General features: G+C 43.7%; 1 protein-coding gene across 1 annotated transcript; it reads right to left on the bottom strand.

Annotated features, from left to right (window-relative positions):
* Nucleotides 1-34,452: 34,452 nt before the first annotated feature.
* Nucleotides 34,453-55,005, bottom strand: LOC149305698 (KH domain-containing, RNA-binding, signal transduction-associated protein 3-like). Its single transcript, XM_089477296.1, has 9 exons — nt 54,921-55,005; nt 46,794-46,912; nt 41,774-41,890; nt 40,778-40,924; nt 40,139-40,278; nt 39,196-39,382; nt 37,993-38,075; nt 34,727-34,785; nt 34,453-34,544 (listed from the first exon to the last, which is right to left on the bottom strand). Exons 1-9 carry the CDS (start codon nt 55,003-55,005, stop codon nt 34,453-34,455), a joined length of 1,029 nt encoding a protein of 342 aa, XP_089333422.1.
* Between the last annotated feature and the right edge of the window lie 17,084 nt (nt 55,006-72,089).

Genomic DNA, 72,089 nt, shown 5'->3' with positions numbered 1-72,089 from the left:
TAAGTCACATATACACAGATATAGTTTTATAACTTCAGCTGGTTCTTGTGTTTTTCTCTTATGCTGTTTGATCTGATCGACCTGCTTTTTCCCGTTCTTGCCTACCCTAAAAACTTTTCTTTTCAGGCTTACAAGACGAAATGAAGGTATATGATCCATCGTATTCAGATGATCAGATGAACAGATTGGAGAAGGTGTTAGATCCTATGCCTTCTAAAGAGTATTTCACACGGAAACACTCTGCAGGACACAGAGAGCCCGAAAGGCCCTACATAAAAGGGCCAGCCATTTCAAAAAGGAAAAAAAAACTTAATACGACTGGTTTATTGCGACGGAACATATAGATTCATTTTTTCATGCTTTCAACAATCATTTTTCCCCCCCAGTAACTTTTGTCTCGCCAGTAAAAAAAGATGGCCGCATGTTGGGTTTGCGGGTAGAAATCGTAGAAACCAGGTACACACGGTAATGTGAATAACATGTATGATTTCTATACATATATACAGGAGTTTAAACATGGGATAGACATACGGCTCCTGAATCTAAGACGGAGCCAACGACCGATTAAGGTCTTCACAGCTGGAGAAACGGGCGACTAGACGGGGGCTGAATGGGGACGATCTGCCGGCAAATACTATGTTTCTAAATGCATATAAATATATATAAATAGAACGACAAGGAAAGATCTATCCATATAGATACATCTAGGTAGATTCATAGATAAATACTGTAGGTGGGGATTATTTTTCATAAATTTTTTTTTCGATAAATAACATTGCTTATACATTATATACCAACACGGAATATTATTAATATACTTTTTTACTGCTAGAAATGGAAATTGAAGGTTTTTTTTTACTATTATACTATTTATAATTTAAGCGCTATTAGAGTCTATTTTTTCCATCATTTAACATGAATTATTCAGTGCTTATATTAAACATAAACAGCTGAAAAAAAGATTTATTAAAAAGGTATATATATATATATATATATTATATTATTCTGCAGCATGGCATGTACTGGTCCATATCTTTAAAAAAAAAAAATGTATGAATATCAAATATATAAGAAAATCAGAGGTTCGGACAATTTTTTTTTTTATCTTATATTTTTACTATTTTTTTTTTCTGGTAACATGATGAAAAGACCTTAAATCCTCAGTAAAAAAAAATAAATAAAAAAAAAATATATATATATATATATATATATATATATAAAAAATTAGAAAATATTAAATAAAATACATGATTTCTATTTAAGAATGACCGCTTTTTAATGGAAAATTTCTTTGTAACCCCTGGTATGGATCAGTTTGGTTTTTGGTCACAAAATCAATCCAATTAGTATTCAGAATGAACGCACGTTGCCAGCTGAAGTGGATATTCGCATCCTGTTTGTGATTCATTTTACGCACTAAATAAATCACCAGCCTGCTATGAATCATTGGTTCTGTGTAATTTCGGCACCTTGGACAGCTGCAGGTACCCGGCTCCATTAAACTCCCCGTGTATCCAACACTCGGCTGTTACTGCGTCTTCAGACATCAAAGTTTTAATTGGCGAGGGTCAGGACCAAAGTGATTCAACGTCTGTCTCGTGACATCAGTTTGTATTTTAACTCTTTTTTTTGTGTGTGTATTTAAAAGGGGACTTGTCACTTTGAGAACTAATTGCTTGAAAAAATATTGCTGCATAATTTTATTTTTTTTTTAAATCCTGAATTAATCATAACATATTGTATGTAAATGTATACCGGCATATGGGATTTCTACTTCATTTCCAGAATACAGAGAAGGCACGGCTTTGTTGTGGTAATATAAAAAAAATAAATTAAAAAAAATAGATTAAAACCTGAATCCTGTTTTTTCCCCATAATATAATGTTTTCAGGCAACTGCATATTAGCCGTTTGTGTGAGTTTTCTCTCTTTTATCTGAGCCCAATGTACTAGACCAGGGGTGTCCAAGTTTTTTCTGCAGTGGGCCACTTCATCAGAATTGTATACGTGCGAGGGCCGCACTCATTTTTCAGAAAATATAGCCTTTAATAAAATATGCAGATTAAAATAAAGTACCTGGTTAGCTGGGCATGATAGGAGTGTGATTGCTGTCAACAATCATATAGAAATTAATGGTTATTGTATTTTTTTTGTCCAATTTTAGTCCGTTAACCACACTTTTGTTAAAAGTAACACCACAATTGGACAAAAAAAAATCAACAATATGACTTGGCATGATAGGAGTGTGATTGCTAACAGCAAACACACTCTTTTTATACCAGGCGACCAGTAAATGCTGGAACCTAGGCATGATGGGACTGTGACTGCTGTTAGCAGATTGCTGTTAGCAATCACACTCCTATCATCCCAAATCAGCCAGTACATGGTGGCTGTAAGTGCAGACCCCATACTGCTGGCAGCATCAATACACAAGGGGGGCAGCTAGCCAGGTTTCAGCATGTACTGGCTGACCTGGCATAATAGGAGTGTGATTGCTAACAGCAAACACACTCTTTTTATACCCAGGCAACCAGTAAATGCTGGAACCTAGGCATGATGGGACTGTGACTGCTGTTAGCAGATTCCTGTTAGCTGTTAGCAATCACACTCCTATCATCCCAAGTCAGCCAGTACATGCTGGTACAGGGTGGCTGTAAGTGATGTGCAGACCCCATACTGCTGGCAGCATCAATAAACAAGGGGGCAGCTAGCCAGGTTTCAGCATGTACTGGCTGATTTGGCATGATAGGAGTGTGATTGCTAACAGCAATCACAGTCCCATCATGCCTAGATTCCAGCACTTACACATCTATGCTATCACACACACAGATTCATTCCCTCAATCAGGCATTCTCATTCAAACAACCACCCCCTTACCTGCACTACAGCTCTCGATGCCGCTCACAGACTTCAGCAGGGGGCGTGGCCTCCCGCTTCCTCTGTGCAGGACAATAAGACCTCCCACAAGTAAGCAGCAGCAGGGCTCTTGTGATCCTGGCTGCCGATCTCACGCGGGCCGCACCTCAAGGTCCCGCGGGCCGCATGTTGGACGCCCCTGTAACTAGACAAACCCTCCGACTCCTTATCATACTGCCTGTGGGGAACAATAGAATGGCTCAGTCTTAATCACCAAGCTAGACACTCTAATGAAAGCCTATGGAGGAATGGACTTAAAGTACAAGAAGAGAACAAGAGGTCATAGTTTAAAACTAATTGGTCAGAGACTTAGATGTTATAAGGATGTTTTACTCCACTGACAACCCATCAGAAGTTGTAGAGGGAGTTTAACCCCTTAACAAAAACATTTTACATATAGTTACATTATCTACAGCCAGTATAAATGTGAAAAAAATACCAAAAATATTATTTTTTTCTATTTTTCTTTCCCCTTAAACCTTGGTCTTGGCAACCAAGGAATCGCTACATCTTACTGTTTTCTGTCTCTCTCCATCTCATGATCATGGTAAGAAGGAGAGAAGCCAAGAACTGAGACAAAGGTAGTGCTTACAAGTGCTTACTCAACTGTATCCTCGCGTGTGATTGGCTGTAGCATTGATCACATTGGATCTGCTGTAGGCTGACTGCTTCGGTCATAACTACAGCGGTGACCTCGCAATCACGGCAATATGGGACCATTTCCTACCGATGACGTACCATGTACGTCATTGGCCTTCTATGAACATCGTTACCTGGTACGTTATTGATCACGAAGGGGCTAAACATGCTAAACATGCATCTGTGATTAAGATTTCCAGAGCAATGGGCAGACTCGAGTGGGCCAAGGTTGTTTTAATCGCTAATCCTGCTGCCCTTGATTTACTTCGGGGCCTTCTTTATATCCGACAGATTCTTACAAACTAAAATGTAAGAAATAGACGAGATATGCAGCAGCTGTTGAAACAGCGAGAAGACATCTGCCCTCTACAGCAAACCCAGCCTCATCCACCGCGGCGCTCATTTACTTTAATTTATGACACCACCTATAGTGATCCGCGCGTCACTTTGTCACTTTATCAGGTTTTACGGCTTAAAATTATAATTTGAAGGCGAATGGTAAAAAAAAAAAAAAAAATAGTTTAAGCAAACCCAAGGAGACTCTGAATGTCATACTGTTTGCAAATACATTTCCACCTCTATAAATATTTACAAGCAATTAGAGGAAGCGCTTGCGTAATTAATTAGAACACATGAAAAGATACCTTTCCGTGGAGGTACGGAGCCGCTTTTCATGTTTCTTCCTGCGGTTTAGGTTTCCTCTCTTCTTGGCTTCTTATATCCTATCAAGAACTCGAGGCGGTGAATTTAAAAATGCGCGGGATAGACAAACGGCTCCTGAATCTAAGACGAGGCCAACGACTGATTAAGGGAAGGGGCAGACTAGATTCAGGAGCCGTATGTCTATCCCATGTATAAATCCCCTCACTGTATTACCCTCTACCACTTCTGCTGGGAGGCTGTTCCTCCTATCCACCACCCTCTCGGTAGAGTAAAACTTCCTTACGTTACATCTAAGGCTCTTTACATATTTCTATCACTTCTCTCCCCTCTCTCTCTTTCCTCTCCTCCGAGCCGTACAACATACCGAGATCCTTTTAGTCTTTCATGAGAATTATAGCTTTGCAGGTTCAGTTACTGTTTCTAAGTATAATAATCTTTTTATTATATATATATAAAGGGCATTTATTCCTTTATTATGAAATCATTTGTGTTCCCTGACCGATATAAAGCTATCCATTAAAATGCACACCTCGGGGGGGGGGGTGTTCAGTTTAATTGTCACATAAAGTGGTGTCAGGCTCTGTATCGGTTATCGAAAGCGAACGTTGTTTCTTAGGCTATAATTACTTTTAATGGAACCGCGCGTCGATATTACCAGCTCTTCCGGTGCATTAGCTTCTAGGATCTCATTTTTGGACGTATGACGTTCACATTGTGAAAATGTATTTTTTTGGTGATTAAGTGGTAAGCTGAGGATATAAAGCTGTTAATAAATGGGGATTATTGCCGTGACGCCAGAAATATATTTTTTTTATATTTTCACTTTATTCTGACATCCTAGGAACCCTTCTTTGCATCAGAAATATAAAAATTAAATGGCTTTTATGCTTAATTCCACTCTGCAGTTACACAGGAGCTAACAGTCCTCGAGGTAGTCCCAACAAAGAGACGCACGTCACAATTGCTATTGTTTATACCGCCGGTAATTGTAATAATTGTAATTGTGTCGATGCTATAAATGATATAGTGCTCAGTTAACTGCTAGGACCCACGGAAGATGCTCCACTTTAGTAGAGATTAGAGGTTTTACCTGCATGCTGCCCTGTATAATAGATCGGCTGCCAGCATGCTGTCACTTTGACTATTTTCTGGCTTAATAAGGTTAGTCGCCGACTAAAGGCTTGGATCAGGATTTGATTTTACTTTTTTTTTTAAACTGTTAAGCTGTCTGATCAGCAACATTCTCTGTTATACGGAGGAAGACTTCGTGTTTAACGATAAAGTCTCGTGCATTGGGTCTTTTGGATTGTTTTGAGCTGACGCGAGTTTGTGGGATGACAACGAAGAGACCCAAAACTAGGCGCTGGATACAGTATCTTTAAGAGATTTCCAGAATGCTTTTTTCTATTCCCAAATACGTCAAATCTGTTAAAATCCCTGCAGTCTCCATCACATATTTTACCACCAGTTTAAATATTTGTTTTAAGATCTTCATGAATTATTAAACAGAACGAAAAGAAGAAAAAAAAAGCTCTTTGTCCACGGGGATACCGTGCGCATTTTTAATCTAAATCAATGCTAAATTAATTTTGGACATCTTTTCCCTTTAAGTGATACAGACAAGTGCACGCGACACCTGTTGAATTATTAAAAAGCCACCGCTCCGTTCTGTGCCGGAGAGTCTGTAAATTTTCCCCGCGGTCTCATTTCCCACTACATCCAACTTTCTCAGCCGGTGATTGAATGAGACAAGGGAGCTGTTGACGGGGGTTGGCATGCAGAGAACAGATGTTTACTTATTAGATGATGTTCAAAATGGTTTAAGAAGAAGAAGAAGTCTCGGTTCTAGAAGCCACATCATTAGAACGCTGGGCTCTGATGTGGATAAAGTGTACAAATATATATAGAATAATCAATAAAAATATTATCATTTTAATTAATTATAGCCTTTACTGCGTTCACGTTGAAGAACGCTTGTCCGGGGAGGAGATAAAAGACATTTATAGGAGGTCTATTCACTAAACCTATATTAGTCGCTCAGGTCATTTGAGTTCACTCGGGAGTTGATAATTAGAAAGGTATTAGTCTTTGGAAATATATATTAGTGTTGCCAGGCTAATATCATATAGGACTATATTAACCACATCAGCTGTGTGCAATTACCAAGATATTACGAGATAACGTGATTTATTACCGAGGGCTCTATTCAATAAGACGAAAAATGTGTGTTCAAGGAAGAACATCCAAGAAATAAGAACGACTTTCTAGGAATGTATATATAAAGCTATTAAACCGAAGTATAATGGTTGGTTTAAAGAGGAAAAAAAACTTGAAGTAATCATTTTTATATGGATTTTTATAGCTGATGTCAGCTTCTGTCTAGTAGCAGTAGTTGACAAATCCATACTCAGTATCCAATAGATAAATAAGGAGCCGCTGATATAATTGTCTTCCTTCTGTATCATTCTGTGGCATCTACCCTACATGTTTGTTTACTCGTGTAAGTGAGGATGGGAGAAATCTTGAAAATTGCTTGTTTTGTAAGTTCTCAAAAAGACTATTTCCATCATAACCACTTGGAATCCCAGAGAAAGCAATTAAGAGTTTTCTCTACACCAACAAAAGCAATGATGAGCCACCAGGTTCCATCCACTGGCATTGAGCAGCACGGAACGGTGCTCGAGGCATCATGATGCTTATGATCGATCAGGAACCGTTCCGTGCTGGTCAATGCCAATGGATGGAACATGGTGGTTCGCCAATGGTAATAAGTGAAAAAAAAGACAGTCTATCATATGGTGTGAGTGTTGAGAGGTATAGGTCAGTGAAAGGGAGAGTTCCTCCATGGTGAAAGTTTAACTTTAGGTCCATTTTCAGAGACGGGCAAATTCACAGTAGTAGGTCACTGTCCATCACATGAAAGGGGCAACCAACACCAACTACTGTAACCTTAGCTTCCGATCACTGGCCATCGTGTGATGGAGCCACTCACCACCGACTTCCATATCACTGGGTTTGGCTTCACTGAAATTCTCCCACCCTCCCCGGTCCCAGTTCTGGAAATGTTCTGCTCTTCACTCGGCATTGTATGTGCTAAAGGTAGCATAAGAGACAGGGCTGTAAGTTTAGGAGTTGGAAGCCAAATTGACAGCCAAGCCTCAGGCTGAACACAAAATTTTACATCAATTTGTGTTGAGGCGTCGGGTGATAAGTCCTGAATCCTGAAGTCAGTGGTAGAACGAATGGGAAAATGTAGACTTTTTCCTAAGGCATTTCTATCTTAAACCTCGGCAGCTCACATATATTTTAGACTTTCAGGTTTTGAGAATTACCTGTAGTTGTGAATACCAAAAACCCTTTAAAAAAGGCTTCATTTTATTCCAACCCACTGTCCCATGCCTGAGTGGAATTGCTTATCTGTTCCCTGGGTATTAGACATACAAGAAAAAAAATAACATTTAAATAAATTCACAGGAAATAGGAACTATGTGCTAACGTAAATAGAATGAAGCCTGTCTCTTATTTTGTGATATTTATGTAATTTCACCCTATTATTCCCCATGTGTAGTTAACTGATCTGACACTTTTGATAATGTCAGGGGCCAGCGCTCGGGTAATTACTAGACTTGGGTGCAGGCCAACTCTTCATGTTGGCCTTCGTGGGGAAAAAATCTTCGTATTCCGGGAATATTCGCACGTTCCTGTGTTCGGTTTGGGCGAAATTTGTGTACATTCTTCATGTTCGTTTTTTTTCTCCTTTTTTGTAGAAGGGGTTAATACGGGGTTAAAGCAGCAGCTTTGGCGCCAGAATTTTAATGGTCCCTACGAGCAACTCTATTGGTCGCTGGCAGGGCCCACCTCTGGCATCAACCAATAGGAGGAGGCCCCTGCCGGCGACCAATAGAGTCGCTCACATGGACCTTTAAATCCTCGCGCAAACCTACAGATTTCTGCTCCCCTTAACCCCTGCGATGCTGTGTAGATAAGGTAGGCTAGATGGGGAAGGGACCAGGGAAATTGGATGGAGATATTAACGAAGATGAACACGAAGATTGTTCGTGTTGTGTCTTCGTATACGTTTTGTCGTCGCCATGTTCGTTTCTTCGGTATTCGGGCTAAACATCGAAAAAAAAACCTTTGTGTCTAGTAATTACAATGGTTTCTAGGGGTGCATTTACAACTGAGCTATGAATTCAAGAAATCCACACCACAAGGGACAACTAGGGACCAGTGTCCGCCATGCTGACAGGGAAGGGCAGCGTAGGGGGTTATGAGCAGTGGTGTCACTCACAACCAACCTAAATCTCATGTTGGTTGTTGGCTAAATAGCCGGCCTTCTGCTGGGTCTTCTTCTGGGCAGCTAATTTATTACTACAGAGATAGAATTAGTAGAACATTTATCCAGTTCTTTGCCAGTTTGGATTAGCTGTGAAATAACTCCATTCAGCACTCACAGGGCCAAGTAAAGAACCCCCTGATGAAGACTTAACGGCCCTTGGACAAGCAGTTGAAGTGCTGAAGTGAAGTGTCTACTTGGTGTAGATTAACAATGATCGCCCAGGTTCTAAATGTGAATGTTCTAATGTGCTTAGAAGTATTAGAACTTGTGTAAGGCACGTGACTTACATCCAACTTGTTCATCTAAAAGCTCAGTAGCCACATTGGAGATGGAATTTGATCAATGACATCTTTGAGGTTGGTTTAATTGGATGACAAATCTACTCTTATCATAATGGCTGACCATGGATGAGACTGGGAAGCTGCAGCTCTGGAGGCAGTGGCGTCGGCAGGGGGGGGCCATGGCCCCCCCTACTTAATGCTGTGCCCCCCCCGTGTGCCCCCCAGTTGAAACGCCGGTGGGCCGGATGGACGGCCGGCAGACGAGCATTCAACGCAGCCGCAAAGTTCAAAACTAATCGGCTGCGATCGGGATTGAATGCGGCCGTCGTGCCAGTAGCGTACCTGGTGGAGGGGGGCGGTCCCCCCGGCTGCCGCTCATCTGAGGGGTGCCACCACGCCGGCACGCCTCCACAAACGATGCGCGCGGCAACTGTGGCTGTGCGTCGGGACTTGATGTCAAATCCCGGCACACAACACTGAAGCCACGCCTACCGTCTTCCACGCTCTCTGCACCGGAAGGACAGGAAGAAGAAGAAGAAGAAGAGGAAGAACGAAGAGGAGGAGGAAAAGTGACAGTGACAGAGGAAAGGTAGGACAAGATTCAGGGAGAGTGGATTAGTGAGTGTGTGAGAGTGATGGGTGTTATGCTGAATGTTTGTGAATGAGGGTTTTAGATAGCATGGATGTGTAAGTGTGGGGGGATAGCATGGCATAGGGAGGCTGTAATCACATTCCTTTCATGCCCAGATTCCAGCATGTAGTGGCTGCCTAGGCATGATAGGAGTGTGATTGCTGTTATCAATTATTTTTTTGGTCCAACTTTTATTGGACAGAATAATTCAATGACAGTATTAATATATATATAATTGCAAACAGCAATCACACTCCTATCATGCTAAGTCAGCCAGCACATGCTAGAACCTGAGCATGATAGGATTGTGATTGTTGTTATATATATGTATATATATACACATATATATGTATATATATACATATATATATATGTATATATATATATATATATATGTATATATATATATAAATATATATATATATATATATATATAAATATTGTTACTGATTTTGTTGTCTAATTTTGGTGACAATTTTGCTGTACCCCTGTCAATGTTTGCCTAACCATAGAAACTATGCAGTTTTAAAGTGTGTGTGTGGGGGGGGTGCCACATACAGGATCTGCCACAGGTGCCAAATACTCTTGGTACTCCCCTGCATCGTGCGGCAGTCAGACCCAATGGCCATTCCTCAGCTCTTCGTCCCACGTCTAAAAAGGGGTGGGATGAAGAGCTAAGGCACGGCCATTGGGCGGCGCGGTACGTGCACGCCGGCCGATTTAATTTCATTAGGCGCTGGTGGAGTGACTGCCGCACGGCGGCCGCTTTCAATGTCGCTCGCAGCCGCTTTGATGGTGGAATGGGCCAGTTGACTAGACTTGCCCCCCAGGCCTTAGGCTGCCAGCCCTCCCCTGCCCTTAGTGCAGGTCATACAAACTCTAAATTCTAAGAAGTAAACTCTAAATTCCCTAGATAGGGAGTGAGAGGGGATAGATAGGGAGAAGGGAGGGTGGCAAGAATATTGAAATAAAGAGTCAGAATGGGAAAGAGAATGAATGGATTAATGTGTGGATGCATTAATGAATATGTATAAATAATTTGTGTGAAAGAATAAATGATTGAATGAAAGTGAATTAGTAAGTGACTGTAAAGGTGTTTGTGAATCATAGGTGTATTATTGATTTGTCAAAAAAGCAAAGATTGTATAAGCAGGGTGTTTAGGCGATGGGGACAAAGATGGCACAGGTAGTGTGTTTATGGGACAAACATGGCGTACGTTCAGCTGTTTGGGGACAATGTTGACTCATGCTGGGCTGTTTGGTGACAAAGATGGCACGTCCTATGTACGTGTAATTTAGGTGCTGGTCAGGTTCTATGTGGGCAATGTGGACGCCAGGGTTGGCTTTGGGGTGTGCGACCAGTGATCTATGCCTGTAATTTAGGGGGGTTTATACCTTTTAATGCAGAGTTTATATGTAATTTCCAATTGATATATACCTGCAAAGCTGGGTTTTGTGTTATTCTGTTGATCTGTATCTGCTATGTTTCCATACATTATTTATGTTTGCCTGCAAATATAGGATTTGTATGTCTTATTCAGTTGATCAGTACCTGGAGTGCTGTTTCCATGTGTTGTTTATTTGATCTATACCTTCAGTGCTGAGTGTACATGTGATTTCCAGTTGATCTATACCTGCAATGCTGGGTTTTGTGTGTTCTGTTGGTTTATACCTGCAATGCTAATGTTTCCATACATTATTTATGTATACCTGCAAATACAAGTTTTTTTAAATCTTATTCAGTTGCATGTGCTGTTTCCCTGTGTTGTTTATTTGATCTATACCTGAGCTACAGGGTGTAAGAAAAAGAGCGGTATGGTTTAGTGAATGAGGGGACAAAGGGACTCTGGGGATGATTACAGGGGAGAGGACCTCTCGGTGCAGGACTGACTCTCACTGTCTTCCCCTGATCTGCAGTCAGTGTGGCAAATGTTTTTTTGGTGTGGTAGCGGTGGGAGTGATTGCATGCAAGGGAGCGTTGAGCGGGGCCCAAGGAAATGCTTGGGTAGGGTCCAATTTTTTCACTATAAAATATATTGGCAACAGCGTCTAATATTTATATATATTGGCAGCAGGGGCAAATATTTATATGTGTTTTGGCAGCAGGGGCTAATATTTATTTATATATTGGCAGCAGGGTCTAATATTAATATATATCATCAGCAGGTGATAATATTAATATATATCGGCAGCAGGGGCTAATATATATATATATATTGGCAGCAGGAGCTAATATTTATATATATATCGGCAGCAGGTGATAATATTAATATATATCGGCAGCAGGGGCTAATATATATATATATATTGGCTGCAGGGGCTAATATTAATATATATTGGCTGCAGGGGCTAATATTTGAATATATTGGCTGCAGGGACTTATATATATATCGGCAGTAGGGGCTAATATTAATATAACTTGGCAGCAGGGTCAAATATTAATATATATCGGCAGCAGGATATAATTTTTATGTATATCGGCAGCAGGGTATAATATAAGTATATATCCGCAGCAGGGGTTAATATTAATATGTATCGGAAGCAGGGTGTAATATTTTGTATATATCGGCAGCAGGGTCTAATATTTATATATATTGTCAGCACGGGCTAATAATAAAGAATGACAAATAACTAAGTACGTCTAACGTGCATTTTTATATATATAGTGTATATATATATATATATAGTGTATATGTACCGTTTTATAATCGGCCCCCCTGCTTTGGTCCCTGGCCCCCCCATGTGCCCCCCCTAAATATGAAAGATGGAGACGCCACTGTCTGGAGCTGGACATTCTCCTTATGTTGTGGTGTTTTTTTTTTACCTTAATATAATATTTGTTAGTAGAATGTGTATGATGGCCGAAGGCAAAATGTTATTCATGCGCTAGTGATCTCAATACAACGTTAGGCCCGTGTAAAGAATTACACCGGAAGCAATAAAAATGCTTTTTAAATTCTCCATTCTTCCACTTCCTGGGAGAAGTACGAAAAATGATCAACTTGTCTTCAGTCACTGGTAAGAAGAATCTCTGAAATGATTTTTCATGGACTATCGAGTAGATCTTTGTAAATTAACTTAATTCATTTTCCAAACTTTAAGGTTCATTAAGGTCCCACCATTCAGAAGTTGAGATGACCAGCACAAAGACTTGGCCTACAGCCATTACATACACGCATTTGTTGCCAATTTCTGTATATTGGCTAAAGATTTCTCTACCACCTCTGCTGAGAGGGTGGTAGATATGTTGAACAGTCTCCCAGTAGAAGTGGTAGAGGGTAATACAGTGAGGGTATTAAACATGTATGGGAGAGACGTAAGGCTCCTGAATCTAAGACGAGACCAACGACTTAGGCTTCACAGCAGGAAAGACTAGACGGGGCTGATCTGCCGGCTGGTTTCTTTGACCATTTTGATGGTGAGACTCATGTGCTACGCCTCGCTTAGCGACTAATGACACTCCCATTAAGGCATTAGAATTAAGCTGTTTCTGGCCCGGCATGCCCCCCATATGTGTTTCTCCAGATACCAATGAAGGACATCAAAGATCCATCAGCGTCCGCTGTGTCTGTGCGGGAGCCGCTAAACTACTCGACTCCTCTGCCTCCAGGGCAGGCTTTATATTAATAGGCGCGGCGATCACAGACAGAAAACCCAATATTTTAATTTGGACGTCTCTGGCGGAACTGAATTATTAGACAAGTGGAGGAGTAAAGTTACCGGAATGACTCCAATAAAGATCCGGAATCACCAAATATTCATGTGAGTGTCGGCCTCGGAATGTGGCAAAAACCCTTATACAAGAAATGTAGGGGTTTTTAAAATTCACTATAATGCAAAAGTACATTGTAAATTCACTACGAAAACTGATCAGTGACTCAAATATATCTTGGTGCGTGTGCATGTATATATATATAATGTGTGTATATATACTATGTGTGTGTGTGTATATATATATATATATAATGTGTGTATATATACTATGTGTGTGTGTGTATATATATATATATATAATGTGTGTATATATACTATGTGTGTGTGTGTATATATATATATATATATATATATAATGTGTGTATATATACTATGTGTGTGTGTATATATATATATATATATATATAATGTGTGTATATATACTATGTGTGTGTGTGTATATATATATATATATATATATATATATATAATGTGTGTATATATACTATGTGTGTGTGTGTATATATATATATATATATATATATAATGTGTGTATATATACTATGTGTGTGTGTGTATATATATATATATATATATATAATGTGTGTATATATACTATGTGTGTGTGTGTATATATATATATATATATATATATATATATATGTGTGTATATATACTATGTGTGTGTGTGTATATATATATATATATATATATATAATGTGTGTATATATACTATGTGTGTGTGTGTATATATATATATATATATATATATATATATAATGTGTGTATATATACTATGTGTGTGTGTGTATATATATATATATATATATATATATATATATATATATGCTGCACTAGGACTAGGAGGATAATTCTTAAGGTTTGACATAAAAACACAACAAATTTGTATCTATACATCCATTTATACAACGCTGATATCACAATTTTTAACATTCTTTCCCCTCGTTTTGGCTCTTGTAAAAAATTTGCATGTAATTCCCAATGTTCCTTTTTTTGCACATCTTACCATCTTACCAGGACCCGGACTCTGGAACCGATTCCAACGGGAGTCCAAGTAAAGGGCCTAACTGCCCCGTGACACCCCGTGCCACCGCGTGCTCTTCCTACCACCCTGCCCTATGCTCCTTCCACTGCCGTAACCCATGTTAATATGCAAATGGACCACTATGTCCCAATCACAAGGAAGAGGTGGCCAAACCCAATCCCCGTGAGAGTCACCGCGTTCCTAAATCACACAACGACCCAGACACAGGTAGCGGAGATTGCTGCAAGCGCCAATGAAGAGGTCCATGACAGATCAGGGAGGCCCAATGCTACCGGCTTTCCTGGCCCCAAACACAGGTACCGGCTGTAGCCCCCTGATGTAACACTTCATGTTCTACATCATGATTGAACTGACTAACCGGAGGCGTTCAACACACTATAAAGAATTACACAATTCTGGCGAAAGTTCTAAATGGAGAACCCTCGGCCATTGGTTTCTACAGTAATTGAGATACTTGGTACCAAACTATTCTTTATGCTTAACATCCTTTTTGTTTAAATTCCCTCAATGCAGTGGCCTCTACCCCTTATGGGAGGGGAAAAAAAAAACCCCTTCCCAATATGAATAATAGGTTAAAAAACTAATATTCTGGTAAGGATCATTTATGGTAATGTAGTGATGTCACTCTGTGCTCTTCGGCTTGGTTAGACATACATTTTGACCTAATTGCTGTTGTAGGCTTCAAAGCCAACTATCCATATATTGGTGAAATATAAGATTATTAACCCATTAGAGATTTCATATTGGGTCAAGATATATATCTTCCATTATCCAAAATAATACAGTATTATTTTGTGCCTATTTTGTCTTCTCGAGATTACTATTTCTCAGGACGAGATGTATCAGCGAGACGCTACAGACCACAATGAAAGCCTCTTAAAAGATCCCCTAATGATTAGCTAAAAACATCCATTATTCTTGTATTCCATATTAAGCCACGGCCCTCCGAGAAGATTTTCAGAACATCATTTCTTCTTAATAAATTTCTTTTGCATGCGCCAACCCTTTCAGGATGAAATAGGAAGATTTTGTGATTTCATGAATAATGGGTTAAAGAAAGATTTTTAACGGCTCCTTCCTTCAAACAAAGGGGTCCTCAGCCCTTGGAGTTTTTGAATGCAGTTTTGCGGAGTGTGGTGTGTAAGCATAAACGTCTGCATAACATCGAGTTAAATGTTGAGAGGGAACAGGTGAGGTCCTGAATTGAGCAGAACAAAGCCGCACGCCTCGTTGGCTTCCAGATTCACCGTCAAGAATAACTTCCTTGGACTGAGACCGAGACGGAGCTGCTTTTGTTTCGCGTGGCAGCCACTGGAAGCCGTAAAAAGCTGGAGAAACCCAACAATGGCCTGTCGCGTTTGAAGACTTTCTTTCCCCTTGCGCCTATTCCCGGCGGAGGTCGATCCCGTAAGAGGTTCGCTCTGAAGGCCGCAGAAAGCACCGACAATTTTCAATAGAACTATTTTAAGAAAATGGACTCTGTTCACTGCAGAAATAAGATAATAATACAAAGTTTGACTTAAAAATCAAAGACAAATAAAAAAAAGTCGCTACGATGGACTAAAATAATGATATATTAGATGATTCCTGCAGCCGCTGTGTGACCATGGAGCACATTCAATTTGTGTTATTTATTCGTTTATTGTGTTATTTAAAGGGCTACATGAAGTCTTCTTCACTTATTGGAGCCAAGGCTTGTTTATAATGAAATGTTTAGTTTAACGAGATTCATAAATCACATTTCAATCAATGGTTAAAATATATTTAAATACCTTTATTTCATCAATCTGTCATCTCTAAACCTGGTGCAGTTGGAGAAGTAACTTTTGGGAGATTTATATTAAATTAAATAAATAAACAAATAAAGAAATATATATACACCGATCAGCCATAACATTGTGACCACTTACAGGTGGCGCCTGTCAGTGTGGGGGGGGGGGATATATTAGTTAGCGAGTGAACATTTCATCCTCAAAGTTGATGGGGGGGGGAGGAAAAACGGGCAGCGTAAGGATCTGAGTGACTTTGCCGAGGGCCAAATTGGTATCGGGAGACGGCCGGGTCAGAGAATCTCCAGAACTGCAGCTCTTGTGGGGGGTTACTGGTCTGCGGTGGTCAAAAGTGGTCCAAGGAAGGAAAAGCGGCAGGGTCATGGGCGGCCAATGCTCATTGATGCACGTGGAGGATGAAGGCTGGCCGTGGGGTCAAATCCAACAGACGAGCTTCTGTAGCTCAAATTGCTGAATGCTGGTTCTGATAAAAAGGCGTCAGAACACGCAGAGCTTCACAGCTTTTTGCATATGGGGCTGCGTAGCCGCAGAGCAGTCAGGATGCCCACGCTGACCCAGTCCACTGCCAAAAGCGCCTACAATGGGCACGTGAGCAGAAGAACTGGGCCACCGAGCCCAGAAGAAGGTGGCTGGACTGATGAATCCCGTTTTCTTCTAGTGGAGTCCATGCCTCGACGGGTCAAATGGGGGACCGACGTGATATTACACAGGTGGTCATAATGTTATGGCTGATCGGGGCACATTTGTTAAGAGTAAATGACACTTAGAGGTCACTGGAACTTACAGAACGACCTGAACCCTCTTATTAGGAAGGTGTCCTCAACTGAACAACTGGCGCCGAAAACGGAAATCGATCCACACATCCAGGACAGAGCAGGAAATCTATTCACTTATCACAAAAACAAAAATCAGAAAGAATTCATCTGAGATCCAATTCTCGCTGTGTGTAGAAAGGGAGTGGATTGGAAATCCTCTTCGTAGAATAATATTCCTCGGGGGCCGTCCTTCAGAGCAGCTTTTATTTTTGGGCTACGAACGCTTTACCTGCGGATGAAAGGAGTCGCGTTGCGTTATCGCTGCCTTCGATCCGTGTTATCGCGCTAAAGATATAACGCGTGTTACATATGCAGAGGCGATTGTACGCCGCTCCCGGGGATCCACACCGCTGTTGTCTTCGCTTTGTTTGAAGGGCGAGATGAGATTTATTCCCCACTTCACCGAGACGCTCTGGCACGCCATTGATCGGCGAGGTCTTTGTTGGTCTTCGGGCTCATTAATGTGACATTGTCTCCGAAGCAGTTGATTGGTTAGAGCGCGTGTGAATAAATCACATAGAGGGCCATTTAAAGGATCGCGTGACCCAGGGTGAACCCTTAACCTTTTATCACGGGGTTTATCACTTTTTGTTGTCACAGTGCGTGAAAGAGGAGGGGGTGAGACTTGCAATTATTGCTGTCAGAGGATATTATTGTAATACTGTTGGCAGCTGGCGTAGAGGTCATGACAGTGTTACTTTACTGAGAGGGTGGTAGATAAGTGGAACAGCCTCCCAGCAGAAGTGGTAGAGGTTAATATGTTAAGGGAATTTAAACACGCATGGGATAGGCATACGGCTCCTGAATCTAAGACGAGACCAACGACTGATTAAGGTTTGAGTCTTTACAGCAGGAGAAACTGAGCGACCGGACGGGGGCCGAATTTAAAAAAAAGCGCTGAGACCAACGGAAGCTACAAAGGAGACGCAAAACTATGTAACAAAAAAGAAGAAAAAAATGTATTAAAAATCAAAGTACCTGGGAATCAAAAAGCGCCAAACAACAATCCCAAGAGAGCAAATTCTGATTACTGCCTCACTTGTGATATTTTTACATGCTGTATATACAGTATATATATATATAAATATACACATACACACGCATACATGTGACAGCACACACACGCATACATGTGACAGCACACACACGCATACATGTGACAGCACACACACGCATACATGTGACAGCACACACACATACATGTGACAGCACACATACACACATACATGTGACAGCACACATACACACACACACACATTTTGAAATCGTCCAATGGCAGATCGGCCCCATTCGGCCCCCGTCTAGTCTCCCGCTTCTCCTGCTGTAAAGACTCAATCCTTAATCAGTCGTTGGTCTCGTCTTAGGTTCAGGAGCCGTATGCCTGTCCCATGCATGTTTAATAACCCTTCACTGTATTAGCCCCTACCACCTCTGCTGGGAGGCTGCTCCGCTTATCTACCACTCTTTCAGTAAAGTAAAACTTGCTTACATTACACCCGGGCCTCTGATCTTCTAACATTGCTCTTGCTTTGAAATAAACCGCATTTATAGGTATTTTGTCCCATCATCTGGTTTAACTCTTTAATAGCTTAAACATTGTGGATATCCTGACGATGAGATATGAAAGAGTATTTCCACCCCAGTGATTATTATTCTAGATATTTGGATTATTTAATTATAGAATGAGATGGAAACTCACAGCATCTACTACCGTGCAGTAAACCTGACCTTTCCCGGCACGTAACATTCTAATATTTATTCCCCAAATAACAATATTCATGGAGTGGAGCCTCATAAATTAACATGCAGCCTTTGAGCAATTAAAGCTAAAACCCATGTAGTAACAGATAATTATTGCTAATAATAATTTGTGTTATTAATACAATTAATATTAATTATTATTGTTATTATTATCATTATTAGTTTATTATTATTGTTATTATTATTATTGTTGTTATTATTATCATTATTATTGTTATCATTATTTGTATTATTATTTTTATTATTGTTGTTATTGTTATCATTATTATTATTGTTATTATTATTATTGTTATTCTTCTTATTATTATTATTGTTATTATTATTATCATTATTATTATTATCATTATTATTCTTCTTATTGTTATTAGCGTATTATTATTATTATTTTATTATTAATCTCATGGTTTGAGCTGCGTTAAAATGATTTAAGGTCACAATTTTATTTTGAAATCATTAAAATAAAAATAGGAAGAAAATAGAGCAGGATCCTGAAAAAAAACCCCAAGTATTGCCATTTTCTTTTGTCATCGATCTCTCGGCTGCGGAGCTTCACGTTTATTGGAGAATCACGCGATCGGCCGTTTGTTCCGCATGATGGGACCCGGCTGAAGCTCACGGGACACGGACGGCGTTCACAGAAAACTGCAACGCAAGGAATCGTTTATCAGGCTGTTATTAGCCCAGAATGGAATTTATTTCATAGATTTTTTTTTTATATATTTTTTATTTATTTATTCATATTCATACCTCCCAACAGTCTCTACCTCATTGTCCCAGGTAGCTACTCCCGTTTAACCCCTCGTACATGTTACACATACCACACTTGCAATCGTGTTTTAAACAGTTATATTACAACATAGCCCCATATGCAAATGAACTTGTACATTTGCATACAAGAACACCTGATAATGTAACAAAAAGGGCGGATTAAAATAGTTGTATCTTTTCTTGATCTACACATTTCCTCGGATCATTACGCAGCAATATTACTGCATAGCCCCATTATGTAAATGAACTCCAGTGCATTTGCATACAAGGGCGCGTGATTTTAGAATTTTTTGTATTCTTTTTTATATTTTTTTTTTCTTTTTTCGATTCTTTATTTTTCGTCTTCCGTAGTTAATGTAATTGTGCGGCTGCCGTGCTGCGAGTCTTTCCGGAAGCTCAGTAACTCTTGAAGACAGACTGTTCCTATAAATCTCCCGTAATGGCCGTCGCAGGGCCGTGTTAACTGCCATGGCAGGCAGCGGCCGTCAGCAGAGTAATGCGCTGAAATACCCAGTGTCAGGGCTTAGCGGATGTCTCCGTCATCTAACAAAGGAATTAAACATTTCCAGTAGGCAAAAGTCTCGCGGTTAATGGTAAAGTGGGGGTTGGGGAGGAATAAATGGGAAAAGCATTGTGACAATATTAACCTCTCGTTTTACAATATCAGAGAAACGCGGGGTGTTACAAACGCTGAATCTGAATTCCTGAGCCAATAATGTGCACAGGACCATTATTCCACGCAAAGCTCCATCAATACATGATATATGTGGCATGCGTGTGGCCGCTGGCGTGTTTATCTTTGGAGCTGCCTTAGGGGTAACCCATGCATGGCCCTCTGGGCCGGTTTGGGGGGGTCGGTGATCTCCATAGCGGGCAACCTACCTTTGCGGGACGCGGCCGGGACTGCCTACTGATGTCAGTGGGCTGTCCCGATGATTCCAGTGAGATTTCATCATACAAGTTGTGTTGGGCACTGCGGGCACTCCTCCTCCTCCTCCTCCTCCTCCTCCTGCCCGCTGCCTCCTCCAACTATTGAATTTAATATTTCAATTTCACAGCAGAAAAGCAGAAAAAAAAACCCAACTTGTCTTAAATGTCTTGTCGAATTCCTTTTTAAAGGTTCTATCCGTAATGTTGGGAAATTTTACTGTAGGTGGTAGATAAGAGGAACAGCCTCCCAGCACAGGTGGTAGAGGCTAATACAGTGAGGGGATTTAAACATGCGTGGGGTAGGCATACGGCTCCTGAATCTAAGACGAGACCAACGACTGATTAAGGTTTGAGTCTTTACAGCAGGAGAAACGGGCGGCTAGACGGGGGCCGAATGGGGCCGATCTGTTGTCAGGTTTTATAATTATTATAATGTATTGTTTTATATAGCGACATAATATTCAGTAGCGCTGTACAATGGGTAGACAGGGCATAACAAGCAGTATATATATATATATATATATATATTATAACAATTGGACCTGGGTCAAAGGAGCTTACAATCTAGAGAAGTAAAGATTCTCTCTCTATATGTGTCGCTTTATGGACCGTCTGTATGTTTATAGCTCTGGTTTCTAATTGGGGTCCGACCAGAAGTGCCATAATGACCTCCATCTTTCCGCAAACTCTACAACCCGACTCCCTGCTTGCATTGCCAGCAGCTTTGGTACAATACTGCTTACCTGCCGTCGGGGGAGGGGGAAAAGGTACATATTCAACTCGGAATTAATCGCATGGCTTAATACAAGATAAAAATATCAAATTTCCCCCCCAAAAAATCTATTTTTCACAGCAGCAGCCAAGGTATCGCATCGTGTGAATGATGCGAAGCAACAAAACCCTTTCACTTTTCGATTGCTTCCCTATAATCATATAATTGCTTGCGCAGGCAACGTATAATTTAGCGCACAGTCCTTAATAACAAACTATATTTTGCTTTAACGGGTTTCGATACTGACATTATAAACTAAGCCGTTAATTATTCCCCAAAGCCGTCACGCCATAGCGTTGATTATTTTTGTAGGTTTTTTTTTTGATTATTTTTTCTATTTCCTCCCCAAAAAAACGGAGGAAGAAAAAAAAAAAAAAAATATATATATATATATATATATATAAAAATTTTGTTGTAGATTTCAGCTGAAATGCGCTGATATGCCAGCGTTGTTATGGTTTCATTTAAAAAGTAATCTCTCTGCGACTAACAATTTCTTGACAGCTGACAGAAGACTTGGATTCCTTTCCAATAGCTGAAAATAAGTTTATTTGGAGTTTTCCATCCAAACCAATCTCGCTGCTCAGATAAAGTAATTTTCTGCTTAATCTGCTTTTTTCTTTCCAAGAAATTACCTTGTCATCATTTTATGCGTCTCCGGACCCGGGCATTAAAATTTAAGGGGAAGGTGAGAGGCAGAAATTCGGTCATCTAACTTTCAATTTGTTGAATCCTTTTTACTTTTTTTCATTTGCTTAGATTAAAAATGTTAAAATGATCAAAAAAATCCAAAAAGGACTAACGCTCACTTTCCATTTTCTACTTTAAAATTGGAATTTTATTAAAGATTTTTTTTTTAAATAAATAATATTATTATTTAATGAAAAAGTTATTTTTTTTTTATGTAACTGTAAATAAATTAAAATAAATGTGTTTTTTTTTATTAATTTATTGTCATTTATTAAATTAATGCTTCTTGTTGCAAATATTGTTTTATTTTATTTAAGAAAAAATTGGTACATTGAAATGAAATCTTTACTAAATGAATTCTAATTATTATTATTTATTGTTTTATATATAGCACCATCAAATTCCGTAGCGCTGCACAATGGGTAGAAAGGACATGACAAGTAGTTTGTAACATAACAAATTGACTTACAGAGACAACAGGTGAGGAGGGCCCTGCTCAAACAAGCTTCTTCTGGAGCCAATCAGCTTCTATCATGGAAGAGTCAGCATTCAACTCACTGGGGAGGAATAATCATGTAGATACTAGGAACAGGACGTTAAGATGTCTGCTCGCTCCCATTGTATACATAAGATGGGTTATTGTTACAATATGGAGATAAATAGATATTTGGAATGCATATTTCTGAAAATGTGGATCTTATATAGAAGAAAAATCTTTATTAACCATTAATGAGAAATGTAAAAGTATCGTTCAGATAATTCACTAATTAATATTAAGTCTGGCTAATGGGGGTTATTCACTAAAGCAGATGGTGGAAGGAGAGCATGCAGGTGAGGAGACTCGCAGAAGGTGGAAGGAGAGCGTGCAGGTGAGGAGACTCGCTGAAGGTGGAAGGAGAGCGTGAAGGTGAGGAGACTCGCAGAAGGTAGAAGGAGAGCGTGAAGGTGAGGAGACTCGCAGAAGGTAGAAGGAGAGTGTGAAGGTGAGGAGACTCGTAGAAGGAGAGCGTGCAGGTGAGGAGACTCGCAGAAGGTGGAAGGAGAGCGTGCAGGTGAGGAGACTCGCAGAAGGTAGAAGGAGAGCGTGAGGGTGAGGAGACTCGCAGAAGGTAGAAGGAGAGTGTGAAGGTGAGGAGACTCGCAGAAGGTAGAAGGAGAGCGTGAAGGTGAGGAGACTCGTAGAAGGAGAGCGTGCAGGTGAGGAGACTCGCAGAAGGTGGAAGGAGAGCGTGCAGGTGAGGAGACTCGCAGAAGGTAGAAGGAGAGCGTGAGGGTGAGGAGACTCGCAGAAGGTAGAAGGAGAGTGTGAAGGTGAGGAGACTCGCAGAAGGTAGAAGGAGAGTGTGAAGGTGAGGAGACTCGTAGAAGGAGAGTGTGAAGGTGAGGAGACTCGCAGAAGGTAGAAGGAGAGCGTGAAGGTGAGGAGACTCGCAGAAGGTAGAAGGAGAGTGTGAAGGTGAGGAGACTCGCAGAAGGTAGAAGGAGAGTGTGAAGGTGAGGAGACTCGCAGAAGGTAGAAGGAGAGTGTGAAGGTGAGGAGACTCGTAGAAGGAGAGCGTGCAGGTGAGGAGACTCGCAGAAGGTGGAAGGAGAGCGTGCAGGTGAGGAGACTCGCAGAAGGTGGAAGGAGAGTGTGAAGGTGAGGAGACTCGCAGAAGGTGGAAGGAGAGGGTGCAGGTGAGAAGACTCGCAGCTTCAATTCACCAACTTTACTTTATATGATTAAGCATCAGCTCTTTACTCGGCCAACGGGCCCAGCTGCCCCCTCCTAATTCATATTTCAAGTAATGATTATCTATACATTATAAGGGGCCACCCAAGCTCTTCTTGCCAGGAGCCATATGCCTATCCCATGCTTGTTTAAAATCCCCTCACTGTATTTTCCTCTGCCTCCTCTGCTGGGAGGCTGTGCCACTTATCTACCAATATCTCAGTAAAGTAAAAAATCATTACATTTAATTCCATGATCAGTTAAAGAATATTTATACTTTCACATCGGGGGGGAGAGGCTGGTAGCTTCATGGAGCCACCATCTCATACTTTGTCCCATTGTACAGCACTGTGGATTACGTTGGTGACATATAAATCAATAAATAATAAGTGGACCAAGTATTTATTTTCCATAAAACGCGGGTTTAATCCATTAACTTCCTGCGCGATGGGAATGTTTGATGGTTAAATAGTTTTATTTCACCGGATTAAATATTAAGCAAAAGAAAGACAATAAATAAATAAAAGTAACATGCGCCGGGCTCCAGAGTTTGTTTGTAAATAGAGCTCTAATTACTGATAACGGTGTATTGATTAGAGACTCCATATTTAATTAGTGGCTCCGACGCCTGTTGGCAACCAAAAAGACCCCATTTGAAAGCAATTTTAAAGTCTCCGAGCGAAAAACACTGAAAAGGCCAAATGCAAAGCTGTCTGGAAAAAATCACAGTGGGGGCGCTTATATTAAACGGATTAAAAGAGGCATTCATCGCGCATGGCGCCTTAATTATACCAGAGGTTAGGGATCCATATGAATAGAAAACCAGAATCTGTCGGCAGATCGGCCCCATTCGGCCCCCCCTTTTCTCCTGCTGTAAAGACCCAAACCTTAATCAGTCGTTGGTCTCGTCTTTGATGCATGTTTAAATCCCCTCAACGTATTACCACTTCTGCTGGGAAGCTGTTGCACTTATCTACTACCCGCTCAGTAAAGTAAAACTTCCTCACATTACATCTAAGCCTCTGGCCCCACTAGGTTTAGATTCTGGTCTCTTGCTTTCTCCTCCTTTGAAATAAACTCTCCTCCTGTACTTTGCTAAATCCCTTTATGTATTGAAATGTTCCCATCCCCCCCCTCTCCCCCAAATCCGAGACCCCTTCGTCTTTCCTGATCATCTTGTAGCTCTGAAAACCAATATTTAAGGACGTCGCGCGTAAACCCGCAGGATTTCACCATGGAATGGATGGCGTCCCAAATATTCAACAAATCTCATGCACTGGGCTAGAAAAGGACCTCACGTTTCATATTATATTTACTATTACTGATTTATCACCAATTGTTTTTTTTTTTTTTTTTTTTTTTATAGAGCGCCAGCAGATTCTGTATTCCGGCTTTAATGAGAAATTTTATACCAAACCGAAGATAACGAATCCGGTATCAATGAATCTGACCAGTAAAGCCGTCAGCATACCCGGGAACTGGGGGGCTTTGCCCCAATATCAGGGCGAAGGGGCAGAATTTCCAGGTCACATAGTCTGGAACTGACTCCTTCCTATTCTTCTGCGCTGTGATCATATCTAAGACTCCAAGTATATTATTGTTGACATCCCTGCTTGAATTTGTGTATTTCTAAATAACGACAAGCGAAGGTTTCCATTAGAGCCATTTGGGTAACACATTTGGCGAGTTGCGACATAGAATCGTCACAAGGGGCTACTAAAGGGTTAATATTTCCAGAGCCTCAGGGTCGCCTCATTTAGAAGGCTCCCTGGTACCATTATCAGGTTCCTTATTGTAACACCAACACGTTACAACATCCAAAACGACCAAGTGAGTTATGGTTGACGGCGGTTTGACGAAGAAAGCCAATGGTGGGGAGATTGCAATGGAGGGGGTGACGGATTGGTTCTTCCATAATGCAGGGTGTGGGTGTAAGGATATATTATACGACGGGGGCTTAATGAGCTTTATTGTGGGGATCCATCAGAGTCTGAATTATCAAGGGAGGAAGCTTCAGCGGGCAGGTAGAGCACGGGTGACATCCCAGAGGCACAAGCGGGAAGAAGTGATAATAGGAGGAGAACCAGGAGCGCAGGAAGAGAACATGCATACTGAATGAATGTATTGGCCTGGAATACGATAGGACAGGGGTTCTCAAACTGCGGCAGGACTACATCTCCCATAATGCTCCTTCAGCTAAGGGGCTGGCTGAGGAGTATGGGAGATGTAGTCCTGCAGCAGCTGGAGGGCCGCAGTTTGAGAACCCCTGCGATAGGAGCTTCCACCCGGTGAAGTATTCTCCAGGACACGGCCTTCCCTTTGCAGGGACATCATATCCCAGAACACCTTCTAATGCATTAAGGACGCCGATCACATAGGGCGACACTTAGCGTGAACTTCCCTAGGTCAGCCCCAAAGGTCAATCACTGGTTAGACCGGACCTTTGCTTACGTGTGGCGTATGGTGGTTCCCCCCCCCAGCGGGAGTATAAAATCTGTTTAGTTTAGAAAAACGTCGCCTCAGAGGGGATATGATAGCGTTATATAAATATATTCAGGGCCGATACAAACCACTGTGTGGAAATCTGTTCATAAACAGGACACGTGGTCATGCGTTTAGACTGGAAGAAAGGAGATTTAGTCTAAGGCAGAGGAAAGGGTTTTTTACAGTAAGGGCAGTAAGGATGTGGAATTCTCTGCCTGCAGAGGTCATTTTATCGGAGTCGGTACAGACGTTTAAACTGCAACTGGATGGATACCTGGAAAAACATAATATTCGGGGATATAATCTGTAATTACGGGGAAACGGCTTATTGATCCAAGGAGAAATCTGACTGCCATTTTGGGGTCAAGAAGGAATTTTTTTTTTTTGCCTTCTTTTGGATCAACAGCAACAAATTAACCGATATAGGAAAGGCTGAACTTGGACGCATGTCTTTCAGCCTATGTAACTACGTAAATATATATTTGAGTCAGCAACATTGCTTCAGTCTCCTCACCCATTGAATTATACATTATACAGGGATAGCTCAGCTCTTTTGCTTGAGGAACTTACCAAGTGTTGGCCCTTCATAATGTTTCTTCAGTTGAGTTTAACTACTTGACTATACATTATGAAGGTCCACCACCATTGGGCTTCCGATGGTCTTGTACAATGTATACTTAAAACATCCGCAACTATTTAATTATACATAATCCCAGGGCACCTTCATGCTTCTCCGTGGCGGTACTTGCCAGTGTTGGCCCTTTATAATTGTTAGGTAGGAGTTCAAACCAAAACTCTTGTGAACAAACCACAATAATTAGCGAAGTAGCCGAAACCACAGCTCTCCTGGGTTTAGTGAATGAATGAACCCCTGGAAACGTTACTTGTTTCTTTACTGCCAACTTCCCACTTGGTGAGTCCGCCCCATCTTAAATATAGAAAGTACATTTTATAACAAAATTATATACGTTCCTTTCTTTAAGCTATTCCACTGCTGTCGAACCCAGGCATACGGACATAACACCCCCCCCCCCATACAGGAGACGGATATTTAATACAGTGCCAACGGCTTTAAAAATGACTGGTTCGCCCCTTCCAGGCAGACAGCGAAGGGTTAATGAAACAGGGCATTAATTAATTCCTTCCGGGAATGATTCAAAGAAGCCTCAGCATGCAGAAACAAGAAGGGAATCCGATTAGGATAAGGAAACCTACGGGGTATCCAGTGATGGCACTTCGGGGGCCATCCCTGGAAATATATTAAAGGGGCTCTTTTATAATATAAAGACTAAGATTTATTTTTATTTTTTTTACATTTTTAAACTATTAGCTTGGCAATCAATAAGTAGACAGTGTTGTAATTTCAAATACATTTTAAATGCTAAATAATTATTCAGCTCTGCTATCCAGGCCCGTTTTACTATTTAATGCATTTTTTATTTATTTTTTTTATTTTCTTTTGAAAACTGCCAGATTTAAGGTTTATTTATTATCAACCAGGGTTAAAACACAAAAAATGTAATCCACTGAAATGCATTGAAATAATTTATCCCGATACATAGGAAAAGAGGGGATAAAAAAAAAAAAAAAAAAAAAAAAAAAAAATCAGGCCACCATTTGTAAAATTATACTTTATTAAACATTTAGGTCATTTGTAAAACATCTTCACAATGCGGTAAATTTGCAATAGAAAAAAAACGAGTTCTGTCGAAGCAATAACTTGCTTTCTAGGCACGTCTGTACGGTTTAGCTCCAAGCGGTCTGTGTAGCATGAGAAGCCCTGCAAAAAGTCAAAGCAAATAAAAAGAGGGTGTTAGACCATTTGCATACGTTAAAGCTGCCCTATTTATCCGTATTACCCAAGGCTTCGCCGAGCACAGCTGACTACGAGGGAAAACAATGCCCCTTACAGAACGCAGGAGACGACGGAACGAGCCGGGCTCATCTCACAGCGGCTCCCCTTACTTACATCTCCTCGCTCGTCTCCGGACACTCCTACCGCTCTCTCCGTTTCTCCTCTCCTCTGATTCCTACTTGTGAAAGCTTCAAGATTTCTCCAGGGCTGCGCCCCCCCCAATGCCTTCCATCCTTCAAAAAAGCCCCCCAAGACCCGCTTCTTTAGGGCCGCCTATCGGACGCATTAACTTTCTCTCTCCCAACTTCCTTTGGCTCCATCCTCCGCCTCTTGTTTCTGTTAAGTCAAAATGTTCTGTGATGCGCCACTCGTTTACTCATTGTACAGCGCTACAGAATATGATGGCGTTCCATAAAACAAAATCAAAGGCTTGGAGTAGGCCCGGGGGTAGGTTCTTTACACATAATACGACGGACTGGTATCCTCTGTAGCGCAGGGGGGGGCAACAAATTTGGTTTGGATCTGGGAAGCAGCCAAATAAGTTAGAAACATGATTGGGGATGGAAAAAAGTTGGCTCTTATGCATCTTCCTGGGCTAGGGTTTGTTGAGCCTTGCTATACACTAACATACATTTACACACCAACACCATACACTGACACGCCCACATTCTACGCTCATGCACACACACACACACCCCAACACCATACACTGACACGCCCACATTCTACACTCATGCACACACACACCAACACCATACGCTGACACGCCCACATTCTACGCTCATGCACACACACACCAACACCATACACTGACACACACTCATGTTAGTGCTATGTTGTTACAAACACTCCTATACACACACGCTAACACTATACATAAAAATAAATTACACACTGGGCACACTGACTTGAGAAACACACACACACACACACACACACACACACACACACCTGCCCTCTCACCACTTGGAGACCAACTACACCGCTGCCTATCTTCTGCCATTGTGAATCCGGCACCCTGTGCTTTCCTGTGAGTATAGGGTGGTGGATTCATGATGATTTGATATAGCACCATCATATGCTGTAGCGCTGTACAATGGGTGAACAGGACATGAGCAGCACATAATTTGGAAACGCAGAAATAAAGAATGAGGAGATGCTTACAATCTAATTAGTCTACTATATAAAGGATAGACACTCGTTGCCGCCCCCCCCCGGTCAAGACATTAATCTAACGATCTAATGAATCCGCTGTCTATAAACAGATTTAGTTTAGCGTTTAAATGAAGCCACAATAAATGCTTGAAAATGAGATTGTGGCTTAGAATATGTAGCCCCGAACGCCATTATTCCAAGAAGTGTATGATTTAAAACCACAGCTGGAAAACTAAAAAGAAGAATTCTAATAATGGGTAAAATACACATCTCTGAAACATTATCACAAAAAGGGTGGGTTATTCACTAAACATGGATTTGTGATTGTAGCTCCTTTATTTTAAAGGACCAAAAATAAAAAAAAAAAAATTTGAGAGAAAGATGAGCTGGACCCGCATTACATGCAGATCAGGATCAGAAATAGTTAACAGACCCCAATGTTTCCAGAATTCCGCCGTTCTCTAACCCGAACAGCATGAAAGCTTTTTCCCTTCGATAGTCTCCAGAAACCATTCCTTAATTATTGTTGTGCGTACTGCTGGCAATCAGGAACCCTGCAAGCTGTATAACGGCCGGGCGACAGCAGGAACGCCGCAGGCTCCATGGGAAATATCACACAAATACTGATTCTCTGATACAGGGGGGGGCAGGAACGTCTCGGAGGTTTAACCCGGGTCTACGGCAGGCTCTCTCCAACCCAGACCAGTCCACGTAATATGTAAAAATAAAAAAAAAACTAAACATTTTGGAAATATTGTATAATTTAAAGCAAACGCGTATTTATAACATTCCTCCGATGGTTCACCAAGTGGAGACATTAAGTGCCGCTTGGCACCGAAATCCATTAAAAGGGCCAGGCGTCTAAAGTCTGCGCGTTAAATAATAAAATAAGCCCGTTCTTACCAACGTTCCTTAATCAGTTTTTTCCTTTATCAAACCCGTTTCATCTTCTATGACCCTAAATATTCTCTCCGTAATGTCCCTCTGTCTGTCCTGGTAACCGATCTCCTTTCTATTAAAGATTTCAATTATGTGTGGAGAGAAAAAAAAAAATTATAAGTTGCGTTTCTCACGTAAAAACAGAGGGAATTCACTGCGTCAGTACACAAGTGGAAAAGTCTCCCAGCAGAGGTGGTAATACAGGGAGATAGGCATACAGCTCTTGAATCTAAGACGGGTTTTGAGTCTTTACAGCAGGGGAAAGGGGCGATAAGACGGGGGGGGGGGGGCGAATCTGTCGGGAGATCCTACTAAGTTTACGCAGAGCAGCATAGCAAGAAAAACATCAACGGTTTTTCCTGTAAACGATTTACGATCTTCTGCTCCCGTATCCATGTCAAAAAGTACCGTTTTCTGCAATGCCAACTGCCGAAGTCACAGCAGTTAAAAGGGGGCTGGGAGCGGTTGTATGATGTCAGAGCGCTGTGATGTAATACACAGAGGGGGCTTTGGAAGAATGACAGGACTCTGTTGCTAAGCAGCTCTAGTATCTCGATAAACCTTTCAATGCAGTTTAAGTGACGGAGCATCGAGGAGACGAATTTAACCGGTTCCTTTCACTTCATGATATGGCGGTAACAGGGTGATGTTTTATGAGGCACCCCAGGTGCAACACCCCCTTTAAACATTGGGCAGGTTAATTATATATGAAAAATACCCCAAAAGCTGGACTGCTTGAACGCCTCATTTATGACTATAAAAGTTTTAACAGCCTTTCATCTCGTAGCCCAGCTGTTAAGTGCACGGCATTTATTAACCCCTTACGGACAATGGGCGGTCCCTAAACCCATTGAAGACAATTCATTTTGAGCCCGTACATGCACGGGCTTTGTCATTAAGGGGTTAATTTATTATACAGATAACAGGTAGCGTTAACGGTTCTGTTTTCATCATTAGGCGCTTAATCTTCGGCCAAACATTTTAATGACAAACCCCAATCGCAATATGAAACAAAAGTTAAGGCACGACATCCACAGAGGTAATTCCATGCGTGTTAATGTATGCGCACTTTTCATCGAGTTCAAGGAAGACCCGTAGCACGAGGCTGCTTTCAAGCATCAAAAGTAAACAAAATTAAGAATAAAAAAAAAAAAAGCTATTCCAAAGCAAAAACACATTTCAAAGAGTTCAAAGCAAACAAATCAACTAAGTGCGAGGAGTGGGAAGCGGTCGCGTCGCCTACTGGAGATAACACTAATTATATATATATATATTATATACTTTGAATAAAATGAAATTGTCTATTTAAAGACCTGGAGTGCTGACCTTCGTTTTGAAAGTGATATATATAGATATATATATAAGGAATATATAGCAGGGGTGTCCAACCTACAGCGGGACTACATCTCCCATACTCCTCCGCCTGCCCCTTAGCTGAAAGCATTATGGGAGATGTAGTCCTGCAGCAGCTGGAAGGCTGCAGATTGGACACCCCCGATATATATAGCAACTATATTCTGTAGAGGGGGGTATAACAAGGGCATCACATATTTGGTCTTACAGAAACATAAAAAGGTGGCGGTGCGACGTGATTGAGAACACAGAAAAAAAAAAAATACCATTTGAGTATTATTGCTATATAATGGAATTGAGAACGCAACAGAAATCCTATTGTTTAACGCCAGATAACCCTACGGCAAAAAGCAGATCCCTTCTACACGCGGGTTTAACAAAAACTAAAAATATTCGCGGTAGAATAGAAAGAAAAATGTTTTTCTGTAATTGAGATCGTCAGCATATAGAGGGCCATATGTAACGCGACAACAGATGTCAGCAGCAAAAGGAAAGGCTAGCGGGTAGTAATATATTAAATACAGAATCAGATAGTCATTGCTTTACATGGACTGCAACTCTTATCATCCTGAATCTCCCTCCACCCGCTTAATGCGGCGAGTCTCAGTAATGTTATAATTACGCCGTTTATTGCTTTTCCTGATCAGCCGCAGTATTCTCACCGGCGTCTGGAAGCGATCTGCCGCAACCAGCCGAATAAAACCGCCTCAAAGCCTTTCTGCATCACTAAAGCATGGAAGTAAACATACGTACGGCTGAACCCCCCGCGGAGCTTTTGTGAGGACAAAAAAAAATAATATTCAGCCAGTCACACGAGATAAATTACAGCTTCACAATTACTGGCAAACCTATAGATGAATACATTAAAAATGCATTTTATCACGCTCTATATTATATATAAATATGCACACACTATGAATGTATGGCAAACACTAGGGATGCACCAAAATGAAAATTCTGGACCGAAACCGAAAATTTAGCATTCACTTGGTCTTAACTGAAAATTCCCCCCACACCTTTTAAAAATGCTAGAAGCTGGGCATGACAGGTGTGATATTACAGCCTCCCTATGCTATGCTACCCCCCACAAACTTACACATTCATTCACATTCGCCCATTCACAAACATTCGCCCATTCATTCAATCACACATGCTTGCTGAGCTACAGAGCTCTCGTGGACTTCCACAGGGGCCCCTGCCGCTTCCCTCTGTGCGAACAACTTCTCTTGTCTCGCACAGGGGAAGGAGGAAAGGCGCAGGGTCATGCGACGTGCATTCACGTGACTTCACTGGGTTCCTGCTATATATTTCGACTACCGATATATCAGTGCATCCCTGTCAAACACCCACCCACCCAATGCGTGGCAAACACCCACCCACCCAATGCGTGGCAAACACCCACCCACCCAATGCGTGGCAAACAACCCAAAGAAATCAAGGATTGTAATCCCATCTACCACTTATGAGCCAGTGACCCCACTGCAGGAGCTACCAGAGAAGATCCATATCGGCTGACTGACAAGTATCAGCGTGCATGTGACAACCGTCTACTGCCAGTCTATGGGCAACAGAAAGCGAGGTCTAAGATGCACGTTGCCTTAAAGAACCTCCGCGGGAGAAGAAGAACAGCTTTAGCTTCTATCAGAGAAGTGAAAGTTACTGTAAATGCTTTTCTCTAAATGTAAGCATTCGGTATCATACATTAAATGATTCTACTTTCTTAATATACGACACACGCTACTTACCCAAGTTTCATAATAACCAGGTCGGCCGTTCTTCAGTGCTCGTTCTCCGCTTCCTGGCAAAAAAAATAAGAGGTTCAATTTAAATAACCTAAAAACTGTATTGCAGAAGAAAAAAAAAAAAAATGGATACATTTTAATTAGAAAATAAAGCAGAAAGTTAATTTTTGTTACGTTCTGTTGAGTACTTAATGTTATGAGATTTTACATGATTTTAATATAAATGTTTTTAAATGTTAAAAATAAATGTTTAAAATGGGAATTTAAAGGCTTTCAGTTCAAGAACCAAAAACTTTCTAATTTGTGTTTCACCTGCTTTTTTTCTTTTCCTTTTATTAGTTGCGTTAAGATAAAATTAAGGAAATATTAAAATTTTATTTAATTTACCTTTGCAAATGAAGATCGTTTTAAGGGTTAGACATCCTCTGCCACGGATGAAAGCGACCTCAATTAGTCAAGTCTTTAAAAGCTTTGTTCTAACTGCTCCCACCGCGGTACGAAGTGCTCATTAAGGAACCAAAATTCGTTTAAAATCCCAAAGTTGCACTAGTGAGAAAATGCTCGACAAAATTAAACTAGTCACATTTTTTTGTTTGTTTCCAGAAATCTCAAAAAAATGTCTAATTTAAAAGCAATTTTTTAAAAAAGCATTATTTTTCGGCATTTTTTTTTTTTTTTTTTTTTTTTTTTTTAAAGTGGCATAAATACATAGCGTTTGAATACTTTATTCAACATTTATTCTGTAGCGAGCCAATAAACGTATATTTAGGTTTATACCAGTTTTAAAAAAAATAAAGACTGAATATTTATTGTAAACCTTTTATGAATAGGTCAGTGTTCTAAATATTTACCCTGTTTACTACTATTTAGTTTTGTTTTTAATAAAAATGCATAAAAATTACGGTTTCACACACACTGGGTTTTCTTTCAAAAAGTTTATTTAGTATTAAGCAACATTAAACTTTGCTCAACACTACAGTACATTTTCAAGACTTACAAAAAAAGATACCACATTTGCAATTGTAGTTTTCCTTTATGCAGTTTTACGAGGAAAAAAAAAAGTAGCAAATTGCTAAAATACAGCTGAAAATGAAGTTTCTCCCAAACCTTTAAAATAAAAAAAGGTTACGCTTATGTTAAAATAATGGGTTAACATGTTTAGTCAATCTAACTTTAACGCTAGTTAAATCAAAAGTTAAATTTGTCCTTTTGAACCCACCTATTTTCCAAAAAAATAAAATAAAAAACAGACTAAAAATTACAATTTACATTTGGTTTTTTTGTTTTGTCATTTGGTTTTCCAAAGGAAAAAAATATTTTTTTTAGGTTCAGTCCATCCATTTTTAGAGTTAGCACTTATTATTAAGTGTTCGTTAAAAAAAAAATAAAAAAAAAAAATTACTTTGAACAGTATAGAGGGCTGGAGTAGAATGGATAATTCACAAGGTCGCACTGTACAATCAGTATCTTGCATACGGCGGGTCTCTGTAGTTTCCTTTCGTGGACCGTGCGGGTGCAGCCTTGTGTCTTGAATTAGCCCAGTCTTCTTGTCCTACAAGAATATGTTATATAAAATGAAATTAAATAAAATGTTTTAATAGAAGAAAAAAAAAAATATAAATAAAAAAAAATCAATTTTATCTCCAGATTACACTGTATAGTTAAGCACCTTTGAAACATTAATCATGGGGGTTGATGTTGGACATGCATATCTTTCACCCAACGCACACTTACCGTAGGAGTCGTAGGATTCTTCCCCGAGTCCGTGCCCGTAGTCATAATAGTCTGCTGCGCTGAATGAACAGAAGACAGAACAGTCAAAAGTCCATCGTTACTGCAAGACACGCTGGAAATGCTTAAATCACCCAGAACCTCAGCTGGGAAAAAACATAAGGGGTAAAGATACTCTGAACAAGGTCACCTGTATTCAAGCAGGGATTTCAGCTGTCATATGGCAGTAAGAGTCTCAACTGAGATGTTCAGATATCATTAAATCAATTAGGGAAAATAAAAAGCAGCAACAAATACAAGTGAAAATGAAAAAAACAAATGAAAGTCCAAAATTGTACAAAAAACAGTTCTAAGAATATTAAAACTAGGATTTCCAAAGAAACCCATCCCAGACAGACATTTATGGTCCTATTTCATTATAATTCCAGACCAGTACAGAACTGCTGTAAACACAAAAAAAAGACATGTAATTTTTCACCCAAAATTGCGAATGATGTCATAATGTTACAAAAATAAGATGGAGTCAGATGGAAGACCTGGTCAGGGTTACATGCGCCAAACTGCAACGCTGGATTCAAAATAAGTGATGTTACTTTATAAAAAGACATCCTAAACCACAGAAAACTCAACGTGACTCCCCAGCAACGCACCGCGCAAGTGTCATGGAGGATCAGACCCTGACAGATTACACGGGGTGGGGTTATAAAGGGCCACTGGAACACAGGAGTGATGGGAGTGATAAAGGGCCACTGGAACACAGGCGTGATGGGAGTGATAAAGGGCCACTGGAACACAGGCGTGATGGGAGTGATAAAGGGCCACTGGAACACAGGCATGATGGGAGTGATAAAGGGCCATTGGAACACAGGAGTGATGGGAGTGATAAAAGGCCACTGTACGCCTATGAAGAAATTCCATTAAAAATCAGCCGTTTCCAGCTACAGTAGTCATTTACAGCATTAACCCCGTCTGTGCTGGATTTCTGATCCTTTTCATATTTTAATAGACAACAATCTGAAGTCGTTTGGCCGCCGTTAAGCAGATGGCGCCGGTGAAATCCGAGTGATGTACCGCACCCCCGACGAGCCTCATTTCCGCCGTGTTTTGGGAGGCGTTATAAATCTCGTGTAACAGGGAGGACACGGATCGCGAGCTCCCGAGCTTCTGCTTTCTGACGCACGGCCATACGGGTGGCGCTGGACGCCTCGAGAGCCATCGTTTGCGACAGACATGTTTTATTAGCATCTCACAAAACAGAAGCCCACAAACTTGTAGAGAGCAGGCTTGATGTCGAGTTCCACGGAATTTGAAGTTTTCGGCGCACGCTTTGGGTTAAGAACTCATTTCCGGAAAGAATAAGCCATCGCTTTACGTCCGGCTCGGAGGAGGGGAGCGGACGGCATATAAACATTGAAATACATAATGGGATTTAACGTACAGGGGGGGGGGGGGGCGTTTATTTTAAAGGAGAAGCTATGATCTAAAACTAAATGGTCGGAGGCTTAGGTGGAATGGAAGGAAGTTTTACTTTACTGAGAGGGCGGGAGATAAGTGGAAAAGCCTCCCAGCAGAGGGGGTAGAGGGCAATACAGTGAGGGGATTTAAACATGCGCGGGATAGACATACGGCTCCTGAGTCTAAGACGAGACCAACGACTGATAAAGGTTTGAGTCTTTCCAGCAGGGAGACGAGACGGGGGAGACAAACGGGGCGACCTGCCCGCAGATTCTATGTTCCTATATTTCATAACCCCAAGAAAACAGACAGTTTAAAAAGAATGCTGTGTGTATCCAGGAGCGTAAATCCCACGGGATACGGATGAGTTCCTTTATAAACCCCGCGCTCGGCACCATTGTGGATTTAATGTCTCCGTGACATGAGATGAATGGGAAGAATCACATCTGCAGAGAGCCGTTGGCGGGTACACCGTCCGGCCCGGAGTTGCTCATCTTGTCGTCTTCTGCCGGTTTGAACCGTCACGGCGTATGCCGGTAGCGGTAACGGAGGCAACTGCTTTGGACAGGCCGGGCTCGCAGCCGAGCAGCTATTTCACTACCGGAACGCCATCAAGGAATAAAATCCAAAGCAACGCAAGAAAAAGTGAAGTTACAGCTTTCTGGAAATAGCGGGACCTCTGCACGCTTCCCTCATACATGAAATCTCATCATCTGCGTAGAGATGAAAAGATATTCCCGATACCCGTTGGGAAGGCGCAAGATGCATCGGAACCTGTGATACCGGGTTATACGACGCGACAGCCAGGGCCAGACCGGTGGAGAGGGAGCAGCTTCGGCCCCCGCGGGATGATATCCGCCCAGTCTCCGGAGCATTGGCTTGTCGTGCAAGATGGCCGGTCCCGACGACAGTAACATTGGGCGGTAGATAAAGGGGTATTAAGAGGGCTGATGGGGACATTCAACTCCAGAACCCCATCCCTGTGGCTTTAGATGCGTTCTCCACGCAGACAGACATCACACGGCTGGACCTCTGCCCTGAAACCTACTGTAATGTCCATTCCTGCACCTTCCAACTAGACGGCTGTACAAATAAAACCCGATACCCCGTACGGTCACACAAGGCGAGGGGGTTCAGGGGTTCCTCAGGGCCGTTCAGGAAAGAAAACAGTTCCCGGCACTCAGGGACCCGAGTCGTTCACCTCCGACACACGCCAAGCGCCCTGAAGCTGTAGTCCACTCCTGTGAAGCGAATCATGTCTATTTTGGCCAACGGCTATACCAGGCGCTACACCACAACCAAAGCCCGTCATACAAAGCGGCGGACTAAATACACCGAAGCTCATGCTTCACGCCGGAGAGCAGAAGACGACCTCTCCGTGATGAACGAGGTTAGAGATGTTCAGTGCCGACAGGCTTCAGACACCCGCGGTCTAGAATTTGGAGTCTCAATGAACAGATAGATAACAGGAGAGGATTGCACGCAACACCATGACGTGTTTAATCAGCCAGTGTTCAGGGAGATCCCAATTTTTAACCCCCACCTTTTACAATCTATTAAATACGTCACTTCCATCGGGGAAGCACTTCTTGTTTGGGTTTGCCTGTATTTAAGGGTTAAATTGCAAATATATAGGAAAGTGCTGGTTTCTATAGCGGTTTGCGCCTCGTTGAAGGCCGGGCGGCTCCACGGAGATATCCCAAGAGATCAGAGCTATTCAGAGAAGCCAGGACTTGTCATTCTATAATTAAGGGAGCGCCGTTTAACGAAGCGTTGGACGGAATAACGGAACAGATCAAGCCTTCTCCGCTTACCTCTGTCCTTGTGAATTGTAGTTATTGTCGTAAGAATCGTAACTCTGTTCGTCGTAAGCCGTGCTGTATCCATCATCGTAATCCTAAGAAAAACAAAAATTAGAGGTTAAAAAAAAAATAAAAATGTAGATTTTTGCATGTTTAGAAACAAGTCCCGGTTTTCAGATATGTCCGAAGCAGCTGTCTCCATGAATTCTATCACTGAGGAACGACCTCATTGGCATCGCCATAAAGCGTCAGCTCAGTGTGGTGACCGAGCCGGGAAAGTCACCCAAAATATCACATGACTGACAGCAACGGCGGCTCCAGGTCTACGAAATGAACGGAGCTCCTGCTTGGAACCAGATCTAGAAAAGCAGTCTGTCGATGAGGTAGGCAATAAGTTACTAAAATTTGCAGAAACCATGTTTTAAGAGGAGAAACCTCAGATCTCAAACATAGCAAAAGACCGGAGTTTTTTTTTCCCATGGGGGGGTTCTGCCGGGGCTTTGAGAACTTTTCTACCCCATTTCCAGCGTTATTTGTTTGATGTTGTGACTTTAGGGCCGTCATACACACTCACTAAACATCCTCCTACTAAAGGCATCTGGGGGCCCCCCAACAAGTACAAGCGGAAAGCAATCACAGAAGGCCTTGTAGAAATGCAGACATTTTTGCATTTACTATATTTTATGGGATTTATTACTACCTGAAGGGTCATCACAGTATTGTTCCTACATTTTATTCTACGCCCCCCCCCCCCCTACAAGATTTCACCGATTTCTCTAGATTCCCTACAGAACGAGGGATATTTTGGTTCCCTGGCGTACGACCAAAAGGGCCACAATTGGGTACTACGGGCCACATCACATCACACATTTGAACAGGGGGTGCTTTAACATTTGGGCGATGTCAGCCATGCAGAGGCCAACCCCAGTTACATACAGAAAGGCTTATTGTGAAGTTTTAGATGCCGCTAAAAGCGGACTTGTTGCCAAGCGTTAACTTTTTATCTTTCCTCTTGTTCTTTCCACCCCGATACCAAAATCTAATACATGAACTAGCATAAAAATCTGAAACAAATCTGCGGCAAAAAACTACTGGGGAGAAATAAAATGTCCAAGTGGAATATACATCATGCAGGTTCCAAACACAAGATTAGGACACAGCATCTTGAATGTAGAACCCTGCCATCTGTATAGAAAGGATATTATAAGCACTCACGTATTCCCCATATGTATCCTGTGCTGGAGGTGGGGGTCTGTAGCCTGCAGGTGGGGGGATTCCTCTCGCTCTTGTAGATACAAGCCCACGCGCCCGTGTAGACGATACCCTTCCCGGAGTTAAGCCTCTGGGCGCGGGTGCCCCTCTTGGAACGCCAGCAGAAGGCGGTGGTACCCCGCCACGACCTCTGCAAGCCCAGGGGAAAATGTTAGCGTTATAAACAAAAGTGTAGTAAGGTAAAGCTTCCTTACATTACATCTGACAGAGTGGTGTGTAAATGCAGCTGCCTCCCAGAAGACGTGGTAGAGGTTAATCCAGGAGGTGATTTAAACATGCACGGGATAGGCATATGGCTCCTGAAGTCCACGTGGGCTACAGGTGTATTTACCAATAGTAGCTGGAATTACATACATGTGGATTGTTTATGCAGCCCATGTGCGACCGCACATCAATCTAAGCGGTTTATAAACCAGTTACAGATCCCCAGCATGTTAGCAGGGATCAGGCTTTTACACGCTGGGCAGCTGGTTGCAGCAGATCAGGCTGCAGCGTCATTTTTACAGCATAGGCCGATTCAATGGTAGCCAACCAGGGGCCGATACGAGCCTTAAAGCAGCGTCTTCTACTGTCCGATTAGCAGCTCTCATGATGTTCAAAACCCGAGCATCCGCAAGGGAGCTCATGATGAGCCGATTAGCCTACATCACAATACAGAAAGTTCCGGGCTAACATATATTCTAGGTCGGCGCTAAAGGGTTAAAAAGGGCAGTAATTCCACTTTGAAAACATAGCACTAGCAGGTGGCACAAGTAAAAACTGCTTGTGTGCATTTAGTAGATAAAGACTCCTGAGGCTATACTTTGTTCCCAAAAGTTCTTGCATAGTTGGCGAGCCTAAAAGAACACCGATCCGCTCCACCATGCCGGCCAATCCACGCCATTACCTGGCCAACGCGGGCACGGGCGCTCCTCGCGCGCGGAGAGGGGGCTTCCCCCGGACCACCGGGACCTCTGCGTTCTCGGAGCCGCCGTTCAGGTAGGTGAGCTCCTGCAGCTGGGCCTGCCTGATCTCATCATTGTAATCCTAGAAGACAAAGATCATGAGAATGGTGCAGTCTACACACAAGCCCAAATCGTTAAATTACATATTATGACATCAGCGAACGCTGAGCGGCCCCCCCAGAGGAATGGGGGGTAAATAAGCTTTAATCATATAAGGGCTTCCCACGCAGCCTACAAAGGGCAGAAGCCACCTGGAAACGGAATAACCTGAGCAATTAAAAGACTCGCCCTCGGAAAGATTAAGCGGACAGGCGAGGGGCACTGGTGTGCGAGAGCGTGATATTAACACTACAGATAATCACACGTCTCCATTATGCCCCGCGTTCATTAAATCGGAATCTTATCTAATCCCTTATGTTACGCTGCCTCCCGGCATCAGCATTAATGATATGCGTGATCACATCTCGAAGCAAAAGGAAAAATGACCTCCTAACAAAAGGGTTGCATCGTTCTAATAACACTAATCGGCGATCTAAACGAAAGCAGTCTTATTACAGAAGAGATAGTCCGGGCACGCTTACGGGAATGAGGAACTTCTTTATTTCTTCCAGGGCATGCCCCATTCTGGCGTAGGCTTCCGCCGGCGGGGCGAACACCTCGATGAGCACGTGAAGGTCGTCGTTTAAATGGAAGTACTTGGCTTCCCCGCTTTTTCTGAGTTCCTCTTCCTGCCGTATAAAGTAAAAAAAAAAAAAAAAAAAAAAACATTTCAAAAACTAATTCCAGAATATTTGGTATTTTTGGCTGCTTAAAATGTGCCAGAAACAGCCCTTCAGAGCCCTGTCCATAGGATCATGCAACGGCAGATGGGGTAAATACAACCGAACAGTATTGTCCCATGATGTCATAAGACTGGATATTTAACACCCTCTTCACTTTTAAAGGGTAGTTTGTAGGAGATAGAGATAGAGAGATATATATATATATATATTATATATATTATATATATATCTGTCTGAAGGATGTGTAGACCAAGAAGGACTCAGACATCTGAAGTCATATCCTGATGTTATACAAAGTTTTTTTACGGTGGGGAGGGGGATTTTAGCAGAAGGAGCTGCTAGGAAACAAAAATAAAAAATATATATAAAAAAAATAAAATAAAAGGGATAGGCGCTCTATAAGTCAGGTCTGAACCAGTCACAGGCCAAAGGACAACTTCAGTACTTTAATGAATAAATTACCCTTAAGGACTATAAAAACATTTCTTCCCCCTCCCCCAGCGTAGGTTGGGTTTAGAAAGCCTAATTTTATATAATACACGCTATTCAGACGAATAGATTTATTTTTTTGGGGATATTATGCTTGTTTGGTGTGTTTACGTTTAATACCGCTGCGGGGCTTGTGTACGCGTTACATGCTATACATCTACACCTTGTCATCCGGAGCGGTAAGCGATTTCCTGAGACGCCGATTGGCTGTTAACCGCAACGTAGTAATGAATCCCGGAGACCGCGCCGCGTTCGCTGCCGGAGCGAGCGAGTTTCCGTCGGTTTCGTGGGCGCAGGACTGCTTACCTTGGCTTTATCTCGCATGGATCCTTTTCCCAGAATAGACATCTTCGTTAAGGTGTCTTCCTGCAAGCGTTTCAGGGAATTGCCGCGCGGACCCAGGAGTTTGCCGACAAAATTAAACTGCAGGGAAAACAAAGCAACATCGTCTGTCAGGAACCCGGCGACGGCCGAGTGAAGAGCGTTTCAGAATGGAGCGCGTTTAAATATGAACATTCTCCAGCGAGAGACGATCACGGCACAGATTTCAACCGTTACATGGATTTAAACAGAGCAGGCTGTGTATGGTTTCAATGGGAGGCCGGCCGGTTTCATAGCCGCACAGATCAGGGGGAAGGAGCTTCCGTTCCATCTGTACAGCACCGTGAAGTGGGCTCAGACCCAGCAAGTACGTCACAGCGTCTGCGTCACAGAACATTAACCTAAAGGGGCAGGCCCATGAACAACCCCTCCCCCCGGCACTGTACACAACAACAACAACCCTCCCCCCCGGCACTGTACACAACAACAACAACCCTCCCCCCGGCACTGTACACAACAACAACAACCCCTCCCCCCGGCACTGTACACAACAACAACAACAACCCCTCCCCCCGGCACTGTACACAACAACAACCCCTCCCCCCGGCACTGTACACAACAACAACAACAACAACCCCTCCCCCCCGGCACTGTACACAACAACAACAACCCCTCCCCCCCGGCACTGTACACAACAACTCCTCCCCGGCACTGTACACAACTTCTCCTCCCCGGCACTGTACACAACTTCTCCTCCCCGGCACTGTACACAACTCCTCCTCCCCGGCACTGTACACAACTCCTCCTCCTCGGCACTGTACACAACAACCCCTCCCCCCGGCACTGTACACAACAACAACAACAACCCCTCCCCCCGGCACTGTACACAACAACAACAACAACCCCTCCCCCCGGCACTGTACACAACAACAACAACCCCTCCCCCCGGCACTGTACACAACAACAACAACCCCTCCCCCCCGGCACTGTACACAACAACAACAACCCCTCCCCCCGGCACTGTACACAACTCCTCCCCGGCACTGTACACAACTTCTCCTCCCCGGCACTGTACACAACTCCTCCTCCCCGGCACTGTACACAACAACCCCTCCCCGGCACTGTACACAGCATTGTCGGATGGCATTGACAAACACCTGGTTCTCGTTTTGTTCCAATAAAATACCCTTTATCTGCAGGCCCGGAGGCGGCCATTGTGGTCATGAGATATTTTGTGTATCCTTTCCCTGCTCCACCACACTGAGCTAATGCTTTATGGCAGGGCTCAACAAATCCCAGGCGCCAGGTCGCCATGGCGACTGAGAATTTTGTCCTGGCGCCTAGGTAGTGGCAGACAGCACAGCCACTTTTAGCCCGCCCCCGAGCCTGAGACCCCTCCCACAGAGTGATCCTGTAGGCTGAAAACGCAGTTGCAGGATAACCAGCAATCGTGTTTTCAGCTGCCACAGGCAGCTTCAGGGAAGGGGGTTGTGTGTTGATTGGGTGTATTGACTGACCCAACACCCCCCTGCTGCCTGATCGCTCCATGAGAGCGACAGTGCAGCGTTAAACCCCTTCAATGCCGCGGCATTTAGGGGTTAATTCTCGTTTTGTAAGGGGCTCTGCCCAGGCAGACCAGCAACAGCAAAAACGAGCCCCCAAAAGCCCTTTGATGACCTCCTGTAGGCATGGAAGCCCACAGCAGACATCAAAGCCTCCCCCCTGCAATGGCTGCTCTATAGACCAGCAATTTCCTCCCAGCTGCCAGAGGCAGCTTCAGGGACTGGGGAGAGGGTTCTTCGGTCTCCACATGTGTGGAGAGCAGCCCCAACCCTCCCCTGCTGCCCGATCGCTCCATGAGAGCGACAGTGCAGCGTTAACCCCTTCAATGCCACAAATGTGTATGACACATTTGTGGCATTGCAGGGGTTAACATTTGTCCCCAAAAGCTTGTGGGGACTAAATATCAGTCAATGCTGTGCTCCAATGGAACATCAGCATTGAAAGAGTTAAATTAAAAAAAATAAAAAACCAGCACTGACCGGGAAGTCCAGGGCGCTTCCAGGGCGCTTCCAGGTCAAACGCTGTGAGTTTAGTAAGTGGGCTGATGATCCGATCCCTCCTAACCAACTGTTTAAAAAAAAAAAAAAATCCTGGCTCCGAGATTCACAACAAATTCGTCAAGCCCTGCTTTATGGCAATGCTAATAAAGTCCTTTCCTCTGTAGACTTTCATTAGTCAGTGTAAAGCCGAGTGATTAAGGTTGAGCCGTTCTATTGTTTGCCCACAGGCAGTATAAGGACTCGGGGTGTAATAGATTGGCAAAACAGCCAGATGTTATCTGAGCCCAAACATTTTAATCACTGTCCCCGATTTTATGCGCATCCCTTGGAAAGAGCCCATACATCACAGGCCCAAATGCATAGAAATATTCACCCCAAGTCTAAGCGTAAATCACATCCTGGGACTGCGATCAGAATTCATCCGGGATCAATTTAATTCAAGAGGAAATATTCTAAACCACAACACAAAATATTCCCCAATGAACCCGTAAGGCTGAAGTCAAGAGTTACTATCAAATAGTTAAATAAACCAGTAAACTCCCCCAGTATCCCCAAACACCAGCAAAGCCATCCCCCTAGACCAGGGGCGTCCAACCTGCGGCCCCCCAGCTGCTGCAGGACTACATCTATAATGCTCTTTCAACTCAGGGGTGGGCTGAGTAGTATGGAAGATGTAGTCCTGCAGCAGCTGGGGGGCCGCAGGTTGGACGCCCCTGCACTAGACCCCCACGCGAGGCGTACGACTGGCTGGTGGCTACTCGAAGTCGGTACATAGAGCTGGGAGCCCAGATAAGGGAAAGCATCTGCCAGCAGACCAGACTCGCCCAACCCCCCGTCTAGTCGTGGGGGCTAATACCGCTGATTTTAACCTTAATCAGTCGTTTGTCTCAGGAGCCGTATGTCTATCCCATAGGTGTTTAATACCCTCGCTGTATTAGCCTCTACCACTTCTGCTCGGAGGCGGTTCCACTTATCTACCACCCTCAAAGTAAAAAATTTTATTGCTAACCAGAAACTTCAGAAGGAAAAAAAAAAATTGGACTTATAGAAACGCCGGCAACAGAAAACACGAAAGGATACGAAAGGACTCAGGTGAACCATTTCAAAAATGAGCATCCGGTAATTGGTAAATGATTCAGGCGCTTAAACAGAAACAGCGCGGCGATGTTCTGGTGAAACATTTATAGCGTCTGAAAGCTTTCCATGTTTGTTCCGTTATTCCTCTCCATTACGGGGGCCAACTATGCGCATGTTTACAAATTCCATTCAGTGCCGACCTACGCAGGGAGGCGCTCGACACGCATACAGATTGGGAGTAAGCCAATTTAGCCTTAACTACCCCAAAACAAAGAGCGGAACGTGGACCCTTCAGAGTCAAGCTTTAACAAACATTCTGTCCGCTGAAGGTGGCCGTAGAGCTCGATAGAAACTACGTATAAAAATTATATACGGCCCCAGCCTCTGCCAGAAAGGGGCGCTTGTTACCCCTCAACGACCGCGCCGCAGAGAAACACAAGCTCCGCGGGGTTCAGTAATGTCGTCACAGAAGACGAGCCGGTCAGAGCGGAAAGCGTCAGGCTTTGTTTTGTAGAGGATCTAAATGGGAGCCAGAGCTACGCGCTGCTTAGAAGGACGAGCCCTTTACCAGGTCAGATCCTGAGGATGAACTTGGCACGGAGTCAACGGAACATTAGCTAGAGGTACTTCCATCTAGAGAACCCGACCATCTTAAGGGAATCTAGCTGTGAACCTAGAACATTTAGGCATTAGCACTGTTCTAGTTCTAATATTAGGGATTTATTGATAAAAGTTTTAAGTTAGATACATTTCCTTTTGGTGGTATTTTGGAGGACTGCAGCAGCAGCGTTACTTAACCAGTGTTATCCAAAGATCATGCGTTTGTTTATTTCTTAAGTGCTATTTTTCTTTATGAAGCTCGAGAACGTCCAGTTGTGACGTTCAAAAAAGTGATTCTTGCCCCCCCCCCACCCCACCGCTATACCATAAACCAAGGGGGAATTGCTGCCTGGCTTTCAGGAAGCTACAGAACAAGAACTAAGTTCATGCATCCGACGACTAACCTACGCGCGCTTAAGCCGGCATATTGTGCAGGGAATAGATAAATTACCCTTTAAAAGTTTGGGGTCACTGAGCCGTTTTCGATGGAACGCAAGGACATTTCTGGCTGTAACATAATTACAAAAGGGTTTCTAACCAAACAAACTGGGATCAGCAAACAACGTGCCACTGGAACACAGGAGTGATGGGAGTGATAAAGGGCCACTGGAACACAGGAGTGATGGGAGTGATAAAGGGCCGTTGGAACACAGGAGTGATGGGAGTGATAAAGGGCCGCTGGAACACAGGAGTGATGGGAGTGATAAAGGGCCACTGGAACACAGGAGTGATGGGAGTGATAAAGGGCCGTTGGAACACAGGAGTGATGGGAGTGATGGGAGTGATAAAGGGCCATGGGAACACAGGAGTGATGGGAGTGATAAAGGGCCGTTGGAACACAGGAGTGATGGGAGTGATAAAGGGCCTCTGTGTGCATATGAAGGGATTCCATTAAAATTCCAGCTACAATAGTCATTTACATTAACCCCGTCTGCTCTGGATTTCTGATCGATTTCATGTTATTGAAACACTAAGTGTTCTACCAACGTGTAAATGGCAGGGACATGGCATTTAGTTTTAGACTCAAGCCATTAATATATAAAATATACTCTTTACCACTTCTGCTGGGGGGCTGTTCCACTCATCAGTAAATGTAAACCATTGTTCCTGAAAGGATAGGGCCTATAGCTGGCCACCCCTTGTATAAAGTCATACAGACAGACATCTAAACGTGAATCAAGGGCCCCTAGGAGCACAACGCGAGAGGTGTCCCAGCATCCCACGGACCACCTGCGATGGATTTATAGATCGTAGAAACCACCTACCTTGGGGAACTGTTTAATGGGAATTAAGACCTTCTGCGCAAGTTTCATGTTCTTGTTTATCACCACGTCGATGTACTGGTCTTCAGTACTTTCTTCACCTTTCTGGACTTTCTCGATCTCTGGAATTAGAAAAAAAAAACACATTTAACGTTAAGCCCGTTTTCCACGGATCAGAGGAAAGTCTCACGGCCAGGGCTGGCAGGATTTGAGGTACGTTTGACCCCCCCTCTCGTCCTACACAAGCCTGGGGGTCCCATCTCAGGGTCTAAAACGGACGGATAGCAGCCATAAAGAGCGCAAGGGCTCCGTTAACGCAGCCGCACCATATTAAATGCGTATATTCAGTGGCATACCTACCATGTGTCCATGTTTAAGAGGGACTGTCTACCGGAGACAAACTCCTGTTGCACGCCATTGAACTCCTTCAGCCAGTGCTGTTTATACACCTGTGCGCATGTATCAGTTTGTCTGGCTAGTGACCGCGTAAACAGCCAATCGGTGAAGACATTTCAGATTATGGAAGATTTCGCAGCATTCTGCATCAAGAGGCACAAGCTTTAACCCCTTCATGACAAAACTCATACATGTACGGGCTCACAATGCATTGTTTATGGGTTTAAGGACAAGCCATTACCCTTAAGGGGTTAATAAGCATCCTTCTACATATGGTGTGTCTCGGGGGCATTATCGCCCCTTTAAAGGGCTTTGTTACATCATCCCGGTAAACCCCACGCGCCGCGTCTACCTACTTTCAAGCCACATCGCTTTCATTATTAGAACATAGGAGGAGAACGGCCTTCAGATTCTCTGATTTTAGGGGGGGCTGATGGGACGGCAGGACTGATCGGCGGATTACGCTCCGTGCCGCTAGGAGACCTCGTAGGCGTCGGGCTTTATTGTGAGTGAAAAGCACGATTAGTTGTTCCCAATAAAGGCCGGGATTAAAAGCTCGGAATACAGATATTTGGCTTTGTTTCTGTACCGGCCCCAATCTGTGCGAGATATTTCTATATGGGATCTATGAACGGCAGCTGCGGGGCGCCGGGGGTTGGGCTCGCGGACATCCGGAAACTCATGGAGTTCTTTGAGAAGCCGCGCTTTCCGCCGAGTCCATGGATCCAATAGCCGGATTTTTGTGGAAGGTCCCCTTTAATCCGTGGCGCTACCCAAACCTACAGCCAACCCGACCCCCAACCCCCGAGAAGACGAAGCTCAGTTGAAGGTATTTTAGACTCTGACCACTAATTGGCGACCATGCAGGGTTAGGGGTAAAGTTTCCGGATAACGACTTGCTTTGTACGGAGGTTACGGGGGGGGCCGTGGTCTTCAGGCTTCTTCACGACAAGCATTTTTATATAAAACCTGTAAAAATGTTAGGGCCGGCTATGGGCACCGGATCCGGATTCAACACATTGGCAACCCGACTCATGGCTGGTGTCCTATCCCCCCCCCCCTGCAGCATTTCTACGTTAGGGGTGAGGAAGCGGAGCGCAGAATGCAGGTTCCAGGGCATCATACGATGTGCTGACCGGCCCAGGCGGAGACCAAATGCCCCGCACACCGTGAGCCTGACCGACCATAACCCCAGCGTCCAGGCTGCACTCGCAGATACTTGTGGGTTAATCTTTATACCGCTCTCGGCGTACACGTTTATATATATATTCAGGCGGGGCGGCCGCGTCTCATACAGGAAGCCGTTAGTTGATAATGGAAACGCTTTCAAGGACCTTTAGCATGGGGGGAGTCCATTTCCAGACAGGCCTCCTTTCTTAATGTTGGGGTTGCGAGATGAAGCGCCAACTCTGCTCTTCAGGGACCCGAACAGAACCTCCGGCCCGAGTTGCTGTCTGGGTCGGAGGTTCTGTTCGGGGTCCCTTAAGAGACGTCCAACGCCGTCCAGGAGCAACGAAGATCCTCAAACAATCCAGGCCTAAAAACTCTTTAGGGACAGTCGGGGAAACTCGAGTGCTGAGATGGAAGCGATGAGACGTCACTACCAGGAATCCCTCGTAACGGGGGGGGGGGGGGGGCGAGGCAGGAGCTGACACTCCCCGGAACGCAACGCGCGTCCACTTGAGTCTTGATCAATACGTTTACCGCTCTAAACTCCACTCAAGTGCTGCGCTGCATGCGGATTAACACTTAACCCGTCTCCTTTCTATACCACGTACACCGGAGCAGCTTCACTTCTCGTCTAACCCGGCACGGTCATTTTTTGAAGCTTCCCGTTGGTCGGCGGAGGCCCTCGGTTGGCAGGCTACGTCGTCTCTCCTCCGTTTAAGTTTGCTCCCTGCACGTGCGCGGCGATGTCCCCGCTGAAATAAATGCAAGTGGCTGTTGCCGATTAAGCGCACGCGAGCTGAACGATGAGGGAAAGGGGGTGAAACGCCATGAATTACCGGGGAAGACCCGGCCATCAATCCCGTATACTCAGCGCTTCAGCCCAATGCGTTCTTCACACTCCCGTCACATTCAGCCCCAAATACTCAAAAATTATTTCCTAATCTGTTTGGATGAGAAGCGGAGGGTTTCCGCCCCCCCGCCCCCCCAATTGGAAACTAAATTCATTGTTAATACCGTCAAGCGGAGTCCCTTGTAGCTTCCGGGCGAACGAAATTGGCAGATCTCGGTAATGTCTACGAAAAAAATTGAGCCTACTGGGTTCCTGCAACGTCGCGTCAAAGCCCCCCCCCCCCCCCCCATCCCTCCTTTTATATGCCGGGAGAGAGCCAGACCACAAGATAACATACAATATATTAATTAAACCTAATATACGAGTCACGAAAGGTCCGAGAACCCGCAGCATCTCGCCAGAAGACGTTAAATATCTCCAAAGTGAATTGTTTTTTTGGGAAGAAAGCTGCTCTTTAACGACAGAGTTAAGAATTTCAATTCATTATTTCATTAGATTTGAAGGTTAAGCTTAATTTGAAGAATAATTGCAGAGTCCTCAAGGTGCACGGAAACAAAAAACTGCAATTATCCGGCGCTGGAGGGTCACTAACGAGACCTCTGATTAGGAGAGAGTTACGCGCATGTTCATACCGAATTCTGTTTATATTGCAGGGGCTCTCTTTCTGGGCGGCACATGTTAAAGATCAAGGCCGTTACCCCTTGGAGGGAGAACAGACGTGAAGGCGGAGGCCGGTTAGTCGGCGTGTTTTCCGCCCCACGCCAGGCACACAAGGGTGTGATAATTAATCGGCTGCATAAACCGGGATAAGTATAGAGTTTGAGCCCTCCGGAGGCAACCAGATGTTTGGAACACATACAGAACTTAACAATGACGCCTTTATTGGCCGAGTGTAATAGATTGTTAGCTCTTGAGACCACTGAGGTCTCTTCAGGGTTATTCTACATCCAAGTTTGATTCTAGAAAAGAACTGCTTTACCGAAACCAGATTAAACTGCATTCCTACCCCTGCTTGAATGCAGGTGACTATCAAATAAGTCAGTGTTTGCATGAAGAGCGGTAGTAGAGGCGTTTGGCGAGTCAGAATCTTCATGATACGGCTATTAAAAGGGTTTCGGGGTCTGCTCATTAAGAATAAGGTGTGGTAACAGCTCTAGTCAAACAGCTGGAGCTGCTGACCATGTCTAGACTACCCTGTCAGTCAGTGAAGCACATGAGCACCTCATCCTATGACCAACGATCATTTCAAACGACCTGAGAGAAGCTCCATGAGCAGGACTCATTTTACATGCAATATGTGCTACTCTATACATAAATATAGCATATAGATTGGGGGGGCACCCAGTACGTCCTGTAACCGTTTGATAACCTCCACATGTCTTCTAAATAGTTGAGGGTCTACGCAAGAGCCCTGCAGTCAATTAGAGCGGCTTGAACGAGGGCTAGAAAGGTTTTACTGCACGACGAAGCCAGCCATCTGCAGCCTGCAACAGGACTTTTATTCACACCTACAAAAAAGAGGGCTCATGATCTAAGATGCAGCTTAATTAAGGAAGAAAGCAGCTCAGAAGTCTCCAGAGTAGCCGAAGGCTTGTGCCCGATCTACTAAACCTGATCTAATACTCCATTCACACAGTACAGTGCCGGATGACTACATGCGCAGACGATGCGTTGGGCGAGGCTGGCAGGGATCGGTAACAGGGACGCAGAGCCGGCAAGCAGTTTTACGCAAGCGCCTGCCGACTTGGCTCTCAGCTCCCAGAGTCCTAAAAGGCTGACTAAAGGGTTAAAGGGTACTTGGCGCAATGCACCGGTTCGCACCTCCACTTATAATCGGATCCAAGAAAAGAAACCAACATCCCCCCCCCCCCCCCCATCCCTGCCGCTGAAGACAGACTTAGAAGCTGGAAGACAACGACCGAGCCTCTCCTGAACTGGGATTCGCAGGACAGATTGTTCCGATAAAAGGAACAAGACGGAGAATCTGATTCTGAGAGAGCTTCCAGACACCGCCGGCAGCCTGTACACGGCCAGTCGCCCCCACATAGTGGCCATAGAGGTGAGTCACATGAGCTCCTAGGATGGTTGCCCAAAGCACCTTTGAAACGGGTTACTTAAACCTGTTGAAGGCAGTGGGGCCATAAGGCATAGTCAACCGTCCCGGGCACCAATCTGGCCCACGGTTGGATTTCGGGGCTACCGTGTCTGACGGCAATAAAGCCATCGCTCCAGCAGGGAATTATATGAAACGCTAAGGAATCCCCCAAACGACAGAAAATTAACATTAAGGGAAAAAACGAGGAGAGCCGGCCAACCCTTTACTAAGCAAATACCGAAAATGCATAACATATCGGGAGGGTAAAAGAAACTTCCTCTATACATTAACAGACATGCATCATGTCCATAAGCAGCGTCCAAAAGGCCATGTACATGCCAAGTGTCTTGTAGTTTATCTAGAAGTCCCAAAAAGTAAATGGCACATCTTGCTGCTCCTCCCCCACATGCCTTGGGATTTTTTAGGTGGGCTTCCGCATTATCCCTGCTGGATGCCAATGAAGACAGACTTATTGCAAGTAACGGGACACATTGTACGTACATCAAATCCACTCCTACAGTCATGCGGGTCTCCTATGATTTTATATATAGAAATATATATAAATAAATCTACACACACTGGATGTGCATTGACTTTTCTAGAGCGATTTATTAGAGGTACAGCCATAGGATGTTATTCATTAAAGCAGCGGCATTGGATCCGTGTATGCAGATAAACCTAGAACGATGGAATATTAGAGTCAGATGACCCAATACTGCCAAAAAAAGGCTCAACACACAAGGTATTAGGAAATACCCATCTCTATCACCCCCTCGTATGGAATAGACGCAGAGAACGGGGTATCAGAGTCGGTGGCAATCTGTGGCAGCGCTGCGGGAGTGTGTTTATCTCTGAGCCCGTGAAGCCCCCCCGGGGACAGCGGATTTGGGCCGCGCGGCACAGTAGAGACAGCCTGCGAAGGGTCAGCGCCGAGCCTTTGTTTTCTGTTCCACGTCTCGTTAAAAGATAATGCTTTGAAATCCGTCACGAGCGAGAAACGCAGGCAGAGGCAGCCGAGGAGCGCAGGGAAGCGGCTTCGGAGGCTTCGCATTCGGGAGACCCTCGCAGTTTGGCTTTTAAACGCTCATTAGGACAGCGAGGCAGCGCCGGATTATAAATTATGCAGATTTAAAAGCCATTTGCGGGTGCCGCACGCATTAGTGGTAAGGAAAAAGGAGTAGTTGCCATAGCAACCGCTGGAATGCTGCTGTAGCCTGCCCCACTTTTACCAGAATTCTTCCTTCTAAAGGATAGTGCCGACGGATGGGACCCCCCCACCTTGATGGGACCCCCCCAAAAAAAGATTTATAGTATCGATTTATATAGAAACCTATACAGTGTTTGCTGCCATCTAATCTAAAGAGCTCGCGTGTCCCGGGAAATATCCAAACGCAGCACATCTGTAAGAGCCGGGGGGGCCAGAAACCGACCAAGATGTGTGGGCATTCCTGCCAATACTACGGGTAAAAAGGTATACAATATACAGGGTATGGGACAAGATTCGCAAGTGATAAGGAGTCTGTGGCATCGCCCGACGGGGGGGGGGGGGGGGGCAGAACTCACTAACCCGTCACATACTGCTCACAAGAGGGGGGCTTTTAAATTACACCTGCTCCCGTACAACCCAGATGCCCTCAGCTCTGCCCCTTAATACCAAGTGCTGAACATCTGCCAATAAAACTTGTTTTTAAGGCTTAAAAATTTATATAAATACATTTATTTTTTTTACTTGAGTATAGGATTTTTTATTTCGATTTTTATTTTAATTTAACCCCTTAATGAGAAAAACAGTTTTCAATGGGTTTAGGGACTGCCCATTGTCCTTAAGGGGTTAAAAAAAAAATACAGCTGAATAAAAAGATACAATAATGCTTTGTTCTCATGGTTAAAATGCACAAAAAATCAGAACAGATTTCAGACGTCGCTGTACATCCCGGAACACACGGGGTTAACCGCAATCCACACAACATCAGCAATCAACAATCAGAATCATTACACTGGATCCCTAGCAAATACCCCAAAAACACAAAATAACCCCAAAAACACAAAATAACCCCAAAACACGAGCCGGTGAAGGGAGGAAAACAGACGATATCTCCTTCAATAGATGGGGAGGGAAAATCTTTTTAAAAAAAAAAATCAAATTTTCAAGACTTTCGACATGATTTTTAGCTACAATCCCCTCAATTCCAACAATCAAAGCAGAAACGCGTCTACAAACCACAAAGGTCTCCGCCTCATCTCCACAAACTTCACACACCTCCTGCATGTAGAGGACACGGAAAGCGACACCAGCAGCACGTATGTCAACCCCGTGTGACACGCAACCCAACCAACATGTATGTCAACCCCGTGTGACACCCAGCCAACATGTATGTCAACCCCGTGTGACACCCAGCCAACATGTATGTCAACCCCGTGTGACACGCAAGCCAACCAACATGTATGTCAACCCCGTGTGACACCCAGCCAACATGTATGTCAACCCCATGTGACACCCAGCCAACATGTATGTCAACCCCATGTGACACCCAGCCAACATGTATGTCAACCCCGTGTGACACCCAGCCAACATGTATGTTTACTCCGTTTCTTTATACAGGTGCCAATCTCCCGTGATTTAACCCCTTAGCTTGGGAGCGGAGTAAGATGTGACTTGATGACAGCGGGGGGGGGGGGCGCAGTTGATGCGATCCGGAGGTCCTACCTGCATCACACAGAGGAGACATTAAATAATCGACCACCGGGGGGACGCCAAGTACCGACCGTACATCGCGCAATGACTTCACTTCATCATCTGCTTTGCAAATACCAAGTTTATTGACTAAAAATAAACGGATGCCCTCAGGAGCCAAAACAACGTTCCGCAAAGTGATGACTTTTTGGGACCTGCGAAGCAGATGAGGCGCAAAGCAAAGGGGGGGGGAGCCATAAAGTAACGGGAACGGTAACGGTAACACCTCTATAGCGACCGATCAGTACGTAAAGAAACAAAAAGCAACCATTTCTCTACTTACACATCACCCACATCCAGCGCAGACCGGCCCCATTCGGCCCCTCTAGCCTACCTGCTAATCCCAACGTAAACACTGAAACCGTTGGTCTCGTCTTAGATTCAGGAGCCGTATGTCTACCACATGTATGTTTAAGCCTCCTCACTGTATTAGCCTCTACTACCTCTGCTGAGAGGCTGTTCCACTTATCTACCAGCCTCGGTAGACAAACTTCCTCACACTCAATATACACGATATTCAGGGGATCCTCGCGACATGAGAAGGTCAGAATCTGTTTAAAAGGTGACTGGATAACACCACGTAGAGGAGCGGTAACAAGAACAATGATATCTACTGAATGACAGAGCCGTCATATACCATAGCGAAGTACATATTAAGTCACAGCTCCCCCCCCCACCTCCGCCCAACAAAAAATGCTAAGCATAACGATACGCAGGTTTCCGAGGCCATTTAGGGGACCCCTTTAGGAGACATAAGGCGCGGGAGTCGGGGTAACTCCGGCACGGATCCCGGGTTGTCATTGTTGGCGCCCAGTAAACGCCTCCCGCACAACGGAGGGTAAGTGAAGGGTCCCAGGGGGGCAGCGGCAGAACCAGGCACCTCACCTTCAGACACCATCCGGAGCGCGTGAGTGAATGACGGGTCCAAGGCGTCCTTCTCAGCCAGGAGCTGGGGTAAATACTTCTCCATGCCAGAGATGCGCAGATTCCCAGAGCCCGCGAAAAAGTCTCCAAATAAACCTTCCCCTCCCTGGGCCGCGCACTGACTGTAGCCCCCCGCCCCGTGACACGCTATATAACTTTCGGCCGCCCCCAGCCACTCCCCCTCAGGCGGTGCTAACCTGCGGATGGATTCATCCGCTCAGTGGACCGCCGCAACTCGGGTCCTCACACAGAAGGCGGGTCAGTTCACGCTGGAGGATTCTCATTGCTAGAGGCGGCTGTCAGTTCATGCTTACTGTGTTCCTCCGCGGCCGCTGACCGTGGTGCTGAGTCCGGTTGGGGTCCGGCTGAAGGCGGAGGGAGACAGCCGGGCTGGACACGGAGCCGCCTGCCGGCGGAGAGTGATTGCTGCAGTTTGCCCCGCGGACTATTTTAGCAGTGTGTACAGGTTTATTACGCGCACCCAGAGTGGGTTATCGGGAGGCAGAGCGCCCCCTATAGATGTAAACATGATATATATAATAACACTGAGGTCAGACTCCACTTCCCCCTGTGGCCTTTCTACACTCCTCCCCGTCACAAGTACCCGACTTCTCATCCCCCCCAGCCTAAATCATAATAACCCAGTAAACAATAATTACCCAGTGTTTCTGCCCAAGGGGCAGCTTATTGGTTGTGACCCCAGGGTACATCATGGGCTGATGCGTACACGCGCACTCTGCCGAGGGCCGCTAGCCCTACGCTCACCCCTGACATCATGTAGGGGCACACACTCACACTAACACCATACCCTGACGCGCACACACACTCTAGTACCACACATCAGGAGCCAGCTCAGCCCTTCTTGCTGGAGAAACCTTTCATAATGAAAAGTGAGCTCAAACTACAACTCTCCGGAGAACTCTCCGTTTAGTGAATAAGCCCCATTCTCGCTCTCGCGCTCTCTCTCTCACCTTCTCTTTTCTCGTCCACATCAGAAACCCACCATTTCTCCTCCACACCTCCTCCCCTTGCACTCTGCGCCTTGGCAACACTTTTTGGGGGTCGATTCACTAAAGAGGGGGGCTTGCAGGAGATTCGGACACTTGGGTTCTTTAGGGTTAATTCACTAAAGGGAGAGTTAACTCTTTCACTTCGCTATTCGTTACCAAGGAGCAACACTGGCAGGCAACGTGAAGGGCACAGCTGGCCCCGTACAATGTATAATTCAATGGGTAAAGTGCCCTTCATAATGTACCGAGCGAAACCCACAGACTTCCCAGGTATGAAGATCTACCCTGTAAGCAGCCAATTGGGCAGCAGCACACCTGGGGGGGGGGGCAGTGGTTGTGCAGCAGGGGGTCTTCTGCCCTAGGCCAGGATAGGATACAGAGTATGACTAGTGATGGAAAAATGTGTGAAGGTGATTTAACCCATTAATGTAGACGGAAGCCTCTCTGTGTCTTTGGTGAGGAATTACAGAACACAATAATAATAATAATATAATAATAATAATATAATAATAATATATATACACAGTATGTATAGAATATATATAATGCACATGGCGTTCTTGATCCATGTAAAATCTCTCGCTCTTGTCACGTTTTTTTAATTCCTTGTCTCCGGTCCACTCAATTTCTCCTGTCGCCTTTACTTAATGAGGGGAAAAAGGTGGCGTTCACCGCCCTGATCCCCCGGTAGTAAATATCACCTTCTCATTACACAAGTCATTAATCTTCTACGCCTCGACTCCCCCAACAGAGAGATCAGCGGAACGGCCCGCGTAGGAACAGGAGATTTAAATCTGGCGAACAATACAGAGAAATTTGTGAAAAGGAATGGGGTTCTACGCGCCGGCTTACGGGGGATCTATGGATCTTCGCAAAACAAGCAGATTACATTAACACTCGGCGTGCCAGGCTGGTGGTAGGGGCGAGGGCATTTAAACATGCATGGGGTAGGCATACGGCTCCTGAATCTAAGATGAGACCAACGACTGATTAAGGTTTGAGTCTTTACAGCAGGGGAAATGGGCCGACTAGACGGGGGCCGAATGGGGCTGATCTGCCGGCCAAAGAGGGGGTGTGTGGTTGGAGATGTGGCTGGAGAACTTCAAGTGGAGCTGTGTCTATGGGGTATTTAAGAAGAGAATGTATCCGATGCTTAGAAACATGTTATGGATAATGTAGAACCCTGTGATCACCAAACCTTCTGAGCCTCAACAAAGAGGGGCACCAGAGTTTAAAGAGGAGCAAAGGGAATTTGGTCCAAAGTGGGACTGCCCCCCCCAATGAGAGACACTTGGGAGGTATGGGCTGAGGTGCTGTCACACAGGACTTCTCATTTGATTCCTTGAGAAAGCTTCAGCGGGTAAGTATATGTAAAATGATCAGATTCAATTGTTTATGTCCTCGATACGTTATCCACGGAGGCGATCAGAGCCAGAATGGGGATGAAAAGCAACCCCCGGCGCTTTAAGGCCAGCGGCCACTAAACGACATGTGCACGTCCATCAGCTGGGTACTGTCATTTGGCCCATTTCGCCTGCTGTAGATGTTAAAATTCGCAAACCAGGGCCAGACTGGAAATGATGAGGTCACCCTGACACTTTAAGGCCAGTGGCCGCCTGATGACATACGCGCAGCCGACAGCAGATAACGGCTGAAGGCTGTGACAGGAACAACCTGTACCCCTATCGGGTAAACCCGCCAGTGAATCCTTCTTTCAGCCCATGGCCACCAGGAACACAAAACTACATCCATCAGGAAGAATGAATGTCAAAGATGGTAGAAACCAAAGCTTTTCAGGAAGCTCTGCACTCACTGTAGAATACAAAAGCACAGCAAACAAACAGCAAACAAACAGCAAACAAACAGCAAACAAACAGCAAACAAACAGCAAACAAACAGCAAACAAACAGCAAACAAACAGCAAACAAACAGCCCTGACAAGACAAAACTTGCATTGAGGTAAAACAAGAACCAACTTTATCGGGGGAAACAATCTCACCAACCTCCAAGAGCCTTTCAATAAGGTGGTGGTGAGCTACAACCAGCATGCATCACACCATATGTAAAACAATATGCAGATCATATGTAAATTTGTTATAACAGAAAACCACACCAACCTACACAATCCTGCCAGCAGAACCAATAATATTGGTTAGACAACCAGGTGGGAGGGATCTGGAAAGCACTGTTCTCATGGTTGTCACCATGTACCCCTAATCAGGTACAGAGTGACTTAAGACCACCCGCCGCTGCAACAGGCCTGGCTCTGGAATGGCACAATGAGTGAATACTAGGCACTGTTGACCAGCATGCCACTGGGCATTGGCCTCGTGTGTCCCTCACCCTCTTCTGCTGGGAGGCTACTACAGTTATCCACCACCCTCTCAGTAAAGTAAGCTGGAGCAGTAGTAAGGGGCGCTATCAGTCAGTGGCTTGCCAGGCAAATGCCTGCTGTGCCAGATGACTAGTCCAGACCTGGAAGATGCAAAAAAAAAACCCAGAGATAATGTATCGTTCTTTCAATTAAACCCAAAAAAGCAGGGCAAGCGATTGTCCGGAGATATAACTTGGTGCCGGCTGATACTGGGAGTTGTGCTCAACAACCAGCCGCTGTTCAGCAGTTTTCCCAGCCCTGGTTGAAAAAGGGTTAAATGTATTTATCTGCTCTGCTGGAATCCAAAGGGTATCGACTGAAAAGTTACCCATTCATAATAATCCTGATTCCATCCATCAGCGCTGCTTCCTGCAATACCCAATCCAAGCTCTTTCAAAAGCCGCGCAGGCACGCCGAATATTTCCGGCAGACTGCATCCGGCCCGTCAGTCTGCAGAGGGCCGGAGATCTTGTAAAGGGATCACTATTGTTTTGATTCACCTATCCGTTACATCACCGAAGGATTTTTTTTTTTAGCCGAAGCGGGGCCAGTCCTGATTACATGCGCAAGGACAGAAAATAAAAGCCTTCGACCGCGCGGCACATTTCCATTCATTGTTTAATGCTTGCTTAATTATTTAACGAGGCAATTTGCGATGCTCTGTTCAAATGGATTCTTTCCCCGTTTCACGCGGCCTACGATGATATATCTGCCACTTAATCCAAGTCTTATACATTACACGATATAATATGTAAATATATATATACCGGTATATGTGGACAAAAGTATTGGGACATCTGACCATTACACCACTAGAGTGGAAGCCGTTATAGCTGCAAAGGGGGGACCAATTTCATATTAATGTCTGTGTATATATATATATATATATGTTTAGAATGTGATGTCATCAGAGTCCCTGTTGGTGTAATGGTCAGCTGTCCGAATACTTTTGTCCATATAATATATATATACGCTACTGTTTAAAAGTTTGGGGTCACTTAGAAATGTCCTTGTTTTGGAAAGAAAAGCACATTTTATGCATTAAAATTAACATGAAATGGATCAGAAATCCAGCGCAGACGGGGTTAATGTTGGAAATGAATATTGTAGCTGGAAATGGCTAATTTTTAATGGAATCTCTTCATAGGCGTACAGAGGCCCTTTATCACTCCCATCACTCCTGTGTTCCAGAGGCCCTTTATCACTCCCATTACTCCTGTGCTCCAATGGCCATTTATCACTCCCATCACTCCTGTGTTCCAATGGCCCTTTATCACTCTCATCACTCCTGTGTTCCAATGGCCCTTTATCACTCCCATCACTCCTGTGTTCCAGTGGCCCTTTATCACTCCCATTACTCCTGTGCTCCAATGGCCATTTATCACTCCCATCACTCCTGTGTTCCAATGGCCCTTTATCACTCTCATCACTCCTGTGTTCCAATGGCCCTTTATCACTCCCATCACTCCTGTGCTCCAATGGCCTTTTATCACTCCCATCACTCCTGTGTTCCAATGGCCCTTTATCACTCTCATCACTCCTGTGTTCCAATGGCCCTTTATCACTCCCATCACTCCTGGCTATTCCATAGTATTCAATACCTGCATTGCCATAACCTAAATAAAGGGGCGAAGAAATGCCCCTTTTCATAGTAAGAGGGAATGTAAAGAAGTTTTACTTTACTGAGAAGGTGGTAGATAAGTGGAACGGCCTCCCAGCAGAAGTGGTAGAGGCTAATATAGTAAGGGAATTTAAACATGCATCCATTTTTCAGTTTAGCTGGATTGTTTGATTTCTAAACGTGGCCCCCTTTAGAAATTCCCCGATATATCCCGGTAACGATGGTGATTTACGCTGCTTTTCTCCTTGCGGGACTCGGAGTGCTTTTCACGTATTAGCATTCTTAAGCATTAGAGGATCTGCCAGAGTGAAATATGCATGAACTCCCAAACATCGCAAACTCCAAGGAGAACAAATAATCCAATCGTTATTCCTGTACAAATAACACAATAGATAACGGCCCAGAGAGGCCCCCGCGCGGCATGTTTCATATGTAAAGCCCTTATTCTTTAATAATGGATAATTTCCGCAGCAGTGGGTTCTTTGCTGCGCATTTGGATATTTAGGATCACACATCCCCTTCTTCAATAGACCCGGCAAAGGACTGGCAAGGAGGACAAGGGACGGGGGACGGGGAGGGTCATTTGCCCCTCGGCAAGTTTATAAGGGCTGAGGACGTAATATTACGTCAACGTTAAACTGGCCTTTAAAGCAGACTACGTAATAGTACAGCCCCCGCTACCGTTCACGATCGCCTCTAATGAAAGGAGCAATGCTGCTTTTTTAAAATAAATAATTTATATATATATATATATATATTTTTTATAAATTTGTATTTTTAGCAGCTTCATCATTATATTAGAGCGTTATTAGCCATCTTTGTGCATATATTTTTTTTATTTTAATCCGCAATGGCTTTATAAAAAAATTTTTTTTTTCCATGCGCAGATTAGATGGCCGAATGGTTCTTTATCTGCCATAAAATCTACGTCTCTGAGAGCGCTGTGTGTTTCTGTGAGCATGACATGGAACATTAACCCCTTAAGGACAATGGGCGGTCCCTAAACCCATTGAAAACAATGCATTTTGAGCCCATACATGTTCGGGCTTTGTCATTAAGGGGTTAATCAGTGTTTTGGGTTAAAAATGTATATGTGTACAGATGAAAATAGTCAATTAAAGGGACGGATACGCCGCGCAGCTCAAGCTGTTAATCCCTTCATTGGAAATGCACTAATTTGCTAAGTGAGAAAATAGGTCTCAAAGCACTTTTTGAAATCCAGTATGATTAGGAGATTCAAATTATACACTTTACTAAAAGCCTCTCTGTGACAGCTGCAGTTCTGAGATGGGAGGGAGGGGGGGGCGACTAAGGACCCCCACCGGTTATCAGGGTCCCGCGGAGTGAAGGTTCCAGCTCTTTACATACGAGCAGATTTGTTAATGACGAAAAGTCTGAAAATCAACGACGTAACTGATACAGAGACAGTTTTACCTATTTTCTAGCACCTTTTATCTCGCTAACATAAATATAAAGGAAGAGTCACATGGAGAAAAAACTTTTCTGCTGTATACATTAATATAACCCCAGCGCTGTATACATTAATATAACCCCCAGCGCTGTATACAATAATATAACCCCCCAGCGCTGTATACAGTAATATAACCCCCCAGCGCTGTATACAGTAATATAACCCCAGCGCTGTATACAGTAATATAACCCCCAGCGCTGTATACAGTAATATAACCCCCAGCGCTGTATACAGTAATATAACCCCCAGCGCTGTATACAGTAATATAACCCCCAGCGCTGTATACAGTAATATAACCCCCAGCACTGTATACAATAATAACTCCCCCAGCGCTGTATACAATAATAATCCCCCCAGCGCTGTATACAGTAATATAACCCCCAGCGCTGTACATGGGCGTAGGAACCGGGGGGACCAACAATGAAGAAATCCCCCCCAGGGCCGTAGGAATCCCCCGCCAATAGAAACGCCACAAATGCGGCCCGCGAGACCTCGAGGTGCGGCCCGCGTAAGATCGGCAGCCAGGGCAACCGATCTTACGCGGTCCGCACCTCGAGCCCTGCTACAACAAGAGCCCTGCTACTTACCTGTGGGAGGGTCTTCTGTACTGCACAGAGGAAGCGGAACCCAGCAGAGTTCACGTGACATCACATCACATCCTGCTTCCTCTGTGCAGTACCAGAGAACGCAGAGGGAGGCCGCGCCCCCTGCTGAAGTCTGTGAGCGGCATCGAGGAGCTGCAGTGCAGGTAAGGGGGTGGGGAGGGTGTTTGAATCAGTATGCGTGATTGAGGGAATGAATCTGTGAATGAATGAGTATATGAATGAATGAGTGTGTGTGTGTGTGTGATAGTATGGATGTGTAAGTGCTAGAACCTAGGCATGATGGGACTGTGATTGCTATTAGCAGCAGTATGGGGTCTGCACATCACTTACAGCCACCCTGTACCAGCATGTACTGGCTGCCTGGGTATGATAGGAGTGTGATTGCTGTTAGCAATCACACTCCTATCATGGCAAGTCATATTGCTAATTTTTTTTGTCCAATTGTGGTGTGTTACCTACTTTTATTAAAAATGTCATTTTTTATTATTATTTTTAAAGGTGGGGGGTCATTTTCGGTTTTGGCTAAGTGAACCGTGAATGTTTTGGTCCAGAATTTTCATTTTGGTGCATCCCTAGAATAAATAGAACTATTTCATTTTTAATTATCCTGAGTCCTGAATTTGTAGTCACAAAACTTTCTAGGCCCAGAAATCAGTGAGAGGAAAAGCAAAGGTTTTGTGTCATTTTACTTTATATTAATCTGCATATTTTATTAAAGGCCATATTTTCTCACAGTGAAAAATGAGTGCGGCCCGCGCACGTATACAATTCTGATGAAGTGGCCCACTGCAGAAAAAACTTGAACACCCCTGGGGTAGACAGTGAGAAGGGGGGTAGGGAGAGGGTAGCTAGTGAGAAGGGGGGTAGGGAGAGGGTAGCTGGTGAGAAGGGGGTAGGGAGAGTGTAGCTAGTGTGAAGGGGGCGGTAGGGAGAGGGTAGCTAGTGAGAAGGGGGTGATAGGGAGGGGGTAGCTAGTGAGAAGGGAGGGTAGGGAGAGGGTAGCTAATGAGAAGGGGGGTAGGGAGAGGGGGTAGATAGTGTGAGAGATGAGGAGAAAGTGGGGATCTGATGGGGGAAAATGCTGCCCCCCCCCAGATTTTTAGGGGTCCCTACGCCCATGGCGCTGTATACCGTAATATAACCCCCCCAGCGCTGTATACAGTAATAACCCCCCCAGCGCTGTATACAGTAATATAACCCCCCAGCGCTGTATACCGTAATATAACCCCCAGCGCTGTATACAGTAATATAGCCCCCCAGCGCTGTATACAGTAATATAACCCCCAGCACTGTACACAGTAATATAACCCCCAGCGCTGTATACAGTAATATAACCCCCCAGCGCTGTATACGGTAATATAACCCCCAGCGCTGTATACAGTAATATAACTCCCCCAGCACTCTATACAGTAATAACCCCCAGTGTTGTATACAGTAATATAACCCCCAGCGCTGTATACAGTAATATAACTCCCCCAGCACTCTATACAGTAATAACCCCCAGTGTTGTATACAGTAATATAACCCCCCAGAGGAGGGAATGAAGAACACGTTAAATCTACATACAAGTGTAAATTATTAGTAATTATTGTTTTATATAGCACCCTTATATTCCATAGCGCTGTACAATGGTTAGACAGGGCAGAACAAGTGGTGTATAACATAACAATTTGACTTACAGACACAACAGGTGACAAGGGCCCTGGTCCAACGAGCTTACAATCTAAAATAGTTAATGGATTTAGTCAAATACTGCCAAGAACTGATGAAGGTTTGAGTCAGGAACGTTCTTATCTACCGAGAAAATTCTACGGTTTTATGTATTCACTAATATGTGAGCGTTCGTGAGCTGAATGTGAACTTGCATGCCCTCGCCTAAAACTCGCAAAATGTAGTGTAATAAAATACACAATAATAAAATAAGAAGAAGCCTAATAAAAAGAAATAAACAAATAAAGCCCTAAATTAACCAAAGGAAAGGGGGCTACAATTGCCCACTAGAATGCAAATTCTGGGGGGTCGTTTATCAGTGTAGAGTGTAAGCTCATTTGTTATGTGATGCACTAAATGTTATATACAGTTTCCCCATAGTACAGCACTGCAGAATATGACAGTCCTATATAAATCAATAATCAGGGGCGTAACTAGATGCCTCAGGGCCCGGGTGCGAGAATCTGTTAAGGCCCCCCCCACCCCCTCACCCCCCCAAAAAAAACATGATTTTTACCCAACAATTTTTTTTCAACTAATTCAACAAATTCAATTTACATATTGAATCATAATCAAAGAAAAAGGGGCGCATGTGCAAAGGGCATAATCCAGGGGTGTCCAAGTTTTTTCTGCAGTGGGCACTCATTTTTCACTGTGACAAAAAATATGGCCTTTAATAAAATATGCAGATTAAAATAAAGTAAAATGACACAAAACCTTTACTCTTCCTCTCACTGATTTCTGGGCCTTGAAAGTTTTGCGACTACAAATTCAGGATTCCCTAGATTTATTCTAGGGATGAACTAAAATGAAAATTCTGGACCAAAACATTCAGGGTTCACTTAGCCAAAACCGAAAATGACCCCCCCACCTTTAAAAATAATAATAAAAACTCACATGTTTAATAAAAGTAGGTAACACGCAATTGGACAAAATTAGCAATATGACTTGGCATGATAGGAGTGTGATTGCTGTTAGCCTAGGCAACCAGTAAATGCTGGTACCTAGGCATGATGGGACTGTGCTCGCTGTGATTGCTGTTAGCAATCACACTCCTATCATGCCAAGTCAGTCAATACACGCTGGTACAGGATGGCTGTAAGTGATGTGCAGACCCCATACTGCTGGCAGCATCAATACACAAGGGGGGCAGCTAGCCAGGTTTCAGCATGTACTGGCTGACTTGGCATGATAGGAGTGTGATTGCTAACAGCAATCACAGTCCCATCATGCCTAGGTTCCAGCACTTACACATCCATCCAGTAAATGCTGGAACCTAGGCATTATGGGACTGTGATTGCTGTTAGCAATCACACTCCTATCATGCCAAGTCAGCCAGTACATGCTGGTACAGGGTGGCTGTAAGTGCAGACCCCATACTGCTGGCATTATCACTACACAAGGGGGGCAGCTGGCCAGGTTTCAGCATGTACTGGCTGACTTGGCATGATAGGAGTGTGATTGCTAACAGCAATCACAGTCCCATCATGCCTAGGTTCCAGCACTTACACATCCATGCTAACACACACACACACACACACACACATTTATTCATATAATCATTAATTCACAGATTCATTCCCTCAATCACACACACTCATTCAAACACCCTCCCCACCCCCTTACCTGCACTGCAGCTCCCTCGATGCCGCTCACAGACTTCAGCAGGGGGCGCGGCCTCCCTCTGCCTTCTCTGCTAAAGCACAGAGGAAGTAGGAAGTCACGTGAACTCCGCTTCCTCTGTGCTGTCCAGAAGACCCTCCCACAAGTAAGTAGCAGGGCTTGAGGTGCGGCTCGTGTAAGATCGGTTGCCCTGGCTGCCGATCTTACGCGGGCCGCACCTCGAGGTCTCGCGGGCCGCATTTGGCCCGCGGGCCGCATGTTGGACGCCCCTGCCTTATTTAAAAAAAAAACAAAAACGTAAAAAAGATTTTGGGCGGCCCCTTGGCTTGGGCCCCCCTGCCGCCGGGGCCCGGTCGCAGTCGCGACCCCTGCGACCCCGGTAGAGCCGCCACTGTCAATAATAATATTCCCTACAAAATCTATAAAGTTTGCAGAATTCTAACGAGCGCCGTGTTACATGGGAGAGGTGATATTGAACAATGAACAGAATCAAATCATCCATAGTAATTGATATTTTTATGGGAAATAAGCCACATAAGCAGTCTCAGGTACAGCTACAATTTTTTCCTCTTGCGCAATAAAAAGCACTGAGGGAAGGGATATTCATCGCGTTCCGTATTCACACCCTTTCCTCTGTTGCCGGAGCTAATTAGACAAAGTCTTTTACGTGTGAAGAGAAGAATGACTGCTTGTTCTGCGTTGGCTTTAAAATAGTACAGATAGATCTGCTAAATGAGCTCTGATCCATTGCAAGGGAGGGCTGGCAATTATACCCCAAGCCAGGCACCCCAAGCCATGGCAGTATTTCTTCGGTGCACCCTCCACATATACTAATTCCATACGCACACACATTATCACCGGTCCTTGCTCCACTAAGCCTAAACTCATCCCCCTAAGCTCTATTCCCCTACACTGACACCCACGCTAACACCATACACTAATGCCCCCGCACACATGCTGACACTAAATACTAAACACATGCTCATGCTAACACACACTCTAACACCATGGCTTTAACACACGCTCAAAAAAACAGCATACATTTACATGCCACACACATGCTAACAGCATGTACTCACTCATGCTAACACCATACACGCATATATGCACTCTAATGCCATAAATTAACACATACGCACACTAACACAAATACACTCTGTACACTTACACACACACTCTCTCCCATCATCCCTGCAGCTCACACAGCTCTCCCTCACTCTTTTCCTGGGGTGGATCTCTGTCTTTACGATAGCGTACACTGCCGGCTTACTGCCGTGGAGACGCACAACGCAGTGCATGTGACCCCCATTTTGCGCCTTGGTTACTGGAGTACCAGCCAGTGGCACCCGGCTGAGTACGCCCTTGCACTTGGCTGCTCATCCAGTGGTCATCATTCTAGATAAAGCCCTACAGGATTTTTACTTGGCCAGTCAGTGCTTCCCAATTATATTGGAGAACAGGCTACTCGGAGTGTCTTCTGCGACTAGCCCGAGTATCATTAAATGTAGTGGGTAAAATCAGATGGGGAGCAGCCATGACCAAACATCTCTTCTATGCCTTGGAAAACAAGAGCGGCAACCTGGAGACCCAGAGAAGCAGTGCTTCCCCCCGGAGACTCCGTGTGAAACCTGATGGTCGCCATCCAAAGAAGAGATGCATATTCACGAATCAGCATAGAAACGAAAACAACATGTACCGTAAGTAACATTTTTTAACATTAGTTGTAGAAACAAGGGGTCATTTTATAGCTTTACTGCTTAGTAATTAATGAGAACTTGGTAAATCTCACTGCTGCGGCTGCACTATGTCAGAGATTAGGATTGTTACCCAGAGTCTCCAAGTAGAGCTTTTTTTCTTTTTTTTTCTTTTTTTTTTTCTTTCCTTCCAGCTTTTGTACTCTGCGGTTTTTTGGGGTAGTCTGGGGGGGTATATTTCAGGTTGTGAGTAAAGCTGCCCCTAGAGACGGCGGAATACTTCTTGTTCGCTAACCTAGTGTGAAACCTGAGGTTACATCTTCATGTAACAACTTAATAAAAAGGATTCACTGTATTAGTCTCTACCTCCTCTGCTGAAAGGCTGTTCCTTTTATCTACCACTAATATACAGTGTCTATATACAAGCACACAGATGTTATTTTGTTGCTTTATGTTTTGCCCTTCTTACCCTCAAATCATGCTCCAGGGTTTTGCTTATTCCCCCCTCCTTTGGTGTCTGACATTGAGAAGTCATTGGATATTTACCTGTTTACCATTTTTATGTCACTGACGCTGAAACCTTGTTATCCCAAAACTTCGCTGCACCCGGAGCTCTATCAATATATGGGAAAAAAGAAAAGAAAAGTGACAGAGGATTATTTAAGTGATGGGATTGATTTCTGGGGCCTCTGATGCAAGACGTGAAAAGTGACATACAGCGCTAAGTGTATCACATCGTTCAAGATATCTCCCGAAAACACTCCCTGAGCTTGGATTTCCATCTATTGTGCCAGGAAGTCTATTTCACAAACTGTCAGGCGACTTCAGGGTTAGAGAAACTCTCATTTCTAAAGCAAACCTAGAAAAAGAATAATCTAGTCCCTCGGAATTGTATATATATATATATATTTTAACTTTTTTAACTCTTTTTTTTTTTTTTAACTTTTTTTAAACTTTTTTTACTTTTAATGCATGTCGGAGTCCATTTTACATGGACTTTAAAGCTTTTTTTCACATGAAAACTGAAAACCATTGTTTAGTTATTGGAGTTCTGTCTCGTTTAACGCCTCCCACGGCGGTCCTGGCGGTCCTTACTAGAAATGTCTTGCAAAACATCAAAACAGCAGACGTGGGGCTGGCTGTCTTTAATTGCAATAGAAGCTCAGCTCCTGTTGATTAGAATATAAGTTCTACTGAGCATGTGCAAGAAGTATATCACAGTATGCTTCCTGCTTTCAGTAGAGCCAGCTGGGGGGTGGGGTTACATGAACACAAAAGAACTCCAATAACTAAAGAACGCTTGCAGCTATTTACGTGCAATAAAATGCACTAGAGTCCATGCAAAAGACACAAGAACATGTTTGGAGTGCTCGATTAACCAAAGCAGACATTTTTTGTGTTTTTTTTTTATTTTTTATCTTGGGTATTTCTGCTTTCTTCCACTCTTCCAGAATGGTGAATCCACATTATTATCATCTAATATAATATTGTATGCATCAAATAACTTGTTGGCCGTATATAACACGAATCATTTATGTTCTATGTTTGATAAATTAAACGTGTTTCAGTGTTTTCTTCTCATGTGGCAAGACTAGCGGGGCCAAATGGGTCTTATCGGCTATCAGACTCTATATCTCTACAAAACTTTCCCTAAGCCAGTAGGACATTCTTAGAATCGATCTTTTTCCTTTAATAACAGCTGAGTTGTCCCCCGTATAATATAATTACATGGTCCAGTGGTAGGATAGGGCCAGCTCACACTGTGTGTTAGTGTGTGTTACAGTGAGTGAGCGTTTAGTGTGTCATGGAAGACGGGAGGCCACTTGGCTTTACATGCCCCCCTGGGCCAGAAGGCGCCAGCCCTCTCCTACCTCTGAGCCTTAGAAAGTCAGTTGGCTGCCATATTGGAGACATTTAGAGGTCTATCCCGATGGCTAGAAATTTGACAAATCTTCAGCAGAACTTAAATATAATATGAAGTTTAGAACTGAGGAATGTAGAGGGGATATGGGTCACAAAGTATATGGGGTCTTCCATCTATCAATTGTATGAGGACTTCTAGTTTATATAGTCTTTTCAATCAACTCTGAAGTCTAACCTCCAAGGTATTCTTCTCTTGGCTTTTGGTCCGCCGAGCCCCGTTACAACACAAAGCTTTCTCGTGATGGGTGCACACAGTGACTCATTTAGCTTTCGTTCAAAAGCCGAACAGCCTCTTGTTATATTGTTCTCTCCTCCAGCCTTTGTGATCTATCAGTCTGCTGTTTCCTTCCTTATCCAAGTCATCTTCTCTGAAACATCCCGGTGTATTGTACAAAATGTATCTCTCCGCCGGCAAACATGTCTGACATTTGATTGTGTCGCCAAGTTCATACAGGAACAAGGCATTATGAGATACTTGAAACGTTGCCGTGGATATAAATAAGTTCATTGATATTTTAGTAAATGCGGAGGTGGGGAAGCCTGCTGGCCAACATGTCGAACCGGGGTCATCGAGCTTTACAGACCTTCAGTCTTCATGAGCTGGGCTTAGACTCACAAAATTCAACTTGCGCAAAAATTCCTGCGAGTCACTAGGGGGCGTAACTAGAAACTACCCTGCCCTGTTGCGAAAATTGCCCTGGGGCCCCCAACTTCACAACTTGTCCCCCATCCAACTTTTTGGATTTAACCGTATATATAGATAAGAAATGGCTATAAAAACTAAAAATATTGATATAAATCGTTATATCCAGTTCAATAGTTTCCATCATGGTTAAAAAATGTAACAAAGGGGTAATTTTTAAGCTTAAGGAGAAACTGTACAGAGGAGGATGTCTTCCAGGAACAAGGAGAAAGAATAAAGGGAGACTTTACATTTAGAATGTAAAGATCAGCATTTAATTACCGTATTTGCTTGATTATAAGACAAGGTTTTTTTCAGAGCAAATGCTCTGAAAAATACCCCTCGTCTTATAATCGGGGTCGTCTTATAATCGGGGTCGTCTTATAATCAGACCTCAAATAGGTCTGACTATGAGACGACTAAGATCCAGATTCCCCCGCCCCACTTACCGGTGTTTCTGAGTCCCCGGTGTGTAGCTGGGGCAGCGTGTAGATGTCTGTGCGATTCGCGTAGACAACTTACGCTGCAGCCGGAAGGAGGTGCGGCTACCAGCGGGGGTTGTCTGCGTCCATCGCGCAGACCTTCCCCGGCTGTCAGAGATAATAAAGTAATAAAATAATAGCAAAGAATAATATTACTATGCGGAATTGTAATGTAGAAATCATATCAGACTATCATGGTCAGGGACAAAACATTAAACATGCCGTTAATAAATGTTGGCATGTGTTCCTAGTAAACTCAAGTCTGAACACAATCGTTCCACGTGAACCACGAGTAATTTTCTGGGGACTGAACTTAAAATCTATATTGATGAATAAAAAAGATGTTCTAAATGCTTCCAGAGCTGTCTTTGTCTGTGGAATGCGTATAAAATGCAGAGAAACCTCCTCTAAAAAACAACACAACACAGATAAACACAACATACACAAAATGTATGAAAAGGGACTTAAAGGCTAATGAGGTATAAGTTATAACAGACACTAAAACCAAAAATTAGGGAGCAAAACGTAACAACAATACTGTCTTTAACCCCTTCGAGACAAAGGCTGATTTTACTTTTTGTACCCTTTGTGACAATGGCCTTTTTAACATTTCTGCGCTGCTTGTGTTTAGCTGTAATTTTCTTCTTTCCCGTTTACTGAACCCACACACATTAGATATTGTTTTTTTCAGGGCTTTCTTTAGATGACATTGTTTTGATTGTATCATATTATTTACTATTAAAAAAATTATAAAATATGGTGAAAAATTTAGAAAAAAATTACTGTTTCTAACTTTTAGTTGAAAAATCTTTTACTCATCTATAAAAGGTAATGAAAAAACCTGCTAAATAGATTCTACTATTTGTCCTGAGTTTAGAAATACCCAATGTTTTTATGTTTTTTTTCTTTTTTCTACCCATTATGGGGCAATAAGTACAGGTAGCGTTTTGCTATTTCAAAGCCATTTTTTCCAAATCTGGTAATTCTTCCCCCCCTGTGCCATTTCGGGTATCTTTGAACCCGGCCAATGCAATTTACCCCATCAAGTCATATATTTTTGAAAACTAGACAGCCCAGGGTATTCCAAATGCTAGTATTTTAACTCTTTCCATGCACCATATCTACCACCAGTCTTTGTCAAACTTTATGGTAGTCATTTTTTTGCATTTGTTTTGTCATACACATTTTACTTCAGGTATGAATTAAAATGTTCTAGTTTATGTCACTATCACAAAACACCCCAATATGTGTTCAGCAACATCTCCTGAGCGCAGCGATACCCCACATGAATGATTTTGCCTGGCTGTTTGGGGGCAAAAGGGCCACATTTGGGGCATGCGCATTTTTCAATGTTGAACTTTGGCATTTGGGGATCCACTGCCCATGCCCTATTTGGTACATCTTTGAGCCGGGCCATTTCAGTGTGCCCAATAAACCCATATATTTTTGAAAACTAGACACCCCAGGGTATTTCAAATGCTAGTATTTTAACTCTTTCCATGCACCATATCTACCACCAGTCTTTGTCAAACTTTGTGGTAGTCATTTTTTTGCATTTGGTTTTCCACACACATTTTAATTCAGGTATGAATTAAAATGTTCTCGTATATGTCACTATCACAAAACACCCCAATATGTGTTCAGCAACATCTCCTGAGTACAGCGATACCTCACATGAATGATTTTGCCTGGCTGTTTTGGGGCAAAAGGGCCACATTTGGGGCATGCGCTTTTTTCAATGTTGAACTTTGGCATTTGGGATCCACTGCCCATGCCCTATTTGGTACATCTTTGAGCCGGGCCATTTCAGTATGCCCAACAAAACCATATATTTTTCAAAACTAGACACCACAGGGTATTTTAAATGCTGGTATTTTAACTCTTTGCATGCACATATTTTACCACCAGCATTTTTTCAAAGTTTGCAGTAATATT

Source organism: Sceloporus occidentalis, unplaced genomic scaffold, assembly GCF_023333645.1.
Source record: "Sceloporus occidentalis isolate IW3139 unplaced genomic scaffold, rSceOcc1.0.p SCAF_11, whole genome shotgun sequence".
Taxonomy (NCBI): domain Eukaryota; kingdom Metazoa; phylum Chordata; class Lepidosauria; order Squamata; family Phrynosomatidae; genus Sceloporus; species Sceloporus occidentalis.
Note: the sequence above shows the minus strand (reverse complement) of the source record. Positions and strands in the feature narration are given on the sequence as shown.

Excerpts from the sequence above, each read along its gene's own strand:
- LOC149305698 (XM_089477296.1), bottom strand. The coding sequence starts at position 55,005 with ATGGAGAAGTATTTACCCCAGCTCCTGGCTGAGAAGGACGCCTTGGAC. Across the intron at positions 41,891-46,793 it reads CCATTAAACAGTTCCCCAAG|TTTAATTTTGTCGGCAAACT; the intron begins GTAGGTGGTTTC and ends TTTTCCCTGCAG. Across the intron at positions 39,383-40,138 it reads CCCGTGCCCGCGTTGGCCAG|AGGTCGTGGCGGGGTACCAC; the intron begins GTAATGGCGTGG and ends CTGGGCTTGCAG.